Here is a 72,089-nt window from a genome sequence, read left to right as displayed (position 1 = left end):
CTTTAGTCCCGGTTGGTGCCACCAACCGGGACCAAAGGCCTCTTTTCAGCAGCCCAAAGGGCGGGAAGCGGCGGCCTTTGGTCCCGGTTGGTGGCACCAACCGGGACTAAAGGGGGGCATTGGTCCCGGTTGGTGCCACTAACCGGTACCCATGCCCCCCTTTAGTCCCAGTTGGTGCCACCAACCGGGACCAGAGGACATGTGCTGCCCGCGTCGCGGCCAAAGTTTAGTCCCACCTCGCTAGTTGAGAGAGCTCGAGAGTGGTTTATAAGCGCTGCTGCGCCCACCCTCTCGAGCTCCTCTCAACTGCAGGCTTTCGGGCCTAACCATACACTATGTGCCTGTGGGGCCTACTGGGCCACGTGCGGGCCTGAATCCTGGCCCATGGTTGGGTTTCTAGTCGTATTCAGGCCGTGGTGGCCCAGTAGATGGCACTTTTTTTTTCTTTGTTGCTTTATTTATTTTATTTTGTTTCTACTTACAACAAAATACTTACTGTTGCTATTTTTATTTATTTTATTAAAGTTTATTTTTTAATTCTTTTTTGCTTTTAGGTCACAAAAATTATAAACTTTCTGTTAGTGCCATTAGTTTTCAAATTTGAATAGTTTAAATTTGAATTCTTTGAAATTTGTGTGAATCACTAGTTTGTGATTAACTTTACTATAAAAATAGATTTTGGAGTGATTCTTTTTTCTGCTATTTAATATTAGTGTGTTTTATGATTCTATTCAAAAACAGATTTTGTTATTTTAGTTTCTAACAAAAAATCTTTATGATAATGCCTTTTGCTATTAAAGTTTCTAATAAAAACATTCTTTATGAAAACTCCTTTTGCTATTGGAGTTTTATAAAAGCTTTTTAGTTGATTCTTTTGGCTATTGAAGAATATTATAGTTTTGTTTTAGTTGATCATAACAGCATATTTTAATTGATTATTTTTAGTTCATTCTTTTTGCTATTAGTTCATGAGCTATAAATGACCCTGTAATTGAAAAGCACTACAAATGAACTCTGAAAAGGTTGGAAGTTGGCATGGTTTCATCATTTCACCCACATAGCATGTGCTAAAAAGTTGAGAGGGTTACGGCAAAAACTGGATGCACTTCGTGTACAAAATGGACAATCTCTTTCGAAGTATGAGGGTTTCGAACGAAAACTCATCAGTTACAAAGGGATTTCATTTTTTTGAACTTATTTGAACTCCAGACTTTTTGTGTGTTCAAAATGCACCATTCAAAGCCACATCATCAATTTTCAACCCTTTCTGACTTCATTTGTTACTTTTCATGCATTTACTGATTTTCATGAGCTATATGACCGTGAAATTGAAAAGCACTACAAATGAACTCTGAAAAGGTTGAAAGTTGGCATGGTGTCATCATTTCACCCACATAGCATGTGCTAAAAAGTTGAGAGGGTTACGGCAAAAACTGGATGCACTTCGTGTACAAAATGGACAATCTCTTCCGAAGTATCAGGGTTTCGAACGAAAACTCATCAGTTACAAAGGGATTTCATTTTTTGAACTTATTTGAACTCCAGACTTTTTGTGTGTTCAAAATGCACCATTCAAAGCCGCATCATCAATTTTCAACCCTTTCCGACTTCATTTGTTATTTTTCATGCATTTACTGATTTTCATGAGCTATATGACCGTGAAATTGAAAAGCACTACAAATGAACTCTGAAAAGGTTGAAAGTTGGCATGGTGTCATCATTTCACCCACATAGCATGTGCTAAAAAGTTGAGAGGGTTACGGCAAAAACTGGATGCACTTCGTGTACAAAATGGACAATCTCTTTCGAAGTATCAGGATTTCGGACGAAAACTCATCTGTTACAACAGGCATTTCAAATGAACTACAAAAAGGTTGAAAGTTGGCATGGTATCATCATAATAGTTGTGGAGAGAAAGTCTTCACTTTTTCTTCGCTTGTGTCCTTTGCTTATTGCGCCGTAACCATGGATAATCTTCATCGTTTATCAGGATGCTTGGGTCAACCTTGACTTTGAAGGGAGGAATTTCATGAAACTTTTCATAATCTTCAGACATGTCTGTCTTGCCCTCCACTCCCACGATGTCCCTTTTTCCTGAAAGAACTATGTGGCGCTTTGGCTCATCGTATGATGTATTCGCTTCCTTATCTTTTCTTTTTCTCGGTCTGGTAGACATGTCCTTCACATAGATAACCTGTGCCACATCATTGGCTAGGACGAACGGTTCGTCAGTGTACCAAAGATTGTTCAGATCCACTGTTGTCATTCCGTACTGTGGGTCTACCTGTACCCTGCCTCCTGACAGATTGACCCATTTGCACTTAAACAAAGGGACCTTAAAATCATGTCCGTAGTCAAGTTCCCATATGTCCACTATGTAACCATAATATGTGTCCTTTCCCCTCTCGGTTGCTGCATCAAAGCGGACACCGCTGTTTTGGTTGGTGCTCTTTTGATCTTGGGCGATCGTGGAAAATGTATTCCCATTTATCTCGTATCCTTTGTAAGTCAATACAGTCAAAGATGGTCCCCTCGACAACGAGTACAGCTCATCACAAACAGTGTTGTCACCTCTGAGACGTGTTTCCAACCAACTGCTGAAAGTCCTGATGTGTTCACATGTTATCCAGTCGTCGCACTGCTCCGGGTGTTTGGAGCGCAGACTGTTCTTGTGTTCATCGACATACGGGGTCACCAAAGTAGAGTTCTGTAGAACTGTGTAGTGTGCTTGAGACCAAGAATATCCGTCCATGCATATTATTGAGTCCCCTCCAAGTGTGCCTTTTCCAGTCAGTCTCCCCTCATACCGCGATTTAGGGAGACCTATCTTCTTAAGGCCAGGAATGAAGTCAACACAAAACCCAATGACATCCTCTGTTTGATGGCCCATGGAGATGCTTCCTTTTGGCCTAGCGCGGTTACGGACATATTTCTTTAGGACTCCCATGAACCTCTCAAAGGGGAACATATTGTGTAGAAATACGGGCCCCAGAATGACAATCTCGTCGACTAGATGAACTAGGACGTGCGTCATGATATTGAAGAAGGATGGTGGGAACACCAGCTCGAAACTGACAAGACATTGCGCCACATCACTCCTTAGCCTTGGTATGATTTCTGGATCGATCACCTTCTGAGAGATTGCATTGAGGAATGCACATAGCTTCACAATGGCTAATCGGACGTTTTCCGGTAGAAGCCCCCTCAATGCAACCGGAAGCAGTTGCGTCATAATCACGTGGCAGTCATGAGACTTTAGGTTCTGGAACTTTTTCTCTGGCATATTTATTATTCCCTTTATATTCGACGAGAATCCAGTCGGGACCTTCATACTGAGCAGGCATTCAAAGAAGATTTCTTTCTCTTCTTTCGTAAGAGCGTAGCTGGCAGGACCTTCATACTGCTTCGGAGGCATGCCGTCTTTTTCGTGCAAACGTTGCAGGTCCTCCCGTGCCTCAGGTGTATCTTTTGTCTTCCCATACACGCCCAAGAAGCCTAGCAGGTTCACGCAAAGGTTCTTCGTCACGTGCATCACGTCGATTGAAGAGCGGACCTCTAGCTCTTTCCAGTAGGGTAGGTCCCAAAATATAGATTTCTTCTTCCACATGGGTGCGTGTCCCTGAGCGTCATTTGAACAGCTAGTCCGCCGGGACCCTTTCCAAAGATTACGTGTAAATCATTGACCATAGCAAGTACGTGATCACTGGTATGCATGGCGGGCTTCTTCCGGTGATCTGCCTCGCCTTTGAAATGCTTGCCTTTCTTTCGACATTGATGGTTGGTCGGAAGAAATCGACGATGGCCCAGGTACACATTCTTCCTGCATTTGTCCAGGTATATACTTTCAGTGTCATCTAAACAGTGCGTGCATGCGTGGTATCCCTTCTTTGTCTGTCCTGAAAGGTTACTGAGAGCAGGCCAATCGTTGATGGTTACAAACAGCAACGCGTGCAGGTTAAATTCCTCCTGTTTGTGCTCATCCCACGTACGTACACCGTTTCCATTCCACAGCTGTAAAAGTTCTTCAACTAATGGCCTTAGGTACACATCAATGTCGTTGCCGGGTTGCTTAGGGCCTTGGATGAGAACTGGCATCATAATGAACTTCCGCTTCATGCACATCCAAGGAGGAAGGTTATACATACATACAGTCACGGGCCAGGTGCTGTGATTGCTGCTCTGCTCCCCGAAAGGATTAATGCCATCCGCGCTTAAACCAAACCATACGTTCCTTGGGTCAGCTGCAAACTCAGCCTAGTACTTTCTCTCGATTTTTCTCCACTGCGACCCGTCAGCGGGTGCTCTCAACTTCCCGTCTTTCTTACGGTCCTCACTGTGCCATCGCATCAACTTGGCATGCTCTTCGTTTCTGAACAGACGTTTCAACCGTGGTATTATAGGAGCATACCACATCACCTTCGCAGGAACCCTCTTCCTGGGGGGGGGGGGGCTCGCCGTCAACATCACCAGGGTCATCTCGTCTGATCTTATACCGCAATGCACCGCATACCGGGCATGCGTTCAGATCCTTGTACGCACCGCGGTAGAGGATGCAGCCATTAGGGCATGCATGTATCTTCTGCACCTCCAATCCTAGAGGGCATACGACCTTCTTTGCTACGTATGTACTGTCGGGCATTTCGTTATCCTTTGGAAGCTTCTTCTTCAATATTTTCAATAGCTTCTCAAATCCCTTGTCAGGCACAGCATTCTCTGCCTTCCACTGTAGCAATTCCAGTACGGTACCGAGCTTTGTGTTGCCATCTTCGCAATTGGGGTACAACCCTTTTTTGTGATCCTCTAACATGCGATCGAACTTCAGCTTCTCCTTTTGACTTTCGCATTGCGTCCTTGCATCGACAATGACCCGGCGGAGATCATCATCATCGGGCAATGGTTCCTCTTGATCTTCAGAGCTTCCCCCATTGCAGCATCATTGGGCACATCGTCTGGTTCCTCTTGATCTTCAGCAGCTTCCCCGGTTGCAGCATCACCGTATTCAGGGGGCACATAGTTGTCATCGTCCTCTTCTTCTTCGCCGCCTTCCATCATAACCCCTATTTCTCCGTGCCTCATCCAAACATTATAGTGTGGCATGAAACCCTGGTAAAGCAGGTGGGTGTGAAGGATTTTCCGGTCAGAGTAAGACTTCGTATTCCCACATGTAGGGCATGGACAACACATAAAACCATTCTGCTTGTTTGCCTCAGCCACTTCGAGAAAATCATGCCCGCCCTTAATGTACTCGGAGGTGTGTCTGTCACCGTACATCCATTGCCGGTTCATCTGCGTGCATTCCGCTAAACCGTACAAATCTCAAGGAAAATGGAGCTTTGAGGTCGAGCTTCGAGAGGAGAAAGCTTAACTACTGTGGCTCGGGCATTTCATCGAACACCTCATGTGCATAGGAGGTGAGCTAGAGCACCACAAAGCCCTCCCCTCGCCGGCCAGAGAAAAACAGAGCACTGGAGTGCTCTGCTCGCGGGCGAGGGGTATATATAGGCACCTCATTGGTCCCGGTTCGTGGCATGAACCGGGAGTAAAGGGGGCGCATTGGTCCCGGTTCGTGGCACCAACCGGGGCTAAAGGGGGGGCATTGGTCCCGGTTGGTGCCACGAACCGGTACGCATGCCCCCCTTTAGTCCCGGTTGGTGGCACCAAGCGGGACCAAAGGCCTTGTGCTGCCCCGCGTCAAAAGTTTAGTCCCACCTTGCCAGTTGAGAGAGCTCGAGAGTGGTTTATAAGCGCTGCTGCGCCCACCCTCTCGAGCTCCTCTCAACTGCAGGCTTTCGGGCCTAACCGTTCTCTTTGCCTGTGGGGCCTATTGGGCCTTCTGCGGGCCTGAATCCTGGCCCATGGATGGGTTTCAAGTCGTATTCAGGCCGTGGTGGCCCAGTAGGTGGCATAATTTTTTTCCCTGTTTTTTGTTTTCTCTTTTGCTTTATTTATTTTGTTTTGTTTCTACTTACAACAAAAAACTTATTTATTTTATTCCATTTTGTTTCTAATTACTTATGTATTTTACTTTATTTATTTTATTTATATTTACTTTACTGCTGCTATTTTTATTTATTTTATTAAGGTTTATTTATTTTATTTACTATAGTTTATTTTATTTTATTTTATTAAGGTTTATTTATTTTATTTACTATAAAAAAATGAACATAGATGCGCCTATAGAGAAAATTCAACCTAAATTCATAATAAATTTCTATGAAATTCAAAGAAATTTACTCTGAATTTAGGTCAAATTCCCTGTATAAGGGCATCTATTTTCACTTTGAGAGGAGCTCAACCAGGCAGAGAGGGACGGGCTTATAAACCGGTGTGAGCGCCCTTCGGTTGGCGAGGTGGGACTAAACTCTGACCACAACTAGGACCAACCCTTTAGTCCCGGTTTGTGGTATGAACCGGGACTAAAGGGTGAGCCTCTGGTCCCGGTTCAAGCCACCAACCGGGACCAATGGTGGTGGGCCAGGAGCGAGGCCCATTGGTCCTGGTTTGTCCCACCAACCGGGACCAAAGGGGCCGGACGAACCGGGACCAATGCCCCCACGAGGCCCGGCAGGCCCCTGGCCGCACGAACCGGGACCAATGCTCACATTAGTCCCGGTTCGTGACTGAACCGGGACTAATGTGAATATTGCCCTGTGACCAAAGCCCAGTTTTCTACTAGTGATGGCCCAATCGGACACGCGACACGCCAGATTCACGTACCAAGGTACCCCTATGCAGCCATCGTAGATCCCTTGCCCGCTCGCACTGCCGGCCCAGACACATCTTTCACCGTTGCCTCGTCCCAATCGAGCTTCACACTATGGTTGAGGAACCACATCCCGCCCTGCAGTGCACCCAGCCGAGGAGGAAGAGGATCCACCTCACTGTTTATGTTGGCTGGGCTTTGCCCGGCGGCGCTGAGGGGAAGATGAGGTGTAGGGCATACTTATGTTAGCACGAATAGTTCATCGTGATTCATACTTCAATGCCATGTTGTCGAGTCAATATGATATAGAAATGACCACAAGGGTAATTATCTGCACAATTGTGTGAGACACAAGCTAGTTTTCATTATTATAAAAACATATAATGGGGGGGGGGGGCATGTTCTTCTTAGCATCTATGATATTAAAGCCTTCCTTATATCGATTGATGCCCAATTGAAGCACGCTTTCGAAACCAAGGCTCCAAAGATGAGTAAGGGGTGTAAACTTAGTTTACATAAAACAATGTGTCTAATCTGAAATTTGATTATCTTGGTCGAAACAATGTGTAGTCAATTTGGAGATATATATCACTAATGTAATTATCTCCTTATGTATTTGCACATTATGTTTTAATTAAGATTATGCCCTAATTTTTGTTATATTAGTTAACAATAACGACTAATAGCATGGTTGGAAACTAAACATTTTTCTGGCAAATTACAAATATAAATTATTTTAATCTGAGTTATGGTTGCAAAGTTATATGATCAGTTTAACATATTCTTTGTAAATTATAAAGACCAGGGACCTAAACGGGCTGAAAATAGAGTGAACGGGGCATACTGCAGCTGAACTCGGAATACTAACTAGTGCCCATGTGCGCGTGATAGTTGATACAGAAGTTGGGCTGAAGCCCAACAAATAGAGAGAAAGGAGAGGAACTTAATATTGGACCGTGGGTTATTTAAAAAAACACATTTTTTTAATAAAACATACAATGGCGGACGGGCAGAAACACTCCGTACTTTATTAGTAGGTATATATAGAGCCTACATGAATCCCTGATCATATGTGGAGGAGGCGGACTAGGGATGTGGTCAAAATCAATGTTGATGCTGCTTTCGAGTTGAAACACTCTCAGGTGCAACAGGCGCTATTGCCCATGATGGAAGAGGGAACTTCATTGCTGCTGCAACATGGTTCTTTCCTCAGGTGACCAGCGTTGACTCAGCGAATATGACAATGATCCGGAATGGATGCAGGGAGGATTGGATGTAACAAAGTGATCATTGAGTCACATTGTAGCTTTGTGGTGCAGCAGTGCAACAACCAGAAATGTATGTGGGCTCACATGTTGCAATGGTACTTGAGTGCAAACATTTAGGGTTGGAATTTGTGAGTATCTTATATACACAGTGTCGCCGTGAAGCAAATGAAGTGGCTCACAATCTAGCGAAGAACTCATTAAGTGAAAAATCTTCTATGTTTGGGAATCTATAATCCCTGATTTTATTTCTCACTATATTGTAAATGATATGTCTACTAGAAGGGTTGAGCGCGCTTTGCTGCGCCGTTGGTGTTGTTGAGTTTCTTTGAAAAGTAACCACTCCGTTTCAAAATATATTGTGTATTACTTTTTTCAAAAGTCAAACCTTTTATGTTCAATAAAATTTGTAGAGAAATAAAGAGAAATACATAATATTAAATTGATATTTTTAAATTCATCATGAAATCAATTTCCACACTTTTTTGTTTAATATTGTGGATGTTGATAAATTTGCTCTAAACTTGGTCAAAGTTGAAGAAATTGGACTTTCCACAAAACTAATACCCCTTATATTTTGGAACTGATGGAATATTTAGTTTGGCGGGTGGTGGAGATTACTTTTTAAAAAGTCAAACCTTTTAAGTTCAATAAAATTTGAAGATAAATATATAAAAATCCATAATATAAAGTCAGTATTTCAAATTCATCATGAAATGGATTCCGTACTTTTTTGTTTAATATTGTGGATGTTGATATTTTTGCTCTGGACTTGGTTAATGTTGAAGAAATTTGACTTTCTACAAAACTAACACTCCTTCCACTCCCTTATACAAGGCCACTTCATACTTTTATGCCTAAGTTTGACCATTAATTTTATCAACAAAAAGTGAGTTATATGCCGAAAAAATATTTCATTGGATGCACATTTCAAAAAACTTTTTGATGATATATTTTTTATCACATATAATCCATATTTTGTTGACCAAAATTATAAGTCAAAATTTGGCATGAAACATGAAGTGGCCTTGTATAAGGAATTGGAGGGAGTGCCCCTTATATTTTGGAACTGATGAAATATTTAGTTTTGTGGGTGATGGAGACTATAGAGTGTGTTTTATTTTTATTATAGTACGGTCATTTGTTGGGTCTTTAGTGGTGTGATTCTGAGTTATCCGCTAACCAACCTATATTTAGTGGGGAAATTTCGGTGTCGGTGGTCGCATGTATTACTGTATTGGTGCTAGAGTATCACATGGTGGCGCTTCTATTTTTCCAGGTGGTGGGAGGGTGCGCAGGATTGATATGTTTTTATCGGCCGGTTGCTGCTAATTGATTTGCAAAATCCTTTGCCCGGTCAAAATCATAAACCAAATCCAAAATTGAATACCTCAATTGAATGAAAGAGCTTTAAAATTAGGGAACGTAGTGAATTAAAAAATGGATGTGAGAGTTTGAGAAAGTGTTGACCTGGTCAAAATCAGTTGACCCAATTCTAAATTGAATACCACAATTAATTTTGAGGCCTGAAAAATTAGAAAGCATAGTGTATAGTATAAAAAAATTGAATAAGAGAGCTTTGAGAAAATGTTGACGCGGTCAAAATCGGGTGACCCAATTTTAATTGGAGACCTCAATTGAATGCGTGCTTTTTAAAACTAGAGAGCTTAGAGCATCTCTAGCAGATCCCACAAAATCCCAACCCGCAAAAGTCTTTTGCAGTTCGCGGAAAAGTGCATATGCAGGCCGACATGTCAGACTCATACCCCGCAAAATGGACCCGTAAAAGAGGATATTCGGGGAATATGCTCTTTTACGGGTCGGCTACGCGGGGTCTGCTCGGGCACCGCCGCGTCGACCCGCAAACCGAAGACGCCCATTTCTCGGATTTGATATCGGTTCCGACAAATAAGTTCAAATTCAAACAACATAACACAGTTTACGCGCAGTTTAGTAGGACAAACGCAAAAGAGGGTCTTGCAAAAGTGACGACCACGTCCGGCATCATCTTGGTCTTGCAAAAGTTCACTATAGTAGGACAAACGCAAAAGAGGGTCTTGTAGTCGAATGCGGCGAACGGGGCTTGATCGATGTCAACGACGTTGGTGTCCAACAAGTTCACGAACTCGGCAGTTGCATTGTTCGAACCATCGCTATAGTGAACGATAACAAGTCACGAGCTATCACAAATGGCGAAAAGCAAAGAAAATTGACATGACCGAAGACGCATACCTTCCGGCCATTTCGTCAAACACCTCGCTTGCGATGGGAGCAGCACCGTTGAGCGGCATCGCCGGCGAACCTCTTTCCGGGGCGGAGGGAGTGGATGAAGGAGCCGACTTCTTTGTAGCCGGAATCTTCTTCCGCTTTACGCTGGAGACCTTGGCGACCTTCTCCGCCACCGGCCGGGATCGTGCAGCGGAGTTGCCGCCCGGAGCACGGGCCTTCATGGCGGAGGCAGCCGGATTCCAGCCCTGCACGACCACGTTGCCCTGCCGCTTGCGGGCAGGCGCAGTGGTGCCTTGGGCGACGGTGGGGCCAACATGGCCGGCGACGAGATCCCCGAGGGGATTGAGCATGCGCGACCTCGACGGTGACAGGGGACAGCAGGGAGTCATCCATGGCGGCGAAGGACGGCCGGGGAAGATGCACCGGAGCGTGAGGTGGCGGGGCAATGGTGGCAGAGGGTGGGGGAGCGGGAACGGCCGCGCGGAAATGTCCCTCCGCCAAATCTCGCTGCGGATAGGGGCTGAGCTCGGGTCGTCCTCCCACCCCGTGAATCAAGAGGTCGGGGGAGATCTTTTGCCGCGCCGCGCAAAATTTTTTACGGGTCGGCCGCGAATCCGGTGTCTGATCGGGCATGTTTTCCCGCCCCAACCCATATTTTGACGGTTATTTTGCAGGTCGGGGCGGGATGCGGGGTCTGCTAGAGATGCTCTTAGTGTTATAGAGGATTATCTGAGGAATAAATGTGTTGCTTTACAAAAAGGTATATAGATATGCTTCCGCCGTTCTTAAATATAAGTCTTTTTTAGAGATTTCAATAATGGACTATATAGGAAGCAAAATGAGTGAATCTACGCTCTAAAATATGTATATATACATCCGTATCTAATTTATCTTCTTATGTATTTACACACTATATTTTTCTAAAAGGTATATAGATATACTCCCTCCATTCTTAAATATAATTTTTTTTAGAGACTTCAATAATGGACTACATACGAAGCAAAATGAATGAATCTATACTCTAAAATATGTCTATATACATCCGTATATAGTTTATATGGAAATCTTTAAAAGACTTATATTTACAAAACGGACGGAATATACCCCTAAAGTATTTGTACATTATGTTTTTGTTTTTATTGAGGGATGTTTATGCACATTATGTCGACCTAAGCTAAACCTAAAACCTAGAAAGATTGTCAGAATCTGGACGGTATAAAACATCGAGAAACCCGCCGCCCTGTCCTCGCCCAAATCCCACCGACCACCCAGAGCGCCGCCACTCCCACAGTACCGCTGAAATGCCGAAGTCGCGAAAGCGGAAGGCCACCGTGCCGGCGGCGCCGCCGCCGCCGCGCCGCCCACGGCCCCGAATGGAGTACCGCGCGCGGTCCGACGAGGCGTGGTACGGCGCGCGCGTGGTTGTGCAGGATGGCTGGCTCCGCGTCATGTTCGAGAATTCCACCGAGGATGCAGACGAGTGGTACAATCCAGGGGCTGACTTCGCATCCCTGGGCGACGTCGAGGCGCTCCGCGCCAGGTTCCGCCGGGAATGCCCGCCCCTCGACCACGCCCGCTGCGGGGATGTCCGCCCGGGCGACAAACTCTGCCTCGCCTGCGATATCCACGGCGACGTCGAGGAGCTCAAGTACTACGACGCCGTCCTCGAAACCGTAAGTCCTCCGTGTCTCGTCCTACTCAGCGCGTTCGTCAACACACGCATATGCTTCGGTAATAATAGGCGCCGACCAAATATGCAGGTAGAGAGGGCAGCGCACGGCGTGGAGCAGTGCGCGTGCCGTTTCACGGTCCGCTGGACGGAGGGGCCGCGCAGTGGTTGCTTGGACAAGGTCGGCATCGAGGTGGTCTGCTGCGTGCCGAAGTCACCGATCCAAGATCCGGTGCTGAGCGAGTTCCTGGACGACCTGACAAAGAGGTTCGCCGAGGACCAAGGGACGGCAACGGCAGCATCTCAGCAGGCAGACCCGACCCCGATGAGCGAGGAGGAATTGTGCGGGTACAGTCTCGCATACTCCTCGAGTAATAATCTTTTCGTCTTGTAATGAAGGGATTTAATTTCTCCCCTGAAATCATCAGAGATTTGATACATGACACCCATGGGCTAAAAGAAAACAAAAGAACTCTGTAGGGATCTACAGTTAGTTTTAACAGACGCGATCGACACACTAGTGACACCACCATGTGTATGTCTTGGCTGAACCGTCGCTATGTTGTCCAATATAGAAATGCGGTTCCCAGTATTGAGATGCTTAGTACGAAGGCAACATAAAAAAGGGGTTCTATTGGGCACTGGCTTTATTAGAATATTAGTTCAAATTCATGTAGGACTTTTTTATGTTGTTTTATTGTATGCATCTTTCATAAAGTTGCTATATTGTAGAGCAAAGTTTTCTTAAGATGATGTAGCAAAATAATTATTGGGAAGAGATGTTTAATTTAATTAAGTCGTTTAGGCAAAAGTAATAGGTGAGAAAATGAATGAACTAATCGACACATTTAACAGTTTTAATAACTAAACAATCAAGCTTCAAAACTGTTATGATTAAACTATTGTTGAATTTCATGGTTAACATTGTACAAATTTGACTTTTACATTATGAATTTTTTAACAATCTAATTGAATTTCATGGTTACTATTTTACAGGGTACTTCTTTCATTGAAGAGGGCACCAAATAGTTCGACCGGAAAACCGTGAAGAGGAGGTATGTTACCGCATAGGTTGATATCTCTGTCTGCTCAATAAGAGAAAGTGTCCAAGGAAAACTCAGTTTCATTGAAACATGGAAACCGAAACTTGCGCCTTTGGATCACAAACCTTTGGTCGAGATTAGTCTACATATTTACCAGATTATGCAACCTGCTTCTCGGTGGGCATTGTGCACACAAATCCTTTTTATTTGTACCTATACTGAAATGAATCCATTAAAGTTAGCATTGCATGTTTGGAGTTTCGGACCTGTACTCCATGCCTTTGCTGTTTTCAAATTTAATTCCAGTAAATTTTATGTGTGTTGTTTTCAGATTTAATTCCAATTTAGTTAATGTGAAAATAAAATCTCCTATCGCATGTTGTTTTGGTCCAAACATATAAAACTGTTGATCATTAGCCCCTTAGGTTGATCATAATTTTTTTGGTTATCCTTTGTTATCAAAAGTCAGTAAGCCTATGCTCACTCGGATGTGCAACATGGTGCCACATGCAGGTTTTTCTTTGTGTTCAACCGGTCACAAAAAAAATATTTTCTCTCAAAGAACAAGGAGCATTGACGAGCGGTAGCCAGTGTTTGCAAACTAGCTGCTGTGTGCTCCAATACCCTCACCAGTTACTACCTACGAGAGAGCGGATGTTTGAAAAAGGATAACATATACGAAATCGAGCGGACCCATGTGCCAGTGAGCAATAGCATGAGGGAATCAAACCCAAACTCATCACTGCCGACTTAGGGAGCTCACGCTAGCAGTTTGCTTTTTTCCCCAAACGAAACATGGGTATTGACTATTGGTAGTCCGTTTGTGAACTCATTAATGTGTCCACCCATGTCATCGCGGTTTATAAATAGATGTGGAGGCGAGAATTTAGAAAAAGGAATATTTTGATAAATGGCACACCTTTTTGACTTAGACAAAATGACAAACCATAGTGTCATTGCCATGTAAACACAACATCCGTAGGAGCGTATGGACAAAAACTAGTCGACCCACAACCCAGTTAGCGAGCCACAACAACCCTGAATTAAACCAAACCCCACCGAATTTAGGACCCTCGCGCCAGTGATATTCGCCCAAGAAAGGGTATTATTGAGTGCCAATAACCATGTACATTTGGATTTTTTTTCAAGAAGGAACACGGGCATTGACTACCAGTAGCCATAGTTTGTGAACTCGCTCTCGTGTGCACCCATGTCACCATTTCTTATAACCAACGAGGTAGAGCGGGCATTCAATAAGGAAAAAAATGACAGTATGATACACCTTTGTTAGGCTTCGACAAAATCAATATATGACTTCTCAACCGAAGCAAATAGAAGTGACGCACCACCATGTGTCTTCCCTGAATCATCTGGTAGCATCATTTAGTTCAATCAAGCACCTTGGTCGTGCCCACCGCAGGTTTTCTAGATCCTCGCCGGAGATCTTCATCGCCCGTTGCTTCCATAGAGACTAGCCAATCATCAATATACTGAAAAATTAGATGAATCGTAGAGGACAGTCATGGGGAACTATCCCTAGAAACACACTCTACGCCATCATTCTCCAACAACTTGGTGGGAGGCGTTCAAGCAATAATACAACATGTTGTATTAGGTTCAAGGGAGCCACAAACATTTGAAGCACATTGGATAATACCCCAAACAAACCTCCCACAGAGCACCGAAACAAAAGACGGCCAATAGACCTATCATGGGCACAAAAAGGACAACCTTTCTCCCCCATCCACCTACGATGCAACAGAATGTCTCTGTTTAAAATACTACACTTCAGTAATCTATGGTGGGATTTTAAATTTTCCAATGAAATCTACAACCATCAAAGGGGAGATGATACAGTTGTTCATAAAAGTATTTAACTGTGAAAACTTTCTCAGGAATAGTTTTGAATGCACACTAACATAGGACAAGTTGAATGCCACCGGAAAACAAAGTTGTGTATATAATTGTTCATCTAAAGCACCAGAAATACCATTGTGTTCCTATCCTGTGAGAGACAGAATGTGACACATTAGGCATCCTGCCTTGATAATGATAACAAATGAAGACATTAAATGACGATAGTTGTCTACCGCATATGACAGCTTGAATATATCTTGTGGTGGGAGCGCCCCATCAGCACCACTTCTATCTTTTTTTTTTTTGCGAATGGGAAACTTCCATTGATCAGGATGGTTCAATACATTCAGCAGCACATAAACTAACAACTTCTACAGGCCCAGAAGAGAGCCAAACTGCAGTGCGTACTGTATGATGGCCAAGCTGGGCAAGCATATGGCGGGCACCATTTTGTTCCCGGCGAATGGCTACAACACGCGTGTCGCGTACACCATTCAGGAGCCTTTTAGTTTCATTGGACCAGCGCTGTCAAGGGTGAACGATCCCTTTCCTTGTCGCCCATCATAGATGCAGCAGTCACACCATCTGTTTCGAGGATAAATGGTGCGCGACTTCATCCAGTGGCCAGCGCAGCTCCTTCCGTATATGCCGCAACCTCAGCCTCCAGCGCACCACTTCTATCTGCTATGCTTTAGAAATTATGCAACATAAATACTCATGCTCCACATTTGGGAAGTGCTAATTCAAACACATGATTTTATTTCTTAATTCATTATATGCACATGTGTGCCTATTTTGGAAGCTTTTCATATTGCCATCCAATTCTAGCGAGTCACCCTGAATACAACAATGGCGGACACACATGTTAAACATGATCTTTAGCTCCAAGAAAAAAAAAACTCTGGGTACAATTTCAAGGCTCAATGAGTCGCCTCAAAAATCAATAAAAGTTTGATTATGATCAATACTACCATAACAAAGTGTCTCATAAAACTGACAAGTACAAAGATAGTCAAGTCAAAAGTGGTTCATCCAACACCGACATTACCAATAATGGGTTGCAACAATACGAGTGAGATAAAACTTTTGAGACCATTGCGAATATTCTTCTATATCTTGTCGGTCAAATGCCAAAAGCAAGTCACAATCATTTAACATTCAGCTCAAATTAAAGGTACCAAAACTTCCACTCTAATTGAATAATTTCTCTAAATTTCGCTAGAAAACAGTAAAATATAGATTATCAAGGGAATTTGCTGTGGAATTTTTGTGTAGATAGCTCGTTCGTCCTCTTCTCTCTATGTTACTCATATTTTCTTTCCAGTCGGTCAAAAGCGCCCATACCTCACCTCAACAAGCTGGGCTGAGTTTACGATCTTCTTAAGATGCTTTGTATCTCTCGTGTGCATATGAGCTGACTCATGGACCATCTGGCCATGGTCCTCATCCTTCTTCTCCATTGTCCAACCGAAAACACAAAGGTGAACATGGTTCCCCGCGCACCCACATAAATAGTAAATTAAAAAAATACTGGAAAAATTGAAAAAATTCTGAAATTTTGAGGTATGAAACTTAGTCGACCATTCTATTCATGTGTGAAGTTTCGTGATCTATTGACATCCATTGTATTCTTAATGAAGAAAATACAACTGGGACCATACTATTAATTAAACAGTGTTTTTAATATAGCTTCGATTTTGTCATTTTTGCCTAGATTACCACGGATGTGATTTCTTAGTGAAACTTCATACGTGAGTATACCAGTTGACTATGTGAAAAAAAAACAGATTTATCTTATTTTTTCTAGTATTTTTTCCCAATTTACTATTCATCAAGGGTGCGTGTGGAACCATGTTCACCAAATCCATAACCATTGCCCAACATAATATTTGCAGAAATAATGAGGTTCCCAGTTTTGATAAGCTTATAGTACAAAGTCAACATAAAAAGGGGATCTATCGAGCACTGGATTTATTAGGCTATTAGTTCAAATTTATGTAGGACGTATCATATTTAGACCTTTCATACATAAGGTTGCTATACTGTATGCCTCTTTTCCGTCTGATTGAGAATTCATATCGTCTGAGATGGTTGCTTCTGCTTGACACTTAATTGTTGGTGGAGTCAGGTATCCATCAGCAAATCCATTTTAACTTATTATTATTGTTGGTTTTATGTTCTGCAAACATATTTTATTAGTCTACTAGTCATCAACCCGAGCATCAAGACGGGCTAGCACTTATAATATTAAATATGACAAAGTTGAAACAAAATAGAAATGCTGAACAGTAATATGAATATGTTATTATATAATAATATTATTATTATATTGGAAGACAACATGGTTATATATTCAAAAGTTATTGCATGTATCATGTATTCGTGACATAAGTTTCAAAAATATTATAAGATGAAGTACCCTACTGTAGCATATATCTTCCTTCCTCCCCCCTACCTAAAAAAGAAAAAAGATGCATGTTCCTTTTATATGTGTACAACATTTAAACAGAAGTCCTCCCTCTGTAACTTAGGAGAGCAGATAATTAATTTCACCAAGTTTGTTTAATTATAATAGAATTTGTTTCTGCACACCAATATCAACGTACGTGATTTTTTTTTAGAAAAGGAGGAGGACCCCCGGATATCAATGTACGTGATACTGCAGCAAATTATAAGTTCTTGTCTTAACCAATAAACTCATATTTTCTTTTGTGATTTTCTCATACCTTAAAGGCCATATATTATTCAGATTTGAGGTTCTTTTTGTAACCAATAAACTCTCACATTATTTCTTTTGTGATGAACGAGGCTGAGAACTGTGCGATAGATTATTCGTATTTAAATTGTTCGTGCCAAACAAATCTGGGACATGGATGCGTCGAGGAGATATCCGAGGGGGAGGGGGAGGGGGAGGGTGACAGGGCTATGCGCGGCATGGCGGGCTCCTGGGACATGGATGCGTCGAGGAGATTCTCGGGTGCATCTCGACATGCGGCGGCAGGGGAGGGAGCGTTGTCGGTGGTGTGGTCCAAACCTCTTAGTACCACATGTGTGGTATTTATCAGGGTCCTAATCCTGGGTATTGACTGGATCCAAGTCTTTACTTGCCTAGCGCCGGCGGTTTTATCTAACTTCTAGTCTGTACTAACGTCCATAGTTGACAAACATCCGCTTTAATCCCCTTGAAAAAAAATCTATTGAATATTTTTTTGACAATCCTTTAAAAAATATATTGAATCTATAACACATGGGAGATTTATTTTTTGAGCTAGCATATAGAAAAATAAATGAGATGTATGTTAGATTCAATTGTGGGAAAAAAGAAATTATAACTGCAAAACCCCTGTCTTGTGACGATTGGCTCCTTCTACTTCAAATTTCAAACAGCTTTTACAACTCCTTCTAAATGAACCATTATGGGATAAAATAAGGTACTCAGTTCAATAAAAGTTAGAAAAATAAGGTAATCGAATATATATGTTAGAACTTGGAAAACTGATATTAAAACGTCGAAGAGGAATACAAGTAGGAGATCCGGATATGCATGTTCGAGTAGATTGTACCTGCTAAATCAACATATCATGGGGTAATATCATGTAGGGGAATATACATGCTTGGGTTGCGTGATTGGATCATACCTACTATCAGCATCACGTACATCTGCATGATGGATTGCTGTACTTGGAAATTGAGATTCAAAGATCGAGGTCGAACACGTAATTAGTATATATGATGGATTGTTGTAGTTGGAAAGTGCGATTCAAAGGTTGAAGAGGAACATGATTAGGGAGCCGAGCACACTTGCTTTGATAGAGAATAATCACGACCACCGGCCATAGGTAGGAGAGCAGGATTGAAGGGGTAGAGTACATATCTATATCTATATCTACATCTATATTTTATATCTAATATTAAAGGACAGAGACTTTCATAATTTTTCATACGTCATCTTTTTATATCCGTTGATTTTATATTAATTATAGAGATTGACGGCCAAGATTGAAATCCTTTTGGTTCATCCGTTGTTTTCTTAGGAATAGACTCAGAAAAAATCCGTCTGCTAAAAAAAATTGCACGCAGTGGGAGTCAAACATGGATGGCGAGTCATGCGTACGCATCGCACGAGCCATCTCACCCAGCCAATGCTTTTGACAAAAGAGGAAGTCCAGCCTCAAGTATGGAAAAGCGCAGATATAATTTAACCTTTTTTTAGGCAAAGATAAAATTTAACTGGGCTGACCTCCAGACGCCCCATTTTGGTCTGGCCCACGTATGCTCTGTGGTTTCTTTTCTTTTCTGTGTTTTCTTTTTTGTTTCTTTTGATTTCTGTATTTCCTTATTTATTATTTATTTTTCTTTATTTTTTGTGTATTATACAAAATTCCTTGCGTGTTTATAGATGAAAATATTTGTCGTATTTAAGGAATTTCTCACCCTATATCAAGAAAATGTTCATCATATTTCATCAAATTTTCATTCTGTAAATTCAAATTATTCTCCATATATCACTAAAATGTTCAATATGTATTACAATATTGTTCAGTGTATATAAAAAAATGTTCAATGTGTATTTAAATATTTTTCAGTGTATACCACAAAAATGGTGTGTATTTTAGAATTGTTCAGCGTATATTAAAAAACTGTTCATATATAAATATATAAGTTGCACATCGTATATAAAAAATTCAATAAATACTCATCATTTCAAAAGTTTCTTCATGTATTTCAAAATTTTGATCACTTTTTTCAAAAATTGTCCATGTTTTAAAAGTTTGTTTGGATCCGAAATGTGTTCATAATTTTCATGCATTATTCACAACTTTTAAGATTTTTTTCACGTTTTTCCAAAGAAATGTTGACAAATTGAAATAACGATTGCCGCTGTACTTAGTACATTACATTTAGTGCTGCGCCTCTACCGGTTAGCAATGCATCTACCCATTGGGTTGTCGGGAGTTCGACTGCACACATGCCATTATATTTTTTTGTGACATTTATACATTCATTCAAAGTTTGGGAATGGGCCGGCCCATTTGCGCGCCCGCTTTAGCGAAGCTCGCCTATTGGATGCACACGGGCATCCAATAGGAGCTCTCTATGGAAAGTTAGCGTACCAATCCCTTGCTCGCTACTCAATTGGGCCTTAACCTGTTTCTTCTATGGCACAAAAAATTACGTACGCGGGTGCTCATGTTTCATCTGTTGTTACCGTCCCATGTGAGCCGTCGTGTGCCCGTAAAAATTAATCGAGGATCAAAACGCATTGGTAACTGATGCATGAAAAACGTATTAGTAACAGATGCTATCGACACTTACGTCCTCCATGTCTGGCTTGGACCGGAATAATCAACCGACTACGCTAGCTATTATGTTAAATATATACCCGTAACCTCGACCCAATCGTCCCCTAACCGCCCACTTTGCCCACGTGATGCTATCGCCTCCTCCATGTATGCCTCTAGCCTCAATCGCATATCAAAGCCGCGGGCGTGACATCCAGATTGTCATCGAGGTGTTTGAGGTGTTCGACACGGGACTGCACACGGTCTCTCCCATCGTGAAAGCACACGATCACTTGGTGTGACCGTGTGAGCATCACGCTGGACTAGATGTAGGCCTGTCCAGGGGGTTGTGCGAGAGGTGCGACCGCACAGGGCCCCCATGTCGCAGGGGCCTCCAATTTTGGGCCAACATTGTATATTTTTTGTTAGGCTATTAAATTTCTTTGCACTGTTTTAGGCCTGTGGCCTGGTCTGACCGCTCGAGCGCTCCCTCCTAATCGCGATCGATCGCATGCCCCGAAGCATTTTCCCAACTCCCTCTCGGCCAGCGCTCTGCCCTAATCTACTTGGCGAGGCACGACGGCAAGAAGTAGGATGGCAGGGGCAGGCGGCAGAATTCGCCCCAAAAAATCAAACAGTAACCAGCGCCAGCAAGTGCCAACGCCACCAAGAAAAGCAGAAGGCAGCCGCTGCTAGCCGGCGGTCAAGCGCCCGGGCCTAGGCCAGATCGATTTACGGATTAATCAGGTGCGCCCAAGATCAAGCGGATTTAATTTGGCTATTTTTCTATTCAATAATTTAATGGCTAATGAGTACGTTGTATATGCACATCAGTTCTGAAGTTAACTAATAAAATTTTATATGTTTATTTTTCAACTGATGTAATCTTAATAGAAGATAGTTGGCTTATTAGATATATTTCATAATAGTATATGAAATACCATCTATTTAAAGTTTATATGACTTAAATGAGAGTATCCTTTAGTCATATTAATATTTTAGTTACAAGAATTTTTCATATTTTAAGGCATCATTCGCATTTCGCACCGGGGCCTCCAATTCCTGAAGACGGCCGTGATTAGATGGCCTTACGCGTATGCACACGATGGACCGGGTTCTCCAACCGTGACACCAGTCTCTGCCATCGCGAATACACTCAACTATATGATGCCACACTCACACATAGCGTGGACGTGATGCGGTACAGTACATGCATGTAGCGGGATGACACGCTCGGGCAGCATGCCGGCCTCGACCTCATACGTGATAGATGTGCATGGCAAGGCCCATAATCATAATAGTGCTGGTGGTCTTGACGACTGATCCTTTGCCCCGCCATCTATAATTTAAACATGAATGCTTGCACAGCTAGCTAGAACTTCTAATCACCAGGTATGTCTTCTCCAATTAGTTTTCTCATTCTCCACCTTGAGCTCCTTTTCTAATTTTAGCTGAAACTTCTTAACTGAAGACAATAGATCCTAATGAGATCTCATATAAAAGAACATCTATGATATTAATATTTTTCATTTGAGACATTAGGGAAAGGCGCAAGTATAGATAAGCACCTCTAATTGTTTTCACACAAGTGACGGTTGCCCATGAGGTTGCTGATAGACGAGCACATGATATTTTGTTCTCCCGTTGCAACACACAGTCATGTTTGCTAGTAGATTTTAATGTTGGAGGCTTTTACGGGCAATCAGCCACATCATGATTTGTTTTCCCTTTTCCGTTGAAGATTCTTTTTTGACTTGCGTTCATTAGAGCATCTACAGCTGGAATTTGCAAATCCGTTCCCTCAAAGGCGGGCGGACGTGATCGGACGCGTCCGCGCCTCTCATATTTCAACCACTTAATCCATACGAAGCATGCAAAAGTAATTCTACGTACTACATACAATGTACTACCCTATTTACTCTTCGTTGTCTGAGATGTCCACGACGACGGTGCCGGGCGCCGGCTGGACGGACGGGTAGGAGGGCCCTGCCTCATCCTCCTCCTGCTCGACCTCATCCATGTAGGCGAGCATCTCCGCCTCATCCGCGGCCTGCTACGCCTCCATCTCCTGCCGGCGACAGTGTCTGGCCTCCGCAGCCAACTTTGACCGGAGGGAATCGAGGATGGCCTGCTGCTCCGCCTGTAGATCTATGTCGCCAGCGTCCCCCACATCCTCCTCCTCGGGCTCATCCTCCTCCTCCTCCTCCTCCTCCGGATTCACTGCATCTGGAGGTACCCCCGCGGCGATTCAGGCTTCGTGCCTAGCCCAGATCTGCTCCGACGCTCCGGTGTAAGAAATGGCCCGCTCCTCACATGGCGGCATGGGGGCATGACTACTAGGCGGACAGGTGGAGTGGAAAGGGGCGGCGACGGCAGATAGGTGAAGGAAAATGTGGATAGATGGTAGGGTTTCGGTGCCGCCGATCAACTTAAATAGCCGGGCTAGGCACTACGCGTCATGGTGGAGCTGCGCCACGCGGCGCCACCGGTCCGACGGAGGAGACGAGCTTCGGACCGCTGGGTTTCCGGGCATTTCCGGCTGGGACCCCGCCATTAGTCTGACGTGGCGGGCATGCCCGGGCGCCCACATATCAGCCCCTCATTTTGGCTGGATATGAGGGGTGCCGGTCAGCCCGGGCGTTTGGGGCTCGTTTGAGGCGTCTGTCTGGGTCGAAAAATTGTGACCGGTTAGTGACCGTGAGGGTCGCCCGAGCGTTTGAGGCCGGTTTGGGGCGTCCGGATGAAGATGCTCTTTAAGTTTTCTAGGGACGGAGGTTTTCCCTTTTTTCAGACGAATGGATGGAGGTTTTTTAGATCCGTTTTTTTAACTTTAGCGACTTTATTTAAATAACAACCATGTCTTTTACAATAAAAGGGATCAAGAAGCCCGGGGGTTTATCATTCCACACCTGTGTTTCTTGTCCTTCGAAACTGAAGCGAGCAAGTTCGTGAGCACAATCATTAGCTTCTCGCACACAACGACTTATAGTTGCTTTGCCGAAAGAACTCATCAATCATCGACAATCATTGGTAGGCTCCAGGCACACAATGACTTATAGTCGCTTTGTTTTACAACGTTGAACTTGTCATATGCCTTTTCCTAACGGACATGACCAACTCCGTTATCCAAGTTAGAGGAATGGATGGAGTTTTTGTTTTAAAAAATTGCTTCATTTGTTTTACGACGTTGGACGTGTCAGATGCCTTTTTCTAGGTGACAAGACCATCTGTATTACAGAAGTTTTCCTTTTATCCTGTCCGTAAATTCTATAATTCAATGGTGTAAGTAATTTCAATGATGTGGATTAGTAAGAGAACTTGAAAGGTGCCTCATTTGTTTTACAATGTTGGACGTGTCAAATGCCTTTTTCTAGGCGACATGACAACTCTGTTACGTGAGTTTTCCTTTTATCTTGTCCATAAATTCTTTAATTCAACAATGTAATTAATTTTAATGATGTGTATCAGTGAGAGAACTTGAAAGGTGCCTCCAATTAGTATATATAAGATAAGATATAAGACTGATGTATTGGGCCTTATTTGAGATGGGCCTCAGGCCGTCATACTCCTTGAGATCACCCATTGCCGACCCTGACAGCATATATCATTAGTAAAATAGGCAAATAGTAGTTCAAATTGCTTAAGAGGATCTAGCAAAAAACATGATTGTGAAGTAACACGTAAGGTGTAAAATAAATGAATTACTAACTAACAAGGATAACTATAAAAAAATCAATGGTCGATAAATCTTATTCGGTGCTTATGATTCAACTATCTCACCGAGTTTCGAAGTAGGACAAGCTTAACTTTCTACAACTTGATGCTACTTAAATCAAATGCATGCTACCTTGGTAGATACATAAATTCGCCAATGAAATGAGTTCCATCTATCAATTATTGAGAAGAGTAGTTTAATTTACTTAAGATGCCGGGCAAAAATAAATCGTGACATTGGAAAATGAATTAACTAATGGACACATTTAACAGTTTAAATAACTGAAAGATGAAGCCTCAACACTGTTATAATTGAACTATCATTAAATTTCATAGTTAAAATAGTACAAAATTGACTTCTCTTTCACGATTTTTTCCAACTATATAACTGTATTTCATGGTTATTATTTTAGAGAGTAATTTTTTCCTTGAAGAGAAAATCACAACGGTTAAAACCGGAAGATCGTGCTGAGGGGGGTCTGGTATCGCATAGTTTGATATCTCTATCTGTGCTCAATATAGATAGTATCCAATGGAAACAGGAAATCAAAACTTGTGCAGTTGGATCTTAAATCTTTGGTCCAAATCAGTCTACATGTTTCTTGCATTTTGCAACCTTCTTATTGGCGGCCATTGTGCACAAAACTCCTAGTTATTTCTACCTATACTGGAATGAGTCCAAGAAAGATGGCACTGCATGTTTGGAGTTCTAGACCTTATTTTCCATGCCTTCGTTGTTTTCAGATTTAATTCCATTAAAGTTTATGTATTTTTTTCCAGATTTAACTCGAATGTAGTAAATGTGAAAATTCAAACTCCTCTGGCATGTTGTTTTGGTCCAAACATATACATTTTCATTCCATCCCCAATTTCGGGATTGATAAAATGCATATACATATTAATTCGATGGTCCTTATTCTTCCGGAATGTTGGTCTTAATGCATTCTCGAGACAGAAATATATTAAAGAAAGTTGTCATGTAGGCAAAGAGAACGGTGCGTTTATATTTCCTTGGTACCGAGTGTAACAGGTTGTTGCTTGAAAAATTGAGACATATAAAGACTGCTAGAGTACCCGCCCATCTGGAGGCATTGCGCGCGCTGTGCGTTTTCCACCGCTCGATCGAGTAGCTACAGTGTTTTTTTGGCTGCTGACGACTGGTCAACCGTCCACTGTTTTCCACGTTCGTGGCCGCTTCAAGAGAGGATGACGGGTGGGGTTATGAGGCTGAGGGGGCCAGCGAGCAGAGGGTGTGTTTTTGTGGAGGGAGTTGACGGGATGGACTAGAGGAGCAGCGACGAGAGCGAGGTCCAATCCTCTCCCGAAACCTAGCGCACCAGGACCAATCCTCTTCCTCCTCGAGCCCCACACCACTCCGCCCCGTCTCGCCTCCCCTGCTCCTCTCGCACCGCCGCCTTCTCTCCCGTCCCACTTCCCCGGTGCTCGAGGTGCATCAGCAGGGGCTCAACTACGTTCGATCCAGCCGGATCAGGCGCAGGTCGCCGGCATCCGGTGCTGCGTGCAGTGATTCTGGATCGGGCTCAAATCTCCGTCAGGAGATTAGGAGCGGCTACTGCAGTGATTCTGGATCGGGCTCAAATCTCCGCCAGGAGATTAGGAGCGGCTGCTGCGGTGAGGGCAGTAGAGCTGCAGCAGAACCCACCTGGTCGAGCCCCCACCCGGACGGCTGCCTGTAGAGGAGGAGAGGTCGAGGATGGCTCCCATAGCCCGTCGCAGGTGAGATATTTCTTCACCATTTACTCGTCTTTGCATGGTAACCTGAGCTCATCTCCTAATTCATGGCTTCCTATTTTTTTTGTTCTTATGCAGGTAGGGTTAGCGAGGAGAAGGTTGTCCTCAAAGAGACATCATGGTGGCTTGGCGGCCACCTCTCCTCATCTACTTCTAACAAGTGCAGGTTCGATGGTTCATGGCATCGTCGCCATCGTCCTCGACAGTAGAAACATGAGCCGTAGAGAAGGCCGACTCTCCCGCCCGTCATCCGTCCACTCGAGGCGCCCGTCATCCGTCCACTCGAGAAGCCCACCCAGCCACCCGTCATCCACACCCCCATCTCCTCTGGTTGTTCTTGTCTCTTCATGCAGGTGAGCTCCATCCTCCTCTCCCCCACCCCCCTTCTCTTTTGATTTTGTGCTGGTAGATGTGTTTGTTGTGGTTTCTGCTGCTGCCAGGCTTGCCTGCTGCTTGGCCTAACTCTACTTGTGCTACTGCTATGTGCTACTATATGTTGTTGGTTGCCTCCTTGGTTATTTGTGAATCCGAAAACACTTTGTGAGAAGCAAGGATTGAAGAGAAGGCTATGAGCCAATGAGAAGAGCTTCATTTTTAGTTTTTTTTAAGAATTGATGAAGGACATGTCATATGTTCAGTTGCCAACATTCTCTCTATGGTGTATGCACTTGTTGTTCATTGCATTGGAGGGAGAGGAAAACTCTTTATGAGAAGCAAGGATTGAAGAGAAGGCTATGAGCCAGTGAGAAAACCGGAACTTTAGTTTTATATATAAGCATTGATGAAGGATATGTCAATGTTCAGTTGCTTACATTTTCTCTATGGTGTATATACCTGCTGTTCATTGCATTCGAGGGACAGGACAACAAGAGTAAGAATGCCTTGTGGTGTGAAGGCAGTAGCACGCAGCTCCAAGTCAAGTGCATTGGCCTCAACGGCAAGAGACCAGTACCATCAGGTTCGCTTGACTGCTTGCTAGGTTAGTGGTTCATCTCTTATTCTTCTTCATGTAGGAAATATAAGGTGCGTATATAGAAGAGTCCATACTGGGCATCCTTTCCTTTTTTAGTTTGTGTAATCCATGCCAAAGGGTGTTATATATTTTCATAATTCTTACCGCTTACTTATTTTTTCGGCAACATAGATTTAAATGTAGTAACGCGTGTTTATGCTTTGCAGCCCAACATTGAACAACACCCTTAATAAAGCTACATGGTGGACGCGAATTGTCATATTTTGATCGACAAATCCGTTTGAATAGATTATACTTGATTGATGATTATCAGACGATTGCAGTCTACCCCAGGGTGAGTTTATCCGTTTGGTTTATGCAAAAATGCTTATTTGGCTTCATGTGTAACATGATTTTTTAATATCTAATATTTGTTCTGTCCAACATGAGTACACGAGAAAGAAGTAAATGCTACATTACTGGTGCTTGCCAAGGGATAACAGAGTTCCATTGTAAAATGAAATGCCAGGTATTGAGGGCTAGACTGTACACATGGCAAAGATTAATTTGTTATGGTGAAGCCAAAGCTTTAGTGTTTGATTCATTGGGTGTCATCTTTGTTAACTTATTATTAAGCATGTCAACTATGTATTTTTTTCCCACATGAACGATTGAGAAAAACTCTGCTTTTTACGACATCATGACTCATGTATTGTCATGTCTAAATATTTGAATTTTATATTGATGTTTTGACCGTGGATGCCAAAACATCACAGTTTGCCTGATAGAGTGAATTCCATTATAAAATGAAGCTCCTTCCATCAATTAGATAGCTTTTATTAATTTGATTTTTCTATTTTGAAGATACATATTGGTTATTTGGATGCTTTCATTTAAAGATTTGCAGAGATCAATGAGGATTCGGACGGCGGGGAGGGGACTGGTGATAGGAAACATAGGTCCAAGAAGAAACCAAAGAGCATGGTGAGTTGTTCCCCCTTTTCAAATTTAAAACCTAGACTAGAATCGGTCAATTGTAATTTGGTAATATTATTAGGAAAGCATAATATTTTCCTACTACCTTGCTATAGCTTCGTGAGGTAATTATGTAGCTATATATGTGTTTGTTTTTTACTGTAGTGAGATCACCTATTTTAATTTAGAAAATAGAAACATGAAGTATGGTTATAAGAATCTAATAGTAGATGTTCTTAGCATGAACAAGCTTTGTAATGTACCTACTAACTAATAGCACAATCAAATCTTTCCCGAGCTGCGTCCGTCAAACATGACTGGGCATGCTCTGTTTTACTTTACTAAGAGTAGTATGTGGCCGGTGCTCTAATATTCAACCATGTTCTTGAATTGGGAATTATGTTTATAATAGTTAAACTGCTTGTGTGTTGGTCTCATGTATATAAGTGAAAGAAAATAAAAAACAGATGGAGGAAGGGAACTGCTTGCTTTTCTTTTCCTTTTGTTTCTATGTTTGATAATTACTCCCTATGATGGGAGGGTTTGAGAATAGAAATGTCCTACTCTTTGATCCATTTTAGTGTGAACGGCTCGATAGCAAGCGTGGCTGTCTGCTCCTCGCCTCTATTGGTTGTGTCTTTGTCTTCCCCATGCGCTGCGCCACACGCCTATTTGTGGCTTGCGTGCTGCTGCTGCGTTTATGGTGTGTTGGCTTGATATGCGCGTGCGTGTGGTCCCCAATCGCATGTTTGACAAAGTTTCCCATTAACAACCTAGCTATAATGTGTACAGATGATATAATACTATGAAATAGACAAAAAAATGGTATCTCATTGAGAAATTTGTTTATTTAGATGCCTAAAACAAACAAACAAAAACAGGTGATAGAATCCTAACCGGATATTCACTTGCAAGATGAGACTTCTAGAGATCGTAAACATGAGTCATGTGAAAAGCTCTATATTTGCTTTCGAAAGAAAAAGGTGCATTTGGACCAATAAGCATAGCAACTGCAGCAGCTCCACCAGGTCGAGCTGGTCCCTCTGCATAAACCTGAACATAATATGGGACAGCAAATGAATGTTGCACGCAGACAAAAGGAAGAGAAACTGAATCCACTTAGTGCAACAGTTAGATGGCTATATTGGATGGCTAACCGTGCTATCTGTGCAGACTACAAGGCCGTAACGTTCATCCCAGCATGGACTTTGGACCGAAGTCACACCAATTCAAGAGGGAAGTTGTTCCACCATAACATGCATTACTGGAGTCAAACTCCCTCGATGTCGGTATTACCACTTTCCTGTATTTGTGACAAGTGTCAACAGTAGCGACTGAGTGACTGAGACTGAAACTGAACTAACAAACAACTAAAAGAACTAGAAACCGTGAATTCATAAAGATCAACATTTAGAGGGTGAATATATGTGGGATGCTATTCCATGATTTACCTCTAAAAATTGCATCAACCACGTTTTGATGGATTTACTTTTGTCTATCACTGTCTTGCTACCAACCTCAAGGCGACCAATTAGCTTGAGATCAATGTAGTACTTTTCCAGCAGGGATTTGACAATTGTCAAGCTGACACAACTTTCCAACTTGAGCATTCAGATACCGAACAGAGCATTGCATTAAATATATATACATATTTGATCTAATTGCTTCCTAGGTAACATAGAAAATGAAAGTATGTATCGAGTTGGGTAATGGCCTCTCCTAATTTTCTTGCAAGGGCGAATCACGTCGGCCATCACTTCTAGACTGCCTCGAAGGCTCGACGTAAAGCTCAACAAGTGCCATCGCCACTGTCGTGTTGTTTTTATTCTAACGCGATCTACTTGAGGTGAGGTCGCCCCATTATTTACAATGCGCTCAATCATCTATTACCATTGCCATGGTGTTCTTGCTGCATATGTGATAATAGTCTACCTGCATTTTTTTGGCTTGCAGACCGGGAGACAAGATTCTATTGGGTCCAGCTCCTAATGATTGATGATGTATAATTTGTCTAATTCTAGTTCTTGGAGCCACCCACTCCTCACTTAGTGATAGTCATGTAGTTTCTTATGTGTTGCCCTGAAAACTGTACTAATTGTAATTCTGTTGCTCTCAAGTTTGCTAATGTGTCGTTGTGTAGTTACAGACGTCTTTCACTTGACTGGCTTGACCTCTTACAATTATATTGCATATTTTTAGATGATATTGGCACTCACTCGGGCATCGATTTTTTCTGTGTTCATTGGAAGTTTTTTTCAAACTTCATCTTCCTTTGTGCTAAATTTTCTTCCTTATTGAACTATCGGTCCAATTGTAGGTTGTGTGTTGCACCCAAGGTTGGATATATGGTGATATGGTAAAGCCGATTTGGGAAAGCGGGTGTACAGTGTGCATAAGTTAAGAAAACAAATTATAGTCTGTGATGTGATCATTGCATTTTAATTTTGTGTATGTGATCACCTCAAGTAGGTAAATACTGAATGCACTTCTCTGGCAAGTGCACGCATCAAGGTGCCATTTTTTACTCAATAAATTTCAAAACAAGGCATGAGACTGCCACTCTTTTATTGCATCGTGTAAAGATATGTGGTGTGAGGAAAGGACAATTGTGGCAGCTCATGTTTTAAAGTGATGGCGAGCTGACAACGCAGCCATTATTTGGGCAAGTATTCTGAAAACAGGAATTGCATGCAGTTTAATGGCTATATGGTTGGTGAATCGCTGTCGATATACTGGATCTAGCAAGCAGTGAGATAATGGTAATGTAGGTGGTAAAGTTGAAGTTGATTACCCCTGTGATGAAGATCTCCATGTGCTTGTTGTGGGCGTGCTTGTTCAGTAGTGAGGGCCCGGGGGCAGCTCTCTTCCACCATGTATGCTGAATGCATTCCATCTGAAACAAAATTGACTGTGTGCTTAGAGCAGGTAAGAAAATGGTGGCTGCGTCGCTGGTTGCTGGCCGGCTCCATGTATTGCTAGATTGACACACTTCCTTCGGCTCTATGCGGTGGGTGCACCGATCAATCTCCTCCTGTCAAAGTTGGCAATTGAAGCAGCAAGTTAAACTTGAAGGGAAGCATCAGTCCACAAAAATCAGCCACTCTCATCCTCTGTAGTGCACGGCGCCCTCCACAACAATTGAAGCACGAAAGCAGCATCTCTACAAAAACCAGAGCCCAATCCAATGACTTCGTTGCTCGAGAAACACCCTACTGAACCCAGCCCAAGACAACAAACAACAAATCCAATACCAGATGAAACAATACAAACCAGATCAGGGCAGAGCAGCAGATCGAGCAGACGGAAGGGAGAGACGGATGATCTGAACAGCAGTGGCGTAGATCGTATGGACGGGGAAGCAGCGCCCCAAGAAGCAGTCGCGGGAAGCAGCACCAATAGCCGGAACATCACGGCGGCGGCAATCCTACAACCACTGCAAGGAGCCGAGGCGTACCCAGCACCACCCAAATCACCAATCTCCTCTGTCCAGAGCTGCGCTGAGTGGCTAACCGGTGGGAGGACATGCGCACAGGCAAACCCACACACACCAGACACACGTGGTTTGGACCAGCGGGAGGCTTCACACACCGGACACGCTGCTATTGCTTTCTGTGAATGTTGTGGCCCACAGGTCCACCCGTCCACCCGTGAACGCTGTGGCCCACTAGGAAAACACATTTCTGAGTGCTCCCAGGTCCCAACCATCTATTGCCAGGGTTTTCTGCACAAAAAATCTATTGCCAGGGAAATCCCTGAAAAAAATCTATTTCCAGGTAGTTTTTCTTTTTAAAGGGTCTATATTATCGGGAAGGTTTTATTCACAGAAACAAGTTTGATGATTGGTCAAAATCTTACCCCTCAATTGTTTTCCGAAAATGATTTAGATCTATTATCAATGTTCACTGGAAATACAAAGCATATAAAACATGATAAAAAAATACATTGAGATTCCAAGACCACTGCATACACTATGTTGTTGATGCGCCGCTGTCGCCGCTTCCCTACCGGAGCCCGCTTGACCTGGTCGATGATAGTCAAAAAGTTCCATGCACGTGCCCCTAAGGACCAGTGCCCTGGAGCTACAGTCATCGTTGTTGAACCCTTGCATAGATCTGAAGCACCTGACACCACTCGTCACATGACGAAAGACCCTAACTTCACCGCCCCAGGTAATGTTCACGAGTTCATGTATTAAATACATTTTATTGTGTCACTTGTGTTAACTCTTTTTTAATGCAAGTTTACAGCTACTCGGTGTTCCTAATTGTAGGCTCAACTATCTTGACCTACCAATGATCTAATTTGTGGCATTATTACCTTAAGATAACATTTGCATTTAATTTCCTTTATATATAGGGGTATAAGTTCTTACCAAATGTACTCAAATATACGGTTATTGAAAAAATGCAAATATGTTCAACACGAACATGATTTTAAACGGGTCTTTGCGTCATTTGGCGCAACTGGTCATCTAGTAACTAGAAATCTCAAAGACAACATCTGTAGAGAGATTCAATGATGATTCATTCAATATCCTCACCTCAGGTGCACCTACAACTAGTTGGTGTCTCAAGTGCAGATTTACGAACAGATACAACACAACAGATTAACCATCTACTATTTAGGACAGTCGTCACGACGCTTGGTAGTTCCTATTAACTAAGAGAAAAGGGGAATGTGCTAAAGATTATAATATCAATTGGAGTCCCATGTATACAATGAACTGATCCTTTTTTACTTGGGCTTTATCCAGTACAAAATCCAAATGGTTGGCCTGCAGTACGAAACAATTAATTAGAAGTACATATGTCACTAGTAGAAAACATACCTTTGATCCGGAGCATTAGTCCCGGTCAGGTTTGGGCCCGGGACTAATGTGATCATTAGTCCCGGTTCCAACGGCTAGGAGCGGACGGGGGTACGGCCACCTCTCGTCCCGGTTCAAATGGGCCCTCTAATCCCCCCAGCCTGCCGCCACCCCTTTAGTCCCGGTTGGCATCACCAACCGGTACTAGAGATGGATCTTTAGTCCTGGTTGGTGTCACCAACCGGGACTAAAGATATCCCTCTATATAGATGCTTTGTCCAGTCCGAGCCCACGCTCTCCTTTCTCTCCTCTCTGTATCCTTCTCCTAGCTCGAGCTCATCCTTCATTTTTCCCAAGACAAGATTGGAGGCACCCATCTATCCAAGGGTTCTAAAAGGTTAGCAACTTCATCCTTTCATCTCTCATTGCTAGTTTAGCTCGTTTCATGCTCTATAAGTATAGTGATTTGCGGGTTATAGTTTGGGAGTAATTATGTGAGAGTTTATTTGATTTATATGCAATTTGAGCTCAAATTAATTTCTTAGTTTGCATATGTGTAGGTGTGGTTTACTTAGTGCCTTCCTGTCCCCGTCCTCACCGCCGTTAATCGCCCATGCTGTCCCGTCGCCGGCACCACCTTGGTGAGCCTCTTGTTCTTATCCTTGTAATAATAATAGTAATAATCTTATTTGTATGATTAGATAGTTACTTATATAATTTTCTTACTTGTATGATTGTTTGTTATATATAGTGCCATGGTTTTGATATCGTTCCCCGTCGACCCTCGTCGGTTTATGATTCGGATGTGGTATATTATCTTTTATAACTATTTGTTTAATTTCGTGTTTAGGTGAAGCCCTGCGCAGATCACATCACCATCACCGTCACACGCCGTTGTGCTGACGAAACTCTCCCTCTACACTTTGCTGGATCAAGAGTTCGAGGGACGTCATCGAGCTGAACGTGTGCAGAACTTGGAGGTGCCGTACGTTCGGTGCTTGATCGGTTGGATCGCGAAGACGTTCGACTACATCAACCGAGTTAAGCTAACGCTTCCGCTTTCGGTCTACGAGGGTATGTGGACACACTCTTCCCCTCTTGTTGCTATGCATCTCCTAGATAGATCTTGCGTGATCGTAGGATTTATTTTGAAATTACATGCTACGTTCCCCAATAGTGCCATCCGAACCAGGTCTATGCGTAGATGATATGCATGAGTAGAACACAAAGAGTTATGGCGATCATAGTCATACTGCTTACCACCAACGTCTTATTTTGATTCTGCGGTATTGTTGAATGAAGCGGCCCAGACCAACCTTACATGACCACGTTCATGAGACCGGTTCCACCGACAGACATGCAACTTGTTTTGCATAAAGGTGGCTGGCGGGTGTCTGTTTCTCCAACTTTAATTGAATTGAATTTGACTATGGTCGGTCCTTGTTGAAGGTTAAAACAGCAAACTTGACGAAACATCGTTGTGGTTTTTGATGCGTAGGTAAGAACAGTTCTTACTAGAAGCCCGTAGCAGCCACGTAAAACTTGCAACAACAAAGTAGAGGACGTCTAACTTGTTTTTGCAGGGCATGTTGTGATGTGATATGGTCAAGACATGATGTGATATACGTTATTGTATGAGATGATCATGTTTTGTAAAAGTTATCGGCAACTGGTAGGATCCTTATGGTTGTCGCTTTATTGTTTGAAATGCAATCGCCATGTAATTATTTTACTTTATCACTATGCGTTAGAGATGAAGCAATAGTTGGTGAGACGACATCGACGCTATGATGGAGATCAAGGTGTCAAGCCGGTGACGATGGAGATCATGACGGTGCTTTGGAGATGGATATCAAAGGCACAAGATGATGATGGCCATATCATGTCACATATTTTGATTGCATGTGATGCTTATCTTTTATGCATCTTATTTTGCTTAGTATGGCGGTAGCATTATAAGATGATCCCTCACTACAATTTCAAGGTATAAGTGTTCTCCCTGAGTATGCACCGTTGCGACAGTTCGTCGTGCCGGGACACCACGTGATGATCGGGTGTGATAAGCTCTACGTTCACATACAACGGGTGCAAGACAATTTTGCACGTGCGGAATACTCGGGTTAAACTTGACGAGTCTAGGATGTACAGACATGGCCTCGGAACACTGGAGACTAAAAGGTCGAACGTGAATCATATAGTAGATATGATCAACATAGAGATGTTCACCATTGAAGACTACTCCATCTCACGTGATGATCAGACATGGTTTATTTGATTTGGATCACGTAACCATATGCCTCAAGGGATGTCTATCTAAGTGGGAGTTCTTAAGTAATATGATTAATTGAACTTAATTTATCATGAACTGAGTCTTGATAGTATTTGCATATCTATGTTGTAGATCAATAGCTCACATATAGCTCCCCTCTTTTATTTTTGATATGTTCCTAGAGAAAACTAAGTTGAAAGATGATAGTAGCAATGATGCGGACTGGGTCCGTGATATGAGGATTATTCTCATTGCTGCACAGAAGAATTATGTCCTTGATGCACCGCTAGGTGACAAACATGTTGCAGGAGCTGATGCAGACGTTATGAACGTTTGACAAGCTCGGTATGATGACTACTTGATAGTTTAGTGCGCCATACTTTACGGCTTAGAACCTGGACTTCAAAAACGTTTTGAATGCCACAGAGCATATGAGATGTTCCAAGAGCTGAAATTGGTATTTCAGACTCATGCCTGTGTTAAGAGGTATGAGACCTCTGACAAGTACTTTGCTACAAGATGGAGGAGAATAGCTCAGCTAGTGAGCATATGCTCAGAATGTTTGAGTACTACAATCACTTGAATCAAGTGGGAGTTAATCTTCCAGAAAAGATAGTGATTGACAGAGTTCTCTAGTCACTATCATCAAGTTACTAGAACTTCGTGATGAACTATGATATGCAAGGGATAACGGAAACGATTCCCAAGCTCTTCGCGATGCTGAAGTTGACGAAGGTAGAAATCAAGAAAAAGCATCAAGTGTTGATGGTTGACAAGACCACTAGTTTCAAGTAAAAGGGAAAGAGAAAGAAAGGGAACTTCAAGAAGAATGGCAAGAAAGTTGCTACTCCCGGGAACAAGCCCATGTCTGGACCTAAGCCTCAAACTGAGTGCTCCTACTACAAAGGGACTGGTCACTGGAAGCGGAACTACCCCAAGTACTTGGCAGATAGGAAGGATGGCAAAGTGAACAAAAGTATATTTGATATACATGTTATTGATGTGTAATTTACTAGTGTTCATAGTAACCCCAGGGTATTTGATACCGGTTCAGTTGCTAAGATTAGTAACTCGAAACAAGAGTTGCAAAATGAACAGAGACTAGTTAAGGGCAAGGTGACGATGTGTGTTGGAAATGATTCCAATTTTGATAAGATCACCATCGCACACTCCTTTTACCTTCGGGATTAGTGTTGAACCTAAAATAAATGTTATTTGGTGTTTGCGTTGAGCATGAATATGATTGAATCATGTTTATTGCAATATGATTATTCATTTAAGTCAAAGAATAATTGTTGTTCTGTTTACATGAATAAAACCTTCTATGGTCATACACTTAATATAAATGGTTTACTGAATCTCGATCGTAGTGATACACATATACATAATATTGATGCCGAAAGATGCAAAGTTGATAATGATAGTGCAACATACTTGTGGCACTGCCGTTTAGGTCATATTGGTGTAAAGCGCATGAAGAAACTCCATGCGGATGGACTTTTGGAATCACTTGATTATGAATCATTTGATGCCTGCGAACCATGCTCATGGGAAAGATGACTTTGACTCTGTTCAACAGAACAATGGAGCGAGCAACTGACTGTCAGTGTGGAACGACACCTATGGGATAACAAGAATCCCTACTACGGTTGCCGGGGCGCAGGGTTGCGAGAAAAGCAGGATTAGTAATCAGCACAAGGGTCGTTTACCCAGGTTCGGGCCGCGAGGATGCGTAAAACCCTAGTCCTGCTTTGGTGGGTGTATTTCAGAGAGTTCTTGAGCTCTCGAACTAGCTATGGTGGGGTGCGTGGTCCCAAAGAGCCGAATCTTTCTCCAGTACGCCATGGGCCTCCTTTTATAGTCAAAAAGGGGCTGCCACAGTGGCATACATGAGGTGGAAAGCCGTACAGTATTGCGAGCTTATCGCTCGTATTACAGGAAAAGACGCATTTAATGCACCGCTGAGGTGTCCCCTAGCTATATCGGGGACGGGGGCGAAGCCCGTCCGGTCCGTCGCTGCTCTTCCTCGCTTCGACACGCGCCCTGGCCAGCAATGCGTGCGGCGCCATGTAGGCAGGCATGCAGCTGAGGTGGCGCGGTGGTGGAGCCTCTACGAAGATCTGCATGCCGCCACGCGAGCGCTTGATGAGTTGGCCCGAGAGCTGCATGTTGCCACGCAGGTGCCTGCTCAGCTGGTTGAGCTGGCAGCTGCATGCGAACGGCGGCGGAAAATTGGTTGGTGCAGGCCTGGCAGTGGCCCTGCTGGCATCCTTGGCGAGGGCCTTGCCGGGTGGCCCGGCAAGGGTCTTGCCGCGGCGCGCTGTCGTCCCCGGCAAGGACCTTGCCGGGGGGTCTGGTGGCCTTCTCGGCAAGGATCTTGCCGAGGGTCGTCGTCTTCTAATCCTCATCTGATCTTGAGTGTTCCTTGTCTTCACAAAGATCTGCATGACACCACAGAGGTGCCTCCCGAGCCCTGGCCCAACCTGGTTAATGGTGTGGGCTCAAGGGTGGCTCGCTCTATTGGCGTTTGGGCGTGCTGCCCCGGCAAGGGTCTTGCCGGGGCTGCCGAGGCTGTCCCCGGCAAGGGTCTTGCCGGGGAAACTGCTCCGCCCCTCTGCTTCTTTGCGTCCCTGGTCTTGGTGTTGCTCTAGCTGCCTCGGGCTTCGGTTTTACCTATGTTCACCTCCCCTGCTCTGCTTGATGTGGCCGTGGGCGCGGCTCCGATTGCCCGTGCACAGGTAAAGGGGTACAAAGGTGCGCCCCTTCTTTTGGACACCGACAGGAGCCCCCGGGCCTGGGCCACACATAAGCGAGACACGTTGTTGGGCCAAGCCCAAAACGGTGCGCGGGCAGGCGGGGCGGTTTTTACTGTGGTGAAACTTTTTGCGCGCTGCGCCTCCCATGACCCGCGCGCGGCATGGCGCGGCATGGAGTGGTGCGCGTGACGTGGGCGGCATGCGTGGGGCGGTTCCCGCACGCATGCGTCACATCGCAGTAAATGGGCAGCGTGACCCGCGGCTTCCCCGTAAAAAGGGATAACCGTGGGCGCACTGTTCCTTTACCCTCCGCGCAATCCCAATCTCGGAAGCCTCCGCTCGTCTTCCTCTTCTTCCCCAAGCTTTCCCCCTGCTCGCCGCCGTTGTGTTTCCGCCGCCCCCTGCTTTGCCCCTCTCCCCCAGCAGCCATGGCACCGAAATCCGTCAAGGGCAAGGGTGTGGTTAAGGATGCCGGAGCGGCGGAGACGCCGGAGAGTGCGCTGGCAGTGCAGCGGACGCAGTCCGCCTTCTTCCCCTCGACAGTTGACGTGTTCGAGCTTCGGGAAGCCTCCAGGCCCCTGTGGGGGGTGAAGACGGGGGGAGAGAAGTCGGGGCATCCAGCCACGCGCGTCATCCCTGCCAACTGCGCCAAGGCTGCCCCAAATCGGTACCCCTTCTTTGTCGACTATTTTTCCTGCGGGCTTTGTCCTCCCTTCTCCGATTTCTTCAGCGACATCATGCACACCTTTGGCTTCCGCCTCTTGGATTTTACCCCAAATGCCGTGGCGTGCATGGCCCTCTTCGCGCACCTCTGCGAAGGCTTCGCCGGGGTGCACCCCAACACGGCGCTCTTTCGCCATTACTTCTCCCCTCGGATCCAACCAGGGGGCGCCATCTCCGGTTGCATCGCCTGGATCTCAAGGTCTAAGGGGGCGTATCCGGAGGGCGCCATGAAGGGGAGGTGGGAAGAATGGCGGGGCCGGTGGTGCTGGATCGAAGAGAAGGACCCGCCGGCGTTCTGCGAAGTTCGCTGGGTGCCGCCGGTCCGCAGAAGCGATTGGAGTGACATCGACGCTGATGACGAGAAGCTCACGGTCGCCACCACCAGGATCCTTCGGCTCACCGAGGCCGGGCTCACCCTTGAGATGATTGGGGCGGATTTCATCCGCCGCCGGATCGCTCCACTGCATAACAAGGGGAGGCCAGCCTGGCTCTTCACGAACCCCGCCGACATCATGCAGCTTCGCCCCGGCCTCGACCATAACTTCACAGTGATGGGACATGCCCATTTCTGCCAGCGGCTCTTCCAGCTCGATGTTGGCCGCGACGGCGAGGTCGAGCGGACCGACAAGGTTGCGAGGGCCGCCGCGAAGGCCGGCAAGGTCTTCAAGGGCCTTTGTTCAAGCTGCTGGCGGGGGTGGTCCCGCTGCGCAATAACTCGCGCCGGACCGAGATCATCGCCATGATGCCGGACTGCAATGCGCATGGCCCTGATCCGAGCTGGAAGGAGCAGGAGGACGTCGAGGTGCAGTAGTTCTTCGACACTCTGCACGAGGGGTACATCAATGCCGACGCCGAGCGGCTTCTCGTCTAGGACACCACCCAGGCGGAACTGGACTACATCGCCAACAGGGCGAGGGAGGCGCAGGTCGCCGAGGAGCCCGGCAGCGCTGGTGGTGTGGTGGACAAGGCCGCGACGGCCGGGGAGGAGGAGGAGCTCGCCTGATGGGCGGCGGCCGTCGGAGAAGCCAGCAGCACCGGCACCGAGGCTCCCCTGGTTGAGGAAGCGGCCGACGAGTCGCCGGAAGAGGGGGCCGGGGCTGTTGACCCTCCGGCCACGGGGAGAGGGCGAGTCCTGCGGCGGGCTGCTTCCGGCGAGCCGGTGCGGCCCGTTAGGGCCGCACGGCGGCCAAAATCCCCGGAGGAGGCCGCGCGTCAGACGAGGGCCGCAGCGGCGAAGAAGGTGGTGAAGGCCGCGACAGCGAGGAAGAAGGCATCTGCTTCTTCTTCGTCCACGCGCCCGCAGACTCCGCCCTCCTCCCCTCCTCCGGCAGACGCCGATGTGGGGGTCACTTTCGACTACGGATCCCTCAGCCCGAGGAGGAAAAGGAAAACAGCAGAGGAGGAGGTGGACGACGAGTAAGTATCTGGCTCCTTCCCGCCATCTCTGCCTCCTCAATCTGTGTCGCTTGTCTTGACTTGTTTCCACCTTGGCAGGGACGCGGAGACGCTAGCCCAAAGAGTGAAGAGGGCCAAGACCTCGGTGGGCGGCCAGCCCCCAGCTGGTACTTCAAGGGCGGCACTGGTGGTGTTGAGTAGCCCGGACAGCAGCCCCCGGCCCAACCCCTAGCGTAAGCTCATTACCCTCCCCTCGTTGACATGTGTCAGGGGTACGATACTTTGGTGCTGACCTTGCCGGGTATGCAGGAGGAGAGCGGCAGCAGGAGGAGCCGCAAAGGGCTACTCCCAACACGCCGCCCCCATCGACCATGCCGCCTCAAGGGGCGTCCCCGATAAGGGCGCCAAGCACCGAGCCCACGCACATGGAGGAGGAGGAGAAGAACTTGGGCGCTGGTGGCTTTGCCTCGACGCCAAATGTTGGCGGGGAGGGGACTTCTTTTTCTCAGCCTCGCACTGGCGCTGGTAAGTCGCTCGCCTTTCGTCCCTGTTCCTTTTTCTTTCTGGCTCTTGGTCGGGGAGCTCTCTGAGACCAACAAGTCCATCAAGGACCTCACGCTGAAGCTGGAGGGCCTCGAGGGGATGCTCACGGAGACCAAAGCCCAGGAGGGGACCCTGTCCAAGGAGCTGGAGACTGAGAAGCAGCTGTGGAAGGACGAGGCCGCCGAGCATAAGGATTTCAAGGAGGGCGTGAACCGCTGGATCGGCCGCCTCGAAGACGTCGCCGACAGGATTACCACGCAGCTGGCTACCATGGGGATGCCAAGCATGAGGTACGCCCCAGAGCGCAGCGGGACCACCAACGCCAAGCTGACCTTGTTCTTTGAGTGTGTTCTCGGGGCCCTGGAGCAGCTTCACGCCAACCGGGCGGCCTCGCTGGCCGACGAGGCCCGGAGGCTTTGCCAGGGCGCCATGACCAAGGTTCTCGCCAAGGTGGCACACTGGTACCCCGACCTCGACTTCGACGCCGCGCTTGAGAGCTTGCCAGAGGGTACTGACCTCGCACCGCTCAGGGAGCGCATCAAGCCCATCATCAACCGTGTCGGCGAAATTCTGAGGGTGGAGGGCCAGCGTCGGGATTAGGCACCCCGTTTCTTATCGCCGCTGCAGGTTCACAACCAAGACAATTGCTATCTCTAGTTAGAACCGCAGCAATAATTTGATGTAATATGACTCTGCAGCACTTTTAGTATCATGCATGTTATTTTCCTGTTCGATTTTTCCTTGTATGTCCACCCTACGTAACTGTGTAGGCCTGCCGGCGCGTAAACCTAGGGCGGCGTCTTGGGGACGGATCCGCATTGGCCTACCGGGTGTGCTTGCTGCCGGGCGAACCACCTTACCGCCCTTAGCGCGGCCGCCCGAACTGTCGAGCTTGACTCGAGTCAGAGTCGGGAGCGTTGCCAAGGGCGGAAGGCTACCCCGCCACTCTCGACGCAGCCGCTTTGAGCTGTTGAGCAGACTCGAAACAGGACAAGGGCGTTGCCAATCGCGGGAGGGCCCCTTCGCGTGCAGGTTTTCCATACATAGGCAAGATCTCCGAGGACGATAACCTTATGTATAGAAGGAAATAACTCAAAGCTCTGAATGACTTAGCTTTTATGTCGCCGCGCTGGCGTCCTTCGCATTCGCAGGCGGCGCTCTTTTCTCCTGGCCGTCTCTTTCTTGGGAGCCATGGCGACGAAGAACTGCTAGGCTAACTATTAGACCAGATTCTCACAATTGCGTCCCCCTACCTGGGGCGCCAAAGATGTCGGTGTGGAACGACACTTATGGGATCACAAGAATCCCTACTACAGTTGCCGGGGCGCAGGGTTGCGAGAAGAGCAGGATTAGTAATCAGCACAAGGGTCGTTTACCCAGGTTCGGGCCGCGAGGATGCGTAAAACCCTAGTCCTGCTTTGGTGGGTGTATTTCAGAGAGTTCTTGAGCTCTCGAGCTAGCTATGGTGGGGTGCGTGGTCCCAAAGAGCCGAATCCTTCTCCAGTATGCCATGGGCCTTCTTTCATAGTCGAGAAGGGGCTGCCATAGTGGCATACAGGAGGTGGAAAGGCGTACAGTATTGTGAGCTTATCGCTCGTATTACAGGACAAGAAGCATTTAATGCGCCGCTGAGGTGTCCCCTAGCTTTATCGGGGACTGGGGCGAGGCCCATCCCGTCCGTCGCCGCTCTTCTTCGCTTCGACACGCGCCCTGGCCAGCGATGCGTGCGGCGCCATGTAGGCAGGCAGCTGAGGTGGCGCGGTGGTGGAGCCTCTACGAAGATCTGCATGCCGCCACGCAGGCGCTTGATGAGTTGGCCCGGGAGCTGCATGTTGCACGCAGGTTCCTGCTCAGTTGGTTGAGCTGGCAGCTGCATGTGAACGGCGGCGAAAACTTGGTTGGTGCGGGCCTGGCAGTGGCCCTGCTGGCGTCCTTGGCGAGGGCCTTGCCGGGTGGCCCGGCAAGGGTCTTGCCGTGGCGCGCTGACGTCCCCGGCAAGGACCTTGCCGGGGGGTCTGGTGGCCTTCCTCGGCAAGGATCTTGCCGAGGGTCATCGTCTTCTAATCCTCATCTGATCTTGAGTGTTCCTTGTCTTCACAAAGATCTGCATGCCACCACAGAGGTGCCTCCCGAGCCCTAGCCCAACGTGGTTAATGGTGTGGGCTCAAGGGTGGCTCGCTCTGTTGGCGTTTGGGCGTGCTGCCCCGGCAAGGGTCTTGCCGGGGCTGCTGAGGCTGTCCCCGGCGAGGGTCTTGCCGGGGGAAACTGCTCCGCCCCTCTGCTTCTTTGCGTCCCTGGTCTTGGCGTTGCTCTGGCTGCCTTGGGCTTCAGTTTTACCTTGGTTCACCTCCCTGCTCTGCTTGGTGTGGCCGTGGGCGCGGCTCCGACTGCCCGTGCACAGGTAAAGGGGTACAAAGGTGCGCCCCTTCTTTTGTACACCGACACTGACTTATTGGAAATAATACATACCGATGTATGCGGTCCAATGAATGTTGAGGCTCGCGGCGGGTATCGTTATTTTCTGACCTTCACAGATGATTTGAGCAGATATGGGTACATCTACTTAATGAAACATAAGTCTGAAACATTTGAAAAGTTCAAAGAATTTTAGAGTGAAGCGGAAAATCATCGTAATAAGAAAATAAAGTTTCTACGATCTGATCGTGGAGGCGGATATTTGAGTTACGAGTTTGGTCTTCATTTAAAACAATGTGGAATAGTTTCACAAGTCACGCTACCTGGAACAGCACAGCGAAATGGTGTGTCCAAACGTCGTAACAGTACTTTATTAGATATGGTGCGATCTATGATGTCTCTTACCGACTTACCACTATCGTTTTGGGGTTATGCATTAGAGATAGCTCCATTCACGTTAAATAGGGCACCATCTAAATCCGTTGAGACGACACCGTATGAACTATGCACTACTAGGAAAAGGGCTATAGAAAATATGGACACTAATGGCGCACCACACATGTGGTGCGCCACTACTATATACTAATGGCACACCATGTATTGGTACGCCATTAGTGTCCAAATACTAATGGCGCACCACATCCACGGTGCGCCACTACTAACATTTTTTTATTTTTTTCAAAACTAGTAATGGCGCACCAGGGGATAGTGCGCCATTACTAGTTTAACTAGTAATGGCGCACCACACCCTCGGCGCGCCACTACTAACATTTTTTTATTGTTTTCAAAACTAGTAATGGCGCACCGAGGGGACAGTGCGCCATTACTAGTTTTAACTAGTAATGGCACACCACACCCTCGGTGCGCCAGTACTAACAATTTTTTTAATTTTTTTTCAAAGTTAGTAATGGCGCACCGTGGGTGTGGTGCGCCATTACTATTTTAACTAGTAATGGCGCACCACACCCACGGTGCGCCATTACTAACTTTGCCCAAAAATTCCACCGAATGCACCCCCCTGTGGACCGCCTTTTCAGTTTTAGAAAAAATAAAAGAAAATGATGGAAATGTCAAAAAAATAAAATAAAATAAGTTTCCCATGTGATATGTGGTCTAGTTGTTGGGAAAATTTACAAATATGAATTTCGACTTTATTTGCAAAATCTCTCTAGAATTTGTAAAATGGGCATAACTTTTGCATACGAACTCGGATTAAAAAGTTTTTTATATGAAAAATCATCTACTCGAAAAGTTACACACAAATTGAACCGGGGAACCCCATTCAACATCTTCAAAATCCCCAAAAACCTAATAGAACGAAAGATACGGGGCTTTTAAGATCTAGAGGGGGAAAATGAAAAAAAATTCAAACTTACTAGTGGCGCGCCATTTGCTAGACATCAACAAGGTTTAATAGGATTGATATGATAGATATATCAACAACTGCCTGTGAAGTGAGCTGGTGCTGGGGTTGGATAGAACTGCGAAGTTAAGCGTGCTCGGGCTGGAGTAGTGTGAGGATGGGTGACCTCCCTGGTGCGCGATTAGTATACCAGATACTAATGGCGCACCTATGGTGCGCCATTAGTAAAAAATTCTAATGGCGTGATGCTAGTGGCGCACCTGTAGTGTGCCATTAGTAGCCAAAACAGGTGCGCCACTAGCAGGCCTTTTCCTAGTAGTGATGGTTTGGCAAGAAACCTGAGTTGTCGTTTCTTAAAGTTTGGGGTTGCGATGCTTATGTGAAAAAGCTTCAGCCTGATAAGCTCGAACCCAAATCAGAGAAGTGCGTCTTCATAGGATACCCAAAAGAAACTGTTGGGTATACCTTCTATCACAAATCAGAAGGCATGATCTTTGTTGCTAAGAATGGATCCTTTCTAGAGAAGGAGTTTCTCTCGAAAGAAGTGAGTGGGAGGAAAGTAGAACTTGATGAGGTAATTGTACCTTCTCTTGAATTGGAAAGTAGTTCATCATAGAAAACTGTTGCCGTGATGCCAACAACAATTAGTGAGGAAGCTAATGATGATGATCATGAAACTTCAGATCAAGTTACTACCGAACCTTGTAGGTCAACCAGAGTACGTTCCACAACAGAGTGGTACGGTAATCCTGTTCTGGAAGTCATGTTACTAGACCATGAAGAACCTACGAACTATGAGGAAGCGATGATGAGCCCAGATTCCGCGAAATTGCTTGAGGCCATGAAATCTGAGATGGGATCCATGTATGAGAACAAAGTATGGACTTTGGTTGATTTGCCCGATGATCGGCAAGCCATAGAGAATAAATGGATCTTCAAGAAGAAGACTGACGCTGATGGTAATGTTACTGTCTACAAAGCTCGACTTGTTGCGAAAGGTCTTCGACAAGTTCAAGGAGTTGACTACGATGAGACCTTCTCACCCGTAGAGATGATTAAGTCTGTCCGAATCATGTTAGTAATTGCCGCATTTTATGATTATGAAATTTGGCAATGGACGTCAAAACTGCATTCCTTAATGGATTTCTTAAAGAAGAGTTGTATATGATGCAACCAGAAGGTTTTGTCGATCCTAAAGGTGCTAACAAAGTGTGCAAGCTCCAGCGATCCATTTATGGACTGGTGCAAGCATCTCGGAGTTGGAATATACGCTTTGATAGTGTGATCAAAGCATATGGTTTTATACAGACTTTCGGAGAAGCCTGTATTTACAAGAAAGTGAGTGGGAGCTCTGTAGCATTTCTAATATTATATGTGGATGGCATATCGTTGATTGGAAATGATATAGAATTTCTGGATAGCATAAAAGGATACTTGAATAAGAGTTTTTCAATAAAAGACCTCGGTGAAGCTACCTATATTTTGGGCATCAAGATCTATGGAGATAGATTGAGACGCTTAGTAGGACTTTCAAAAGCACATACCTTGACAAGATTTTGAAGAAGTTCAAAATGAATCAGTCCAAGAAAGGGTTCGTGCCTGTGTTGCAAGGGGTGAAGTTGAGTAAGACTCAAAGCCCGACCACGACAGAAGATAGAGAGAGAATGAAAGTCGTTCCCTATGCCTCGGCCATAGGTTCTATAAAGTATGCCATGCTGTGTACCAGACATATTGTGTACCTTACCAAGAGTTTGGCAAGGGGGTACAATAGTGATCCAGCAGTAGATCACTGAACAATGGTCAAAATTATCCTTAGTTACCTAAGAGGACTAAGGAAATGTTTCTCGGTTATGGAGGTGAAAAAGAGTTTGTCGTGAAGAGTTACGTCGATGCAAGCTTTGCCATTGATCTAGATGACTCTAAGTCTCAATCTAGATACGTATTGAACGTGGGAGCAATTAGCTAGAGTAGCTCCATGCAGAGCATTGTAGACATAGAAATTTGCAAAATACATACGGATCTGAATGTGGCAGACCCGTTGACTAAAACTTCTCTCACAAGCAAAACATGATCACACCTTAGTACTCTTTGGGTGCTAATCACATAGCGATGTGAACTAGATTATTGACTCTAGTAAACCCTTTAAGTGTTGGTCACATGGAGATGTGAACTATTGGTGTTAAATCACATGGCGATGTGAACTAGATTATTGACTCTAGTGCAAGTGGGAGACTGAAGGAAATATGCCCTAGAGGCAATAATAAAGTTGTTATTTTATATTTCCTTATATCATGATAAATGTTTATTATTCATGCTAGAATTGTATTAACCGGAAACTTGATACACGTGTGGATACATAGACAAAACAAAGTGTCCCTAGTATGCCTCTACTTGACTAGCTCGTTAATCAAAGATGGTTAAGTTTCCTGACCATAGACATGTGTTGTCATTTGATGAATGAGATCACATCATTAGGAGAATGATGTGATGGACAAGACCCACCCGTTAGCTTAGCATAATGAACGTTAAGTTTTATTGCTATTGCTTTCTTCATGACTTATACATATTCCTTTGACTATGAGATTATGCAACTCCTGAATACCGGAGGAACACCTTGTGTGCTATCAAACATCACAATGTAACTGGTGATTATAAAGATGCTCGACAGGTGTCTCCGAAGGTGCTTGTTGGGTTGGCATAGTCGAGATTATGATTTGTCACTCGGAGTATCGAAGAGGTATCTTTGGGTCCTCTCGGTAATGCACATCATGATAAGCCTTGCAAGCAATGCGACTAATGAGTTAGTTACAGGATGATGCATTACGGAATGAGTAAAGAGACTTGCCGGTAATGAGATTGAACTAGGTATGAGGATACCGACGATCGAATCTCGGGCAAGTAACATACCGATGACAAAGGGAATGACGTATGTTGTCATTACGGTTTGACCGATAAAGATCTTCGTAGAATATGTAGGAACCAATATGAGCATCCAGGTTCCGCTGTAGGTAATTGATCAGAGATGTGTCTCGGTCATGTCTACATAGTTCTCGAACCCGTAGGGTCCGCACGCTTAACGTTTGATGATGATTTGTATTATGATTTATGTGTTTTGGTGACCAAAGATTGTTCAGAGTCCCAGATGAGATCACGGACATGACGAGGAGTCTCGAAATGGTTGAGAGGTAAAGATTGATATATTGGACGATAGTATTCGGACACCAGGATGGTTTCAGATATTTATTGGAGTACCGAGGGGTTACCGGAACCCCCCGGGGAAAGTAATGGGCCACATGGGCCATAGGGAAGAGAGAGGGCAGCCCACAAGGGGTGGCGCCCCCCCATGGGGAGTCCGAATTGGACAAGGGGAGGGGGCGCGACCCCCTTTCCTTCTCCCTCTCCTTCCCCCTTTCCCCCTCCGAATGAAGGAGGGGGGGCGACTAGGACTAGGAGTCCTAGTGGGTTTCCCCCCACTTGGCACGCCCCCTAGGGCCGGACTCCTCCCCTCTCCTCCTTTATATACGGGGGCAGGGGCACCCCAAAGCACATTAATTGTTTCTTAGCCATGTGCGGTGCCCCCCTCCACCGTTTACTCCTCCGGTCATATTGTCGTACTACTTAGGTGAAGCCCTGCACAGATCACATCACGATCACTGTCACCACACCGTCGTGCTGACGAAACTCTCCCTCGACACTTTACTGGATCAAGAGTTTGAGGGACGTCATCGAGCTGAACGTGTGCAGAACTCGGGGTGCCGTATGTTCGGTGCTTGATCGGTTGGATCACGAAGATGTTCGACTACATCGACCACGTTAAGCTAACGCTTCCTGTCGGGGGAAACCGACACCTATGGAATCACTGGGATCCCTTCTACGATTGGCGGGCGCGAAGTTGTGCAAAGAGCGGGTCTGACAGGAAGCACACGGATCGTTTACCCTGGTTCGGGCCACGGAGATGCGTAATACCCTAGTCCTGCTTTGGTGGATGTATTTGGGTGTTCTTGTGTTCTTGAGCTAGCTACCGGGTGCAACTTGCCCAAAAGATCCGAATCCCTCTCCTGGTCGCCTCGGGCCTCCTTTTATAGGCAAAAAGGTGTCGCCACAGTGGCACACAGGAGGTGGAAAGGTGTATAATGGATGAGCCTATCCTCTGGCATCGTTAGACAAACACATTTAATGCGCTGCCGACGTGCCCCTCTCGCTTTATCGGGGACGGCAAGGAAGCACGTCCCAGCTGTCGCCGCCTCGCCTGGCTTCGACACGCGTCCGAGCTGACAAGGCGTCGCTGTGCCACGTTGGCTGGCTGCTGGGCTGGCGCGGTGGTGGAGCCTTCAGGAAGACTTGCATGCCACAATGCAGGTGCTTGTTGGGTCGGTGTAGAGGCCGCTCGTCGCCACGCAGGTGCCTGCCCAGCTGGTCGAGCTGGCAGCTGCATGGGGACGGCGGTGGAGCCTTGGCAGACGTGGGCCTGGCCATCGCCCCGTAGATATCTTCGGCAAGGGCCTTGCCGGGGCCCCGGCAAGGGTCTTTCCGTGGCATCGTGGTCTTCCCCGGCAAGCCTCTTGCCGGGGGGCCTCATGGATTCCCTCGGTTAGGATCCCGCCGAGGATCGTCGTCTTCTGGTCCTCATGTGATCTTGTGTGTTTATGATCTTGACGAAGATCTGCATGCCACCAGAGAGGCGCCTCCTGAGCCTGGGTTCCAATGTAGTTGGTTGGTGGTGTTGGAACCCGCGGGCTCAAGGGTGGTCTGCTCTGCTGGCGTCGGGCAAGTTGCCCCGGCAAGGCTCTTGCCAGGGCCGCGGAGGCCGCCCCGGCAAGGGTCCTGCCAGGGGGGGGGGGGAGTCCACCTCGCCCTCTTGCTCTTTGTATCTCTGGTCTTGGTGTTGCTTCTGGTCGTCTTGTGCTTTCGGCTCCCCTCCTCTGCCCTGCTCAGTGTGGCCGTGGGCGCGGCTCCGACTGTTCGTGCACAAGTAAGGGGTAAGAAAGGAGTGCCCCTACTTTTGTACACCGACACTTCCGCTTTCGGTATACGAGGGTACGTGGGCACACTCTCCCCCTCTCATTGCTATGCATCTCCTAGATAGATCTTGCGTGATCGTAGGATTTTTTTTGAAATTAGATGCTACGTTCCCCAACATGTTCTTCACCCTCTCATCCTGCTTTACCATGGTCTCACCGGATGAAGAGGGAGAAGATTGACCCCTACGACAACAGTCGGTTCATCTCTCAAGTGGTCATATATATGGTGTAAACTCACTCACCTACTATAATTTTGACTACTGGTGATGGTCGTTCTTCCCCCTCTTCGCCTGCTTTACCAAGGTCTCCTATTTTACGAAGGTCATAAAGGAAGAAGAGGGAGAAGAACAAGCCCCTACAACAAAAGTGGGTTCATCTTTCAAGTCGTTGTATATATGGTTTACACTCACTCGCTCACCATAATTTTGATTGTAAGTGATGGTCGTCCTTCACCTTCTCCTCCCGCTTTACCAAAGTCTAAGAGGAAGAAAAGAAGAAAGACGCCCCCCTACGACAACAGTCGGTGTCCTCCTCTCAGAACAACTCCCATCTTAGTTTGTGGATTAAGAGTGAGTATTTTCCATCGAACGGAAAATATAATTAAGTAGCTCATTGTAACAGCCTCGATTTTGGCCCTTTTCTTTTTCTTTTTGATTTATTGGTTTTTTGCTCTGTTTTTCTTTTTGGAGTGATTCTGTGGCCTTGTGACCTGGGAAATCATCCTCTTTTTCCTTCCCAAGTGGCTCATAATTCTCAAAACCCTGCCAAGATCTTGTCACTTCACTGCTTGACCAAACCCTAAAAGCTTTTTCTAGGGAATATTCCTTTTTCTATTAAAGGAATAACCCTGTCTGCCCTAGGTTATGAAGCAACCTTTATTTCCATCACTCCTAAAATTCCCAAATAATTCTCATAAATTGTTTGGGTCATATCTTTCTCAAATATGGCAAAATATTTCATTTGTCATGTTTACCATCTTGCTCAAATAATTCATTTCCTATTCTGCCCTAAATGGCACATTGTGAAGCAAGTGCTATTTCCCTTTTCCCAATTGACCTCAAGTTCCTTGGACACCTTTTACTCTCCATATCATTGCCACATGCCAAAATGCAACCTCATTTGCCTAGTAATTATTTAATTGTGATTTTCCAAAGTTTCTTTCCAGAAAGAAGCTTTGTGAAGGAGGTGCAAGCTAGGCATATCCAAATGAGTTGCCATTTTTCATGATCCCTAATATCATCATATCATAGCCCTCCACCAAAGTAGAGCTCATGTCATGCCTCCATGTGAGCTCATCTTCAATTCTTTGATTCTGCCCAAAATTTCAGTTTGTGAAGCAAGTATATTTTATCTTGCTCCATTATGGCTGCCAATTTTTATAGGCCTTCTATTATCCATATAATCTACCTCCACCCATTTTGGGCATGGTTCATCAAGCCATTATTCCTCTAGAATTTTTGCAAGTTTCTGTCCAGAGGAGATGTTTGTGAAGCAAGTACTAGTTTGGCTTGGCCAATTGGTATGAGACTTTTTGAGCATCTTCATAGGATCAAATGACTCTGCCTTGCCCAATTTGAGCTCAATTTGAAACTCCATGTGAGTGCACCTTCCTGATCAAGTTTTTGGACCATTTTGGTCAGTTGCAAAGCAACTACGATTTATCTTGGTCCAAACTTTCTCAAAGTTACCAGGATGAAAGTCCTTCTTTACCTCAACCTCTCAGACAAATCCATTGGATCCAAAACCCTTCCTGTTGATCACTAGTGCTCACCCAAGTTTATTGCAGTAAACTTCAGAGGGTTCTCACCGTTTAACCAGATCAGTTTTAACCAAGATACCACTGTAGTTGAAACCTCCCCTGGATGGACTACGCCCTAGACAACGTTTTCCAGTCGTTGGCACCTTCTCCTCTCCAGCTCATGAGGTCACCACCTCTCTGGCATGCCATGGACGCGAACTGGATGGCTTCTTGCTCAGGCCCCTCCTCTGCTCGGCATCTCAGCGAGCACGAGCATGTCTAATAGATTTACCACGTCGTGGCCATCCTCCTGGACTTATCTCCCTCTTAGTAAAACCCCTCACCGACGCTCACCGATGCTCGCGCCGAATGCCCACGAGAGCACAGTTGCGTTTTGGCTCAGTTCGTCGCCGTCTTCTTCCTCCCTACGTCCACTTGGCCTCCTCTGCCCCGTGAGAGCCTCCACTGCTCCTCCTCGTCGCCTAACCCCGAGCTCATGCGCGTGCAAACGCGTCCGCGGCGACGACAGCTCGGACACCTCGCGCCGCGCCTATTTAAGCCCTCCCCCGAGCCCTCCGAGCTCACCCACAGCCTCACCCCTCCTCTCTAAGCCTCCCTGACCACCCAAACGAGCTCGAGGAGCTCTCATTCCTTCCCCTCGTTGCCACGGCCGCCGCTCTGTCCCGATTAATCTGCTCAAAGACGTCCCCCTCCTTGCCTTCTTCCACCACCAGAGCCCCTATCTACATCCGGCGACCCTCCCCTGCCGTTTCCCTCACCCTCCGGCGCACCAGGGAGCCGTGCCCGTCGCCGCCCACCGTGGCCGTCCGCTGCGGTCGAGGCTGCTCCCGTTCCCGTCATCTTCAGCAACCGGGAGGCCGACCAGGCGATGCGCCTCGGTCCCCCGAGCACGTTCGTGTGCCGAGCACCGCGGGAGGCGGCCGGAATCGCCGACGAGCCCCGTCGGGATCCTCCTCTACCGCGGCCGAGCGCCGGCGCGAGAGGTTGAAGGCGTTGACCAGGCCAGGAGGGCCCCGCGTCGCCTCGACCCCACCGGTCAGCCGCACGGCGTTGACCGGCCCGGTTCAGCGTGGATAAGTGACGGGCCCCACCCGCGTGGGACCCGCACGTCAGCGTCACACGAGCCGACCCTGCGTTTGCCTAGCTGGATAAGTGGAAGCGGTATTCCAGAAATACGTTTTCTTGCGATGAAAGCGTACTCTGGTGTTCTACAGTCAGAAATGCGTTTTCACTTCAATGAAAGCGTATTCTCTGGATTGCGCGTTTTGTTTTCTGGCTGAGGGCCTGTTTGTGATGTTTTTATTTACAAATGGGTCCCTGGCAAAAACACTATCCTATCTTTTTACCCGTAGCTCCAAATCAGGTGATTCCAAAGCCCACGTCTTCGTTTCATCGAGCCCGTTCTGATGGAACCATTTTCACCATGTTTTGAAATTCTGAAAATCACCATTTTGCCCTTGCCCTTATTCAGCCCCCTCCGAGAGACCATGTTTTCCGGAGATCCTTTCCGCGAGTTTCTCGCACTTTCTCCCGGTGATTTCTTCCACCCCAGGCAAGCCACACCCTCCATTTGCATGATTGCAATGCAGTGACATGGTTTCTTTATTAAAACTTGTTTAAAATATTGTGTTAGCTATGTATGATTTGTCCATGGCATTTCTCGGAGTATTGTTTGATCTTGATATTGCCATGATATTGCTTGGAGTTCTAGGATTAATATTTTGATGATTGTGTGGATGACATGTGCCTTTGGATTCTTAGTGGCTATTATGTTTATTTCTCATGATGGTATCTGGTATTATTTTGGAGTATTACTTTGGATATCATGCTGCCTTTGGATTATTAGTGGTTAGTATGCTTATTTTCAAGATGCTAGTTGATGTTCGGTTACTTGGAGTATTATTTTCGGAGATGATGTTTACATGAGGATCTTAGCCGAATAGCTTTATTCTTGTTATTGGAGTAGTAGGATTATTGTTTTCCTATTCATCATGACAGTAGTGATGTGCTACCCTTGGAGTATTTTGAGGTGATGATATTAGGCTTGGATTATTTGTTGGATATTGCTATGACTTGGATTATAGTTTGATAGTTGACATCGGAGTATCAGCTATCACAGTTATACTTTTGGGGATAAATTCCGTCATTAAGTTGGTCAGGTGCCACCGAACCGGGCTTTCTCCAGTGCAACCACACTTACCTTTATGGGAAGGTCCTAACTTGGTCTATTGTCGTGCCTCTCGCCGGTGCCTCCAACGAGGGAAGGTCATGGGCGTGCGTACCCTGGCCCGGTAAGCAGACATAACCTTGTGTGCCCGTTGTTGTTGTTGTTGTTGTTGTTGTTGTTATGGATCCGGTCCCCGTGAGGGACGTTTTGGCCACGACGGTGGTCGTTGTGTCTTTGGTAGACACGGGGCCACCCAGGACTAGCCCAGTTGGGAGTGGATCGGAGTGGCCGGGAGAGTGTCATGGCAGTAGATCGGTTTTGTCGGAACGCCATTGGTCCACCCGAATGGGAGTGCAAGGCCATGGGTTCCGTGGTGTGGGTACGGTGCGCTACCTCTGCAGAGTGTATTTAAATCTATCGATAGCCGCGTCCTCGGTCATGGGCATGGGTTCGTACTAGGTCACACCGTTCGATCAACACTCACATGACGGAATGACTTATAGGTGATATATATATATATATATATATATATATATGTTGATATTTTGAGCAGTACAGATTGGCAGGATGTTGATGATAATGTTGAGGCCAAGTGTTGGTCATGGTTGTGATCGCCGAAAAGATCACCGTTTGGTTTTGATCACGAGGTGATCGAGATGGTATATTGCTTGGCCGGTTAGCCAAGAGAGATATGGTTATGGAGATCTGAGATGGTGATTTATTAGTATTGTAGTAGTTTCATATCATGCTTAGTAGTTGCTGTCGTATCATGGTAGATGTTAATTTAATTAACCTGCTTAATGCTATGTTGTTGTTTTGCCTTGATGCTTCTGGTTGTTGTGAGCTTGCAAGTACATTCAATGTACTGACCTGGCGTGTCATGGCAGATTGCAGGTGCTGCCGTGATTGCTTGATTATTTGTTGTGGTGTCCGTTCGTGCGAGCTAGATCGTGTCCCAGCCAGAGTCCCTGCAAAGTGGAGTTCACCACCTTCGTCATTATTCCGCTGCTAGAAGTTTTCCCCTGCTACGAGTTGTTCCGCTGCTAGCATAGAGCAAGTATAGTATCGCAGGCGTAGTGTCGCCATGCTGATGTGATCATTGTAACATCAGACCCGTGTAATTATTATTCTTGTAATAAGAGCTGATTTGTTCTATGTCAAGCAGTGCCGTATTCCAGAGACTTCTCCTCGATCTCTGGGCTGGAATACGGGGCGTTCCGGTTTCTCTGAGCCGGGGTGCCACACTCATCAATAAAAAGTAAAAAAAATGTGGGAAAAATCGGAATGACCTTTGCTAGAAATGGGACATACTCAGTGCTAGAAATTAAGTGAAACGGAACATTAATCCATGTTTCGTGAAAATATTAGCACTAATTATGAATATCTGCATCATGAATAAATTGAGGTACTATATGTTGGTCCATATGTAGTACGCAAATGTACAATTACAATAACTAAGAACAACTACAATCTCCAAGAACTAAGAATAATTACAATTAAAATATTCAACAGTAAACCCTACATCCTATAACAAACTTTTTTACACTAACAAAATGCCACAAATGTACAATTACAATAACTAAGAACAACTACAATCACCACTAAAAGAGACCGAGGTGTGGTTACCGGGGCGGACAGAGACGACGGGGAGGGCGAGAACAATGGCGGCGGCGAACGGCGAGGTCGACGGGGACGCGGACGACGTTGGAGGCGACAGAAGGCATAGGCGATAGTGACTGCGAGGACATCGAAGGTGGTAGCGGAAAACGAGGGTGAGGAAATTCGAGGCGAAGACAGAAGGTCTGGGCGAGGGAGAAGAGTAGGTCAGTGACACCGTTCCAGGTTTCGGACAGCGACCATGACAGAGGACACCATGATGGCAGTGACAGTGGCGAAGCAAGTGCGAGGCAGAAGGATAGGGTTGTGCCTACATAAGGTATTTGTGGCTGCGCTGGTGTGAGTGGCTGTGGGGTGGATGGGTAAGGTCGAAAATAGCAGTGATGGGCGATAGTTTCCACCCGCCACAGCTATATTTGGGAGGCAGCGGGCAGGTGGCCGAAATATAGCTACTGCAGGCAAGAAACTCAACCCGCCACTGCAAACTCATGCAAATTAAAAAAACTGGGCGCAAGTCACCGAAATATAGCTGTGGCGGGCTCTGCTCATCACCCGCCACTGCTTGTCAAGGCATCAGTAGTGGGCACTTCGCAGGTGCCCGTCACTTCTCTTTTTTGCCCGCAATGAAATTCGGAAGAGCGTAGGTGTGGCGGGTGCTAGTGAGCGCCCGCTACTGCTCAAGCATGTGGCGAGCGTGTTTTAGTACCCGCCACAACTATTTTGGCAAATTAGCAGTGGCGGTTGTCTGGCCCCTCCCGCCACTAATTTGAGGCCACATATAAGCCTTTTTCCAATAGCGAAACATGCTCCAATGGTAGTTGTATATGTAAATGGTGATGCAATTTTTTAGGGGCAAGCCTACATTTTGGGCCCAACTAATGCATATTCGTAGCTCTGCTAACTGCTGCAGCAAAAACACAGTCGCGTGAAAGCCAAGTACCTGCCCCCCCGATAACTGCGGCTCGAACCCCTCCCGCCGTCGGACGCCGATTTCTACTGGATCTCGTCCCCGCGTGAGTTCGTCGGCCGATCTCGATCCAACCACCATTCCCGCAGCTCCAGATATCCGCGACTACCCCCAATTGCCACTGTCATGCCCATCCTCCGCCGGTTGATTGAGATAAATCCGGCAGGTCTCGAGGTAGGGATCCTATGCTAGGCATATAGGAGCAATGGTAACAAGGACACATGAGTTTACCCAGGTTTAGACTCTCTAGGAGATAATACCCTATGTCCTACTTGTGTTAATTGCATCGGGGTGTAGTACATAGTACATATCACTAGTACAACGAGGTGCTATACAAACAGTTTTTAACCCCTTTCCGCGATGGCATTTGGAACCGTCGCCTAGTGAGTGGGCGATAGGGGGGGTCCTTCCCACACGACCTAGAAATCGTCGGGGATATGCCCTCCTGGCACACACGCTCGGCACAATGAGGTCGTGTGCGACTGGCGAGCGACCAAGTACGGTTATACGTACAGTAGTGCTCAAAAAATACAATTATACAGGTGAAATCATTTCCGGTCGTAAGTACATCCCACACAATCAGTCCCCGCTAAATGTTTCCGTTCGTATATACATCCCACATAGTCGCTCCAGGAAAATGTTGCTGTTTGCAGGTACATCACACACAATTTTCCCCGTTAAAGCGCTTGTGATAGCGTTTCCATTGCACACAGTATTAACAAATTTATCGTTTGCGTTATTGAATGCATCACACACGATGCATAGAAGAAACTATGTGGCAAAGGCTGTCCATCACACACAGTTTTTATGTGGTAAACGTTTGCGCCAGGTGGCCTAACGCAAACATTTTCAAGAGGATGTCGTGTGTGATTGTTCATTAATCTAACACGGTTTATTCCTAGAAACTGTGTGCGTTGCCTAAGGTCATCGCCCACGGTGTTTTCTCAATAACCGTTTGCAATAGAAAAACCCAATTAGTAGGCTAATTATCCTATTATTAATAATCCATTTATTAATCTAATTGACATTTCATATTAATAAAGCACACAATATATTTCATTTTCATAATTGAAATACATTAGAGTACAACATCAGATAGGTTCAGCACTCAGCTACTCCATTACACAACTGCACTAGCACCAAGTTTCACATGCAATATCTATAACCTTTCGAAATTAGCATCATAGACGGTACATAGACAAATGTATCTCATCTGGAAAACTGCTGAAGCAGAAGGCGGATATTGAGCCTTCATGGATGTTGAAGGTCTTTGCAACTTTAGTCCAGTGCCTGTGGATGATTGACCGTCCATCCTTCGTCCTTTTCAGGAACACTTCAATATTGAACCATGGGTGTTGTATGAATACCTTCCTCGCCTCCTAACCGTACAGGTGGTTTGAGAGGTAATCATCAGTGAACTGCTTTGGAAATGCCTGAAAAGAAGGATGTGCATAAATATCTTCTCTATATTGGAAATGTGGCAAAGAAATAAAAAAGGCAGGGTATAATAGTTAGTACCATCCCGTAGTGAACTGATGTCTTCTTCATTGTGCAAACAAAGATCTTATGGTTTTTTGTCGCTAATTTCTTTATCCTAACAATCTTTCCGAGTTTCTTGACTTGACTGATATTCATGGACAACTCATTTCCCCATATGCAAAAAGGGTCGAACAGTGGGTCAAAACCTCTGACAGCAGGACCTACATGTGCAAGACCAAATTGTTAAAAACCTAAATATTAGAATAGTTCCTGCAATTGCACAATAATGTGCTATTAGACAAAGGACCATGCATGTGCAAACCTCGATTGTAAACCTCAGTGCTTCTCATTGTTTCCCTGCAACACATATAAGGTAGTTAGTCATCAGGTTAAGTGATGGTTCACATTCTATCAGGAAAATATATTGATGAAAAATAAGCACATTGCAGATTCATCAGATTAATTCAAGCCACATGGGAAACCCATTTATCCAAACCAAGCATGATCAAGAACAAGGAAATACAGCACTTGTATATGTTTCACATGTATTAAGTGCAGCCAAATTCGATTATTCCTCACATGCACAATAATATAAAATTCTACCCATGACAATTGGACATCGCATTGCAGAATTGAATCAAGCAGTTAACTAAACACCACAACCAATGAAACAAACATTAACTGAGCATCACATTGCACAATATAACATAGTCCTATTAGAAGATCAGACAGTTAACCAAACCAAGCATGCTTAACAACTTGGAAATATAGCAATTGTATTTGTCTCTCATGTATTTAGTACAGCCAAATTCAATTTATTCCTCACATGGTATACAATAACAGAATGCACCCACGACAATTGAACATCGCATTGCAGAATTGGACCAAATAGTTAACTAAACACCACAACAAATGATCCAAACGTTAACTGAGCACCACATTGCATAATATAACATACTACTAATAAAAGATCAGACAGTTTACCAAACCAAGCATGCTTAACAACTTGGAAATATAGCAATTGTATTTGTTTCTCATGTATTTAGTACAGCCAAATTCGATTTATTCCTCACATGGTATACAATAACATAATGCACCCACAACAATTGAACATCGCATTGCAGAATTGAACCAAATAGTTAACTAAACACCACAACAAATGAACCAAACATTAACAGAGCACCATATTGCACAATGTATAACATACTAGAAGATCAGACAGTTAACCAAACCAAGCATGCTTGACAACTTGGAAATATAGCAATTGTATTTGTTTCTCATGTATTTCGTAAAGAAAAATCCAATTTATTTCTCACATGGAAGACAATACAAAATTGCACCCTAAAGAATTGAACATCACATTTGTAGAATTGAACCAAACAGCTAACTGAACATGACAACTAATTAACTAAATAGTTAAATGGGTGGGCTCGAGAAAACACCACAAACTGTAAAGCAACCAACCGTGTCGCATCGTCGACGCGCGAGGTGCGCCTCCAAGATCTGGGGTCGGCACGAATGGCAGCCATCGCGACCTCATCCGCGCGTGCGGCCGCGGTTTGTTTCTCCGCTGCCAAATGCTCCTTGAGATCCTGGCTATACTACATGGACCATGGCTTAGGGCAGCGCTTATTTGGTGGAGGGGTCGGTGATTTGGGTGGAAGGTGTCGCGCCGGCGGTTGGGGCATGTGGGATGTGGAAGGAGGAGGAGGATGGGGGTCGGGTGTGCATTACCTGCCTGGATAGATGAGGCTGAGCAGCGTGAAGGAGGGTCGCCGGCGAGGAGGCGGCGCTGCAAGAAAGGAGTGAAGGTTTCAAGTTGAAAAGGAAGGCGGAAATAGGGGAAATGTGCCTTTTGGTAAGGGCAAGGGGCGGGGAGGTAGATATTTCTGCAAAAGCCGAAAATTTGGAATCGCTTCAGCGAAAAAACTGGCGCGCAAAGTGTCATAAAAAACGGTCCCTTATTCAGAACTGTGTACGATATGTGAACATCACAAACGATTCAGACAACTTAACCCGTGTGTGATGAGTTTGAACATCAAAAATTTTGGTTCGAATTTGCCAGGTTACAGTGGTCATCCATGTCATTGCATAATTTGGGTACACAAAGGAGACTACAACACACCCACACTTCTTAATCGAGCAAGTTAAGCAATTAAACATTGCTAGCTGACCTAAACAATACTCTAACAAATTAAAGAGCAGCACTCTTAATTATACAAAACAAAGAGTACTACTACAGCTGGTGCTCGTCGATTTCGGCCACCGCCTCCATGTCCAGCTCGCGCCCGACGGTCTCGTGGGGAAGGGGCTCCATGGCATCCATCGCACCATACTCGGCAAGCATCTCGCCATACGCCTCTGCCATCTCTTTGGAATAGACCGCCATGAGCTGGGCATGGGCGGCCGCGATCTGGGCTTTGGCGGACTCCGTCGTGGCAAGGTATGCCACGCAGGAACGGACGGCTGCTTGAACGCTCTCGGCGATTGCCAACTCTTCGGCCGTGGGTTGCCGACCTTTGTGGGAGAAGCTTCGTTCAATTTGTGCGGTGACTGTCACGAGTTGGGCGTGAGCGGCCTCGACATGGTCTAGGGTGGCCTCCATCAGAGCTAAGGCCGCCGCTGCGGAACGGACAGCTGCTGTGCCGCTCTCGCCAGTTGCTATCCCCGAGGCAGATGTTGTTGCTGCTGCGTGAGAAGCAACAACGGCCGTTTGGGCTGCCTTGGCAACCCGGACGCAGATTGCGTCGACCTCATGAAGCTTGTTAGCACGCGCCTGGCGGCTGCGGTCGCGCTCTCGCTGGAGTGGGCTGCCGAAGTTGCCCTCATGACGCGGGTTCACGTCCCCATCTTTCACCGGCGACGACTGAACAATGAAATGATATTTGGGGAGCGAGCTAGTGTGATTGACAAGCCGGCTGTGGACTATAGCCGTCGCACCTTCTCGCGTAAGCCGTATGCGTACTATACTCAGACGGGGCTCCAAGATATTTTGTGCTGCATCCCACACGGTTGGTGATAATAAACTGTGTGCATTCTACTTCATTTTTTGTCTTGATTTGAATTACATAATGGGGTCACAGCTGCAAAGGATGGTGTTTGAATTGCTAGAACTTTTATCTGGAGTGAACATGCAACTATAGGTGTGTCACCAAAAAATTGGAATTATTTAGGGTTCGTCTGGACGTTTCTATACATTAACTTGTTTTTGTAGGCATTTCAGGTTCATAATTCAATTTTGAACTACACGCACATGCTCCACTGCATAGAAACGGGTTAAAAAATCAAATCCGTGTCCTTGGTTGCATGCTTAGGTCCCATGCAAGAAATGGGATTGAATGTCAAACACCCTCCCACCATCACTCGGCCGCAAACATTGAGATACCTGGTTTTTAAATTCTAGTAAATCCAAAACTTGTCTGAAATTCATGAAACTTGGCATGCTATCATGGAGCGACATCAACTAGCCATGGTAATTTTTTGTCCCAGTTGGGGCAGGTTTGGGTACAAGCTTCTCACAACAAGCGTGATGGTTTTCGTAGGGAACGTGCCACCTTTGGGGACGAAACGATAGCCTTTGCCTCTTATTGCTTTCAATTTTTTTTCTAGTGTCAACATAAAACAACAGGAGTGTTGTGTTAAATTTTGGAATCTTTCGGGGTTCATTTGGACATTTTTATACATTAACTGGGGTTTCTAGGCATTTTATGTGCATAATTCAAATTTGAACTACATGCAGATGCTCCGGTGCATATAAATTGGTTGAAATATCAAATCTGTGTCCTTGGTTGCATGCTAAGGTCCCATGCAAGAAATGAGAATGAATGTCAAACACCATGCCTCCGTCACTCGGCCGCAAACATTGAGATACCTGGTTTTTAAATTCTAGTAAATCCAAAACTCGTCTAAAATTCATGAAACTCGGCATGCTATCATGGAGCGGCATCAACATGCCGTGGTAAAAATTTGTCCCAGTTGGGGCAGGTTTGGGTACAAGCTTCTCACAACAAGCGTGATGGTTTCGGCAGGGAACGTGCCATCTTTGGGGACGAAACGATATCCATTGCCTCTTATTGCTTTCAAAAATTTTCTAGTGTCAACAGAGAACAACATGGGTGTTGTGTTAACTTTTGGAATTTTCGGGGTTCGCTTGGATATTTTTATACATTAACTGGGTTTTCTATGCATTTTATGTGCATAATTCAATTTGAACTACATGCACATGCTCCAGTGCATATACATTGGTTGAAAAATCAAATCTGTGTCCTTGGGTGCATGCTTAGGTCCCATGCAAGAAATGGGAATGAATTTCAAACACTAGGGCACAATTGATTGCCGACAAAACATTGAGATACTTTGTTTTTAAATTCTAGTAAATCCAACACTCGTCTAAAATTCATGAAACTTGGCATTCTATCATGGAATGGCACCCGACATGATGTGGTATTTTTCGTTTCCATTTTGAGAGAAGGCGCACTCGAATAACAGCTGACAAAAGCATTTTGAAACAAATACCTAGCTACCACTGTAACATCTCAAACGTTTTGTATAATTTAAATTGTGTGCGTTCTGTTAACCATTCATGTGACGCCATGCCTCACTCTTTTTATGGCTAGGTGGTGCCGTGCGGACATGTGCTTGAGTGCTTGACTAAACGGGAGGCGTGCGAGCTGTACTCCAATGCGGAGGCTCACCGGGAAGTGTGCGAGCTGTACACCGCGCAGGATCACCGGGAAGCGAGCCATTTGACTTCCATGGCCGCCCGCCTTGCTCGCACCCTCTACATTAATGGCGCCCAAGCCGCAGTTTAATACGGTTTTTGAATATAAAACACTCATCGCAAATGTTTTAGTTAGAACACCCGTATGCAAACAGACAACTTCCGAGGAAGCCAAGGGAAAATGTGCCGAGCAGGATTTGTGCAGCTCTTGGTCGCAAACGTTTTAGTTAGAATACCCGCATGCAAACCGAGAGCTTCCCCAGGAAGCCAAGAGAAAATGTGCCGAGCAGGATTTCTGCAGCTCTTGATCGCAAATGTTTTAGATAGAAGATCCGTATGCAAAGTGAGAGCTATGGTATTCCCCCTTAAGCCGAGGGAAAATTCGCAGCACAGGATTTGTGCACCCCTTCAACGCAAACAGTTGTTTTGGATGACCCGTGTGCAACCACGTACAAACAATTTGGTAAGATTTGCATCTGTCATATTGGTCTTCGCACACATTTCTGATTACAGACCTATTTGACGCGTATCACATACATCTTGTTATATTGAACCGTTTCTGTTCTCTTGTCTCAACGCAAACAGTTCATCCGAGTGAACCGCATGCCGTATATCGCACACACCTTGATCTGGCTGACCGTTTCTTTTGTGTTGCCTAATCACAAACAGTTCATCCGAGTGAACCGTATGCTGTATATCGCACACACCTTCATCCGGCTGCCCGTTTTTTTGTTCCTCCTCATCGCAAACAGCTAATTGAACTGAACTGTATGCCCTGCATCACACATGCAACTAAAATTTGAACCGTGTTTGATGCATCCGTCATCGCAAATGTTTCGCCCCTTTTTTGACAGTTTTTTACACCACCGTTTGCGATTATTGCATCACACACAGTTTCGTCGACGGGTCTCTGATCGTAGTGCCGCGTTAGCAGCATCCTTCTGTAGTGTGTGTCTACCAAGAGATTGTAATGTGTTTTCTACGAGCCTGGCCCCTTGGTTTATATAGGCACCGAGGGATCCTAGGGTTTTGGCACGACCAGACCACAACTAAGTTGGTCACTAATGACTTGTGAGGCCCACTCCACTAGAAGGTCGCCTACCATAGGCATGGAAGGCACACACTACCAATAGGCGCTTACCAGTTACACAATACTAGTGGCAGATAAATCGATGATGGAGATCACGATCCGTGGGGTTGCCGAACTAGCTAATCAGAATGCATCGTCACCTTTGTGTAGTGTTGCGTCGACAACATCCAAAACAATGTCGAGTGTTACACTCAGCAAAGCCCTTTGATATAACTTTTACAAATATAATACTTGTATACCAAATACATCTTTTCATCTTAAATACATAAATACATTACATGTAATACAGTACACATACGTTTTTATAGGATTTTGCACAATTGTTTAGTTGATTTACAATATTCGAAAGCTTAAATACCTAGAAATGCATTTAATCTTTTAAATATAGCTAATAGACCCCAAAAAATGCCAAATTTTGACACGATACATGTAATGGTGTGTGCTGAATGGAAAATTTTGAAGGCCAACGACGAAGCAATAGTCACTTCGCATGCAAATCTCTCCTGTTCCTTCTTGAAACCTAGTTTCTTCATGAGAGATGGACCAGTTTGTAAGCAATCCAAGTGAAACGTTTTTGAAACCATCTCAATTTTTACCCAGCCTCCAGGGTCCATATCATAACACCATGCCAAGTTTCATGACTTTGGGGCTTATTTTGAATTTCCAAGGCTTAAAATGCCAATAACCACCATGTCGGTGTTCGAGTCTCGGCTACTTGGTGTCTAGCACTCATCCTCTTTCCTTACATAAGGACTAAAGATATACTAAATTCCACTAGTAAGAGTTTTCAACCCCCTTCTGGCCATAATTTCATGTACTCTCAGTTCAAATTTCAAGTATATCCATTAAATGCCTAGAAATGAACATAAAAAGGCCAAATTTTGAAATGAAACGTGTAATGGTGTGTTGAGTGTGGAAAAAAAATTGAAGGCCAATGAAGGAAGCAGCGGTTGCTTTGCATGCAAACCTAATTCGTTCCTTTGTGAAACCAAGTTTTTTCCTCAAACATGATCTAGTTTTTGAGCAGTCTATCTGAAAACTTTTTCGTAAAATTCTCAATTTTTCCGTAGGTTTTAGGGGCCATATCATGACACCATGCCAAGTTTCATGATTTTTAGGCTTGGTTTGAATTTCCGAGACATAAATGCCAATAAACACCATGCTGGTGCCTAAGTCTCGACCATCTGAAAAGATTGACATGGTACTTCTGTCTATTGTTTTCTGTATTTGATGCTTATGTACTAACAATTTTGGTAAACATGCAACAGGGGGTATATGCAATAGCTAGACAGAACTGGGGGGGGGGGGCTCATAAGGAGGCGAACGAACATAGGGGTCTAAGATCGAACGCGAGCGGACATGGGGGGTTAAAATCAATTCTCCCAATCTCCACCCTGGATTTCCAGTCTCCATGGCCTATTCACTGTCGATGTCACGTCCCCAGCCTTCGCGTCGCCTTAGATAGCTCTGTGTGGGACTCCCGAAGATGCCTTGTACCTCCTCGCTGAGGACCTCGACCCCAAGCACCCCTTCCCGCGTGAGTGTGCTCCGGCCATCACGTCCACCTGCCATTGCGATGCCTCCGACCTCCTCTGCAAATTCAGGACGCCCCCATGCACTTTCGCATTCTGCACCTCCTTCTGCCCCTCCCCTCTCTCCTCTCGGTACCCCCTAGCTCTCCATGCCTCGCGCCGCCAGCTTCCACCGCGGGAGCTTGTCATGTTGTCCCCCGACCGGTGTTCAAACGTTGTCTAGGACCCTTAGACTAATTATAGGAGAACTACTAATTTGCCTAACCCCCATACTAATTAGCCACTGAATTTTGGCCCCACACCCCACTAACCCCTCTTAGTTATAGTTATGTTAAATTAGTTCCGCTACTTAGCTAACTACAACCACTCTATGACAATGGGATCTACCTTTTTTAAAAATTTATTTTCCTAGGTGGGTCCCATATATAAGGGACTTGGCTAGGGAGCACTAGTAGAAAAAGGGCCTAATGTTCAGCTCATTAGTCCCGGTTTGTATTTGAGCCGACACTAATGTGACCATTAGTGCCAGTTCCAACGGCGAGGCGGGCCGCTCTCATTAGTACCGGTTCGTTGCGAACCTTTAGCACCGGTTCATGCCACGAACCGGTGCTAAAGAGAGTGGTGGCAGGATGTTGTCAGTCTGGGGCCCCTCCAACACCTTTAGTACCGGTTCGTGCCACGAACCGGCACTAAAGGTCGTCCTATATAAACCCTTCGTCCACCCGCGATCGAGCTCGCTCTGTTTTCCCCCTTTCTCCTCTCCTCTCTGTTCTTCCCCTCTTCCTCGAGCTCATCACACATTTTGCCCAAATTGTTTCAAGATTTGAAGGCCCCCATCCATTCAAGTGATCACAAAGGTAAGCAACTTTGTCCTTTCCATCTCTCATTGCTAGATTAGCTCTTGCAATGCTTTATATAGTGATTAATTTGTGGGTTTTAGTACTTTGGGAGGAATTATATGTGGTAGTTTATTTGATTTATATCCAATTTGAGCTCAAAATAACTCTTAGATTGCATATGTAGGTGTGGTTTACTTATTGCCTACCCATCTCCGTCCTAACCACCGTCGATCGTCCGCACCGTCCCGTCGCCGGCACCACCTTGTGGTGAGCCTCTTGTTCTTATTTTTTTTATATAAAAAAAATCATGTTTGTGTGATTTAGATATATAGTTACTGGTATAATTATCTTACCCGTACATTGTTTGTTATTCATAGTGCCATGGTTCTGATATCCGTCCCCGTCGGCCCTCGTCCGGATTATGATTCGGATGTGGTATATTCTCTTTTATAACTATTTGTTGCATTTTGTGTTTATGAAAAATTATGCCCATCAAGTTGACATAGATATTTTTATCTAGGAGGTATGTGAACCAGAAATTCCAACCGACCCTATTGTCGAGAGGTTAAATTTAGTTGAAAGAAAAAATGAGTATTTGAAAGAAAAATTGAAAATAATCGAGGGGGAGAAGATGGAATTGGAGTTGCATGTTGCTGATGTCGTCGATGATCACAAGATCAAGATGGAGAAAATGTGCTTGAAGATTAGAAAGATTAGAGAATATGCCATTGATAGTGAGGCTTGGTATCATTATGCTGTTGGATCAATTGTTACCTTAGTTGCGATCTTGATCGCATTTGTTGTTGCATTTAAATGCTTTAGCTAGAGACTTATTTGTATGTTTGTTTTATGAGAATAAGTGTTGTATGAACTTTATGTATGAACTTTAATTTATGTATGAACTTGCATTAATTTGGTCCTTTCGGTGTTGTGTAATGAAGATGAGCCGGCAATGGATGTACGATGACCGATGCTCTCCCCAGTTCGTTGATGGCGTGCATACTTTTCTGCTTGCGGCTGAGGCAAACAAGCGGGCGGATGGTTTTATGCCTTGTCCATGTGCTGGCTGTAAGAATGGTCGGCATTACTCTAAGTTAAAAATCATTCACGTCCACCTGTTTGAGTCCGGTTTCATGCCCCACTATAATGTTTGGACCAAGCATGGAGAAAGAGGGGTTATGATGGAAGACAATGAAGAAGAATGCTACCTCTTGAGCATGCGTTGGTTTTCCCTTGAAGAGGAAAGGGTGATGCAGCAAAGTAGCCTAAATATTTCCCTCAGTTTTTGAGAACCAACGTATCAATCCAGTAGGAGACAACACACAAGTCACCTAGTACCTGCACAAACAATCAAGAACCTTGCAACCAACGCATTAAAGGTGTTGTCAATCCCTTCATGGCCACTCGCAAAAGTGAGATCTAATAAAGATAGTAAAGTAAATATTTTTGGTATTTTCGTTGTATACATTGGAAAGTAAAGATTGCAAAATAGTAAACAAGATGCGATGTAAATAAAAGAGATGCAATATAATAAGAAAGAGACCCGGGGGCCATAGGTTTCACTAGTGGCTTCTCTCAAGATAGCATGTATTACGGTGGGTGAACAAATTACTGCTGAGCAATTGATAGAAAAGCACGTAGTTATGAAGATATCTAAGGCAATGATCATGAATATAAGCATCACGTCCGTGTCAAGTAGTCCAAAACGATTCTGCATCTACTACTATTACTCCACACATCGACCGCTATCCAACATGCATCTAGAGTATTAAGTTCATAAGAACAGAGTAACGCATTAAGCAAGATGACATGATGTAGAGGGATAAACTCAAGCAATATGATATAAACCCCATCTTTTTATCCTCGATGACAACAATAAAATACGTGCTTTGCTGCCCCTATTGTCACTTGGAAAGTGATACGTCCATTTTGCATCATGCTTTTATATTGATATTTATTGCATTATGGGCTGTTAATACACATTATGTCACAATACTTATGCCTATTCTCTCTTATTTTACAAGGTTTACATGAAGAGGGAGAATGCCGGCAGCTGGAATTCTGGGCTGGAAAAGGAGCAAATATAAGAGACCTATTCTGCACAACTCCAAAAGTCCTGAAACTCCACGAAAGGCATTTATGGGATTTATAAAAAATACTGAGCGAAGAAAATACCAGAGGGGGCCCACTCCCTGGCCACGAGGGTGGGGGGCGCGCCCTACCCCCTGGGCGCGCCTCCCTACCTCGTGGGCCCCCCGGCAGGCCTCCGGTGCCCATCTTCTGCTATATGATGTCTTTCGTCCGAGAAAAAAATCATAAGCAAGCTTTCGGGAAGAGACTCCGCCGCCACGAGGCGGAACCTTGGCGGAACAAATCTAGGGCTCCGGCAGAGCTTTTCTGCCGGGAAAACTTCCCTTCGGGAGGGGGAAATCATCGCCATCGTCATCACCAACGATCCTCTCATCGGGAGGGGGTCAATCTCCATCGACATCTTCACCAGCACCATCTCCTCTCAAACCCTAGTTCATGTCTTGTATCCAATCTTTGTCCCAAAGCCTCAGATTGGTACCTGTGGGTTGCTAGTAGTGTTGATTACTCCTTGTAGTTGATGCTAGTTGGTTTATTTGGTGGAAGATCATATGTTCAGATCCATTATGCATATTAATACCCCTCTGATTATGAACATGAATATGATTTGTGAGTAGTTACGTTTGTTCCTGAGGACATGGGAGAAGTCTTGCTATTAGTAGTCATGTGAATTTGGTATTCGTTCGATATTTTGATGAGATGTATGTTGTCTTTCCTCTAGTGGTGTTATGTGAACGTCAACTATATGACACTTCACCATTGTTTGGGCCTAGAGGAAGGCATTGGGAAGTAATAAGTAGATGATGGGTTGCTAGTGTGAGAGAAGCTTAAACCCCAGTTCATGCGTTGCTTCGGAAGGGGCTGATTTGGATCCATATGTTTCATGCTATGGTTAGGTTTACCTTAATACTTCTTTTGTAGTTGCGGATGCCTGCAATAGGAGTTAATCATAAGTGGGATGCTTGTCCAAGTAAGGACAGCACCCAAGCACCGGTCCACCCACATATCAAATTATCAAAGTACCGAACGTGAATCATATGAACGTGATGAAAACTAGCTTGACGATACTTCCCATGTGTCCTCGGGAGCGCTTTTCTCTATATAACAGTTTGTCCAGGCTTATCCTTTGCTACAAAAAGGATTGGGCCATCTTGCTGCACATTATTTACACTTGTTAGTTGCTACCCATTACAAATTACCTTATCACAAAACTATCTGTTACCGATAATTTCAGTGCTTGCAGAGAATACCTTACTGAAAACTGCTTGTCATTTCCTTCTGCTCCTCGTTGGGTTTGACACTCTTACTTATCGAAAGGACTACGATAGATCCCCTATACTTGTGGGTCATCAAGACTATTTTCTGGCGCCGTTGCCGGGGAGTGAAGCGCCTTTGGTAAGGAAAAATTTATATAGTGTGCTGAAATTTACTGTCACTTGTTACTATGGAAAGTAATCCTTTGAGGGGCTTGTTCGGTGTATCTTCACCTCGAGCAGTAGAGCAACTAGTTGCTCCTCAACCTACTGAACCTACTGAAAATGTTTACTTCAAAATTCCTTCGGGTATGTAGAGAAACTGCTAGCTAATCCTTTTGCAGGAGATGGAACATTGCATCCCGATTTACACTTAATCTATGTGGATGAAGTTTGTGGATTATTTAAGCTTGCAGGTATGTCCGATAGTGTTATCAAGAAGAAGGTCTTCCCTTTATCTTTGAAGGGAGATGCATTGACATGGTATAGGCAATGCGATGATATGGGATCATGGAACTACAAGCGATTGAAATTGGAATTTAATCAGAAGTTTTATCCTATGCATCTTGTTCATCGTGATCGTAATTATATATATAATGTTTGGCCTTGCGAAGGAGAAAGCATCGCTCAAGCCTGGGGGAGGCTTAAGTCAATGTTATATTCATGCCCCAATCATGAGCTCTCAAGAGAAATGATTATTCAAAATTTTTATGCTCGGCTTTCTCTCAATAATCGCTCCATGCTCGATACTTCTTGTACTGGCTCTTTTATGATAAATACTATTGAATTCAAATGGGATTTATTGGAAAGAATTTAACGCAACTCTGAAGACTGGGACCTCGATGAAGGTAAGGAGTCAGGTATAACACCTAAGTTTGATTGTGATAAATCTTTTATGGATACCGATGCTTTTCGTGAATTTAGCACTAAATATGGACTTGACTCTGAGATAGTAGCTTCTTTCTGTGAATCCTTTGCTACTCATGTTGACCTCCCTAAGGAGAAGTGGTTTAAATATAATCCGCCCATTGAAGTAAAAGTAGTTGCACCTATTAAAGTTGAAGAAAAGACTATCACTTATAATGATCCGATTGTTCCTACTGCTTATGTTGAGAAATTACCTTTCCCTGTTAGAATAAAGGATCATGCTAAAGCTTCAACTGTAGTCAACAAAAGTAATATTAGGACACACAAACCCCCTGAGCAAATTAAAGTTGAACCTAATATTGCTATGGTTAAAGATCTCTTGGCTGATAATATTGATGGGCATGTTATTTATTTCTGTGAGGAAACTGCTAGGATTGCTAAACCTGGTGCTAAAGATAAACATAGAACTGTTGTAGGCATGCCTGTTATTTATGTTAAAATAGGAGATCATTGTTATCATGGCTTGTGTGATATGGGTGCTAGTGCAAGTGCGATACCTCATTCTTTATACAAAGAAATTATGCATGATATTGCACCTGCTGAGATAGAAGAAATTGATGTTACCATTAAGCTTGCCAATAGAGATACTATATCACCAATTGGGATTGTTAGACATGTTGAAGTCTTGCGTGGGAAAGTTAAATATCCTGCTAATTTTCTTGTTCTTGGTTCCCCACAAGATAGCTTTTGTCCCATTATATTTGGTAGACCCTTCTTGAATACTATCAATGCTAGGATACACTGCGAAAAGGATGTTGTTACTATTGGTTTGGATGATATGTCTCATGAGTTTAATTTATCTAAATTTCATAGACAACCCTGTAATGAAGAATTGTCTAGTAAAGATGAAATTATTGGTCTTGCTTCTATTGCCGTGCCTCCTAATGACCCTTTAGAACAATATTTGCTCGACCATGAAAATGATATGTTCATGAATGAAACAAGGGAAACAGATGAAGTATTCTTTAAACAGGGACCTATTCTGAAACACAACTTGCCTGTTGAAATCCTAGGGGATCCTCCTCCACCCAAGGGTGATCCCGTGTTTGAGCTCAAACCACTACCTGATACTCTTAAATATGCTTATCTTGATGAAAAGAATATATATCCTGTATTATTAGTGCTAACCTTTCAGAGAAGGAGGAAGAAAAATTATTGAAAACTCTAAAGAAGCACCGCACTGCTATTGGATATACTCTTGATGATCTTAAGGGCATTAGTCCCACTTATGTCAACACAAAATAAATTTGGAGAAAGACGCCAAACCAGTTATTGATCACCAACGACGGCTGAATCCTAAGATGAAAGAAGTGGTAAGAAAGGAAATACTAAAGCTCCTTTGAGGCAGGTATAATTTATCCCGTTGCTGATAGTCAGTGGGTAAGTCCTGTCCATTGTGTCCCTAAGAAGGGAGGTATTACTGTCGTTCCTAATGATAAAGATGAATTGATCCCACAAAGAATTATTACAGGTTATAGGATGGTAATTGATTTCCGTAAATTAAATAAAGCTACTAAAAAAGATCATTACCCCTTGCCTTTCATTGATCAAATGCTAGAAAGATTATCCAAACATACACATTTTTGCTTTCTAGATGGTTACTCTCGTTTCTCTCAAATACCTGTGTCAGCTGATGATCAAGCAAAGATCACTTTTACTTGCCCTTTTGGTACTTTTGCTTATAGACGTAAGCCTTTTGGTTTATGTAATGCAACTGCTACCTTTCAAAGATGCATGATGGCTATATTCTCTGACTTTTGTGAAAAGATTTGTGAGGTTTTCATGGATGATTTCTCTGTTTATGGATCCTCTTTTGATGATTGCTTGAGCAACCTTGATCGAGTTTTGCAGAGATGTGAAGAAACTAATCTCGTCTTGAATTGGGAGAAGTGCCACTTTATGGTTAATGAAGGTATTGTCTTGGGGCATAAAATTTCTGAAAGAGGCATTGAAGTTGATAGAGCTAAAGTTGATGCTATTGAAAAGATGCCATGTCCCAAGGACATTAAAGGTATAAGAAGTTTCCATGGTCATGCTGGTTTTTATAGGAGGTTCATTAAGGGCTTCTCAAAAATTTCTCGGCCTCTGACTAATCTATTACAAAAAGATATACCTTTTGTCTTTGATGATGATTGTGTAGAAGCATTTGAACTACTTAAGAAAGCGTTGATTTCTGCACCTATTGTTTAGCCACCTGATTGGAATTTACCTTTTGAAATTATGTGTGATGCTAGTGATTATGCTGTAGGTGCTGTTGTAGGGCAAAGAGTTGATAAGATATTAAATGTTATTCAATATGCTAGTAAAACTCTAGACAGTGCCCAGAGAAATTATGCTACTACTGAAAAAGAATTCTTAGCAGTTGTATTTGCTTGTGATAAGTTCAGACCTTATATTGTTGATTCTAAAGTAACTATTCACACTGATCATGCTGCTATTAAATATCTTATGGAAAAGAAAGATGCTAAGCCTAGACTTATTAGATGGGTTCTCTTGCTACAAGAATTTGATTTACATATCATTGATAGAAAGGGAGCTGAGAACCCCGTTGCAGACAACTTGTCTAGGTTAGAGAATGTTCTTGATGACCCACTACCTATTGATGATAGCTTTCCTGATGAACAATTAGCTATCATAAATGCTTCTCGAACTGCTCCATGGTATGCTGATTATGCTAATTACATTGTTGCTAAATTTATACCACCTAGTTTGACATACCAGCAAAAGAAAAAGTTTTTCTATGATTTAAGACATTACTTCTGGGATGAACCACACCTTTATAAAGAAGGAGTATATGGTGTTATTAGACGTTGTATACCTGAGCATGAACAGGAACAGATCCTACGCAAGTGTCACTCCGAAGCTTATGGAGGACACCACACTGGAGATAAAACTGCGCATAAGATATTGCAATCCGG

The 72,089-nt window shown here is 44.9% G+C and overlaps 1 protein-coding gene and 1 long non-coding RNA gene across 2 annotated transcripts; one reads left to right on the top strand and one right to left on the bottom strand.

The window, feature by feature from the left end:
- The first annotated feature begins 11,645 nt into the window (after positions 1-11,645).
- On the top strand, positions 11,646-12,260 carry LOC123171274 (uncharacterized). Its single transcript, XM_044588849.1, has 2 exons — positions 11,646-11,874; positions 11,962-12,260. The coding sequence occupies exons 1-2, from the start codon at positions 11,646-11,648 to the stop codon at positions 12,258-12,260; spliced, it is 528 nt and encodes a 175-aa protein (XP_044444784.1).
- A 16,100-nt stretch (positions 12,261-28,360) lies between these two features.
- On the bottom strand, positions 28,361-30,870 carry LOC123164123 (uncharacterized). The gene is made up of 5 exons (XR_006482174.1): positions 30,712-30,870; positions 30,233-30,472; positions 28,893-29,025; positions 28,599-28,744; positions 28,361-28,494 (listed from the first exon to the last, which is right to left on the bottom strand). It is a non-coding gene; the product is annotated as an uncharacterized lncRNA (long non-coding RNA).
- Between the last annotated feature and the right edge of the window lie 41,219 nt (positions 30,871-72,089).

The sequence above is a fragment of the Triticum aestivum genome, chromosome 7D (genome assembly GCF_018294505.1).
Source record: "Triticum aestivum cultivar Chinese Spring chromosome 7D, IWGSC CS RefSeq v2.1, whole genome shotgun sequence".
Lineage (NCBI taxonomy): Eukaryota > Viridiplantae > Streptophyta > Magnoliopsida > Poales > Poaceae > Triticum > Triticum aestivum.
The sequence above is the reverse complement of the archived record's forward strand: the minus strand, read 5'-3'. Positions and strand labels throughout refer to the sequence as shown.

What these genes read in the sequence shown, in the direction of transcription:
- LOC123171274 (XM_044588849.1), top strand. Translation starts at nt 11,646, where the DNA reads ATGTTCGAGAATTCCACCGAGGATGCAGACGAGTGGTACAATCCAGGG. An exon ending in CGCCGTCCTCGAAACCGTAA is followed by an intron (nt 11,875 to 11,961) that starts GTCCTCCGTGTC and finishes ATATGCAGGTAG; the next exon opens with AGAGGGCAGCGCACGGCGTG.